Raw genomic sequence first — 65,898 nt, 5'->3', positions numbered from 1 at the left:
TAATTAGCCTTATGCATTGGGCAAGGACAGAGATAGATGTGCATCCAGAGAGGAATGGGCCCTATGCCTTAGTGTGGGGGGAAGGGTAGCTGGGTACCACTGCTACCACATGTGGAAACCCTCCTGATTGAGCTAATAAAGTAGTGATTTCCAGAGGAAAGAGGGGAAGCCATTGATTTTTGTCTAGGTTCTGTTCCTTAGGATAGGCAGGGAGTCAGAGTGAGGCCTGGAGGGCAGTAACTGAAAGTCTCACCATTCCGGGGCTGTGTCATACAGCTTAGTGGTGGGGAGGATGCCTGAAAAGTTCGGGGAGAGCTGAGGCCCGTCCCTTCAGTGACCTTGGCTGATTGGACTGCCACATGGCTTCACTGTCGGCCATGGAAACTGGGTCACTGGGCAGTAGTCAGCTCTCTGGCCCTCTTTCCCTCTTTCAGCTTATCTCTCGTCCTCTTCTTTTCTTGGAAATGAGATTTCTGGTCCTTTTCTGTGAACATTGATTGCCTCACATCACTTTTTCTCCCCTTTAGTCAAGCCTTTTCCTGTCTCTCTGCAGCAGATCTCTTTTTAGGATCCAACCAAACCACCATTTCCACCAGCAAAACCTCCCTGCCATCCTTTAACTGGAGGACTGAGTCATAGATAATTGTTTCTTTGAAGCCAGGCCAAGCTGTGGCAACAGCAGTCATTAGCACTTATCTCTCATCCTGTATCAGAGGGGATCTCCATGTAGCCTAGCCTCCACCCAGCCTACTGAAGGATGAGGCTGGAGAGGCGTGGGAGCCTGGAGAGGACCCATTCAGTCTGGTGGCTTCCATGGTCCCTCAGATGGTAGACCTTTGACCAGACATGCTGGGGGATAGTGGGTGGATGTTCTATAGGAGCTGAGGACATGGTTCAGGATAAAAATGTCATGACTTGAAGGGAATGAGTGAGGAGCCAGTTAACCAGGACTGGGGAGATAATTGGAAGTTTCAGGATTCCTGCCTTGTGGGCCTCTGGGGTCATGTGGGGAATGACCTCTGGGAGGGGGCGGGGGCTGGGGAGGCATGGGCTCCACCTAGTCAGCAACTTCCTCTTTCTCCCCAGGAGCCCCAGTGACACCAGCAGCAGGTAGAGGAGGCTTGTCACTGCCCCCTCCAGCCACCCCTTCAGCCCCACTCCTGGACCCTTCACCCCAGTGGCCTGCAGACCTCAGCTTCTCCCTCTGAACTTGAAGTCTCCAAAGAACAAACCGTTGGAGAGGGGCATGTGGGCAGGGAGGGGCTTGATCTCATGTTTCACTCAGGACTCTCTTGGCCATCCCCATCTCTCCTCTCCCAGGGAAGAGGGTCAGGTCTGCTTCTTTCCCCAGAAGAGGGTGGGATGTGTTTTCATGTCACTTTTCTTGAAGGACCTCCTTCCCCAGCCTCGGTCACCATGCTCTTGCCCAGGGCTAGGCTCTGGCCAAGATGTCAGGCCCACCCTCACCAGCCAAATTCCAACAGCAGGGAAAGGCAGATTCAGAGAATGCCATGGGTGGGAAAGCTGCCTGTGGAAGGGGAGCCTTTTGCTACAGTTTGTAACTTATTTTCTAAAGTCTATTTTGTAACAATTTATTTAAGTTTAAAAAAAAAAAGGAAAATTGCTCCCCACCCCCATAAAAAAAAAAAAAAGAAACTTTTGAAAAAGCTGGCTGGTGTGATTTTTATGCAAGGGGAACAGGCTAGGGGGGATGGGAAAGCTGCGGGGCTGGGGGGGGGGGGGGGAGCACTTCACAGGTGGCAGGCACCCTGTCCTGCAGGATCTAGAGTAGGGACGTCTGGGCCTGCCCCAGAGCCCAGATGCCCAGGGAAGGGGGAGGGTGCAGCAGTAACACTCGTCTCATTTTTCTCCAGTCACCTGTCAACAGCTGGCTGGCTGGCCTGTTAAAGAGAGGAAGGAGGGGTGGGGGGACTGGCCTGGTCCTTGAAGTTTTGTTCGCTCCCTTGAAGGAATAGGATCTGTCTGGGCCCCATGGACCATGAGAATACTGAGGCTGAAAGAGGGGGTGACATCATGTCCTTGGAATCCACATGGGTCTGTCCACCACTCACCCACCCAGGGCAGCTAGAAGTGGTTTAGCACTGTGTATTCCCTGGATGGACTGGGAGGTTCCTGAGGGAAGCCCCAGAACACATACTTGAGTTAGCCATGCAGCTTCCGGCCTCAACCACAGGCTCTGGCGGCTCAGCGAAGTAGACATGCCAGTCCAAACTGCTGACCCAGTCCTCGTAGGCAGGCAGTGCAGCAAAGACCGCAGGCCTTGCAGGGCCTTGGCAGGAGTCTCCAAAACTGTGTAGCCCAGCCAGGAACCAGGTGCCCCTCACCTCGTGTACTAGCGGTGCCCCAGACAGGCCCTGGCAGTTCAGATGACACTCAGTAACTCTCTCCCCTTGGCAGCAGGAGGGCCGAGGGGGCAAGAGATGAATGCTTTGGCAGTTTGGGGGCTAGTTGGCAGCAAAGATTGACTTCAGGTGAGGGCCAGAGGCCAAGCCTGGCAAATCTGTTCATGAACTGCAGGGTGAGAGGTCAGGAGCCTGTTGGGTGAGGTTTGAGGTCCTGGGACTCACCTCACAGTGTGGCCGCTCCCCCACAACACTGGTACACACCATCCCTGGCAGGATGGGGATGTCATCGCTCCCAGAGGCTGCATGCAGCCGACCACAGGCCCTTGGCCCCAAGACGGTCACAGGCACTGTCTGAGGGTAACCGATGCCTATAGGACAGGGAAAACAAAAAACCAAATCCAGCTGCTCCAGCAGCCTTTAAGCTCAATGAACAATTGCTGGTGGCCTTGATCCTACATACCTGCTCCTTGGCGAGCCAGCCCCAGGACCCAGCCACGTTCCCCATCAGGCAGGTGATGGTCGGCGTAGGGCAAGCAAAGGGGCCGTAGGGTGGGACCCAGTGTCACGGGCTGAGCCAGCAGCAGTAGGGCTACATCATAGCCCCCTTCTGGGTGAGTATAGGCCCCATGCAGGATGAGTTGCTTCAGACTCCACTCCTCTGATCCAGTCCCCAGCCCTACACTCCATTCCTCTAGGGTCTGGCGCCTGTGCAGAGGCAGCATTGACAGCACTGGGTAACAGGGCTGGGGCTAGGGGCACAAAGGGGAAAGACACAGGGCTCACCCAATGAAGCAGTGGGCAGCTGTCAGCACCGCCTCCTCTGACACCAAGGCTCCGCCGCAGGCCAACTGCCCCTGGTGCTTCAGCCTGGCATCCCAAGGCCACATGGAGGGAGCTCCTGCCTGGGGACCTTCTGTCTTTAAGGATCCACAGGCTGAAACAGATGAATTCATCATCTGACAAAGGGCTTTAAGCAGGCCTAGCACACAGTGTTTACTTCCTATGGACTAATCAAATTCAGTATCCTTTTATTAAGGTTGCCTTTTGCTGGGAGCTGGTGGCTCACGCCTGTCATCCTAGCTACTCAGGAGGCTGAGATCTGAGGATCACAGTTCAAAGCCAACCCAGGCAGGCAAGTCCATGAGACTCATCTCCAATGAACCACCAGAAAACCAGAAGTAGCACTGTGGCTCAAAGTGGTAGAGCCTAGTCTCAAGCAAAAGAGCTCAGGGCTCTGAGTTCAAGTCCCATGAACACCAAAAAAAGTCACCTTTTGTTATCTTCATTAACAAAGCTAACCAGAAGTTCCAGAGGGGTTAAATGTTTTCTAGCTCTGTAACCAAAAGAAAATAGCTAATCTGGAATTCAAAAGCCAGGATCCAAGCTTTTAGCCCTGGTGGTCTGACTGTACAGCTTCCTTGGCCCTGTTCCACTTCCCTACCCCACCTGTCTGTACCCCTCTAGGCCTGGACTGGCTGTAGAAGTCCTTACTAATAATTGCTTTTCTGAAAGTCAAGACACAACTTCCTTCTGAGGAATTACTTTGCATGTAGTTTGCATGTCAATAATGTAAAGCAGGATCTGAGAGGGAGCCCTGTCTCATCTCTAGATTCCTGCCCGGAAACATGCAGCTTTCCCCCAAAATCCTCAGCTAGATTTCAGAGACAGAGAGCTCATTCCTTTCCTAAACCCCAAACCCATAAAACTCTAAAGCACCTATATCTCCCAGCCCTTGTGGGGTTGTCACTATCCTAGGGCCCAAACAGAGCCTTAAAAGGCCCCTAGTGTTTTGGTTTTGTTGTTGTTTTGGGTTTTGTTTTGTTTTGTTTTGGGTCAGTCGTGGGGCCTGAACTCTGGGCCTGGGCGCTGTCCCTCAGCGATTCAGCTCAAAGCGAGCACTCTACCACTTGAGCCACAGCACTACTTCCAGCTTTTTCTGCTTATGTGGTGCTGAGGAATCAAACCCAGGCCCTCATGCATGCAAGGCAAGCACTCTACCACTGAGCCACCTTCCCAGCCCCCTAGTTAGCTTATTATTATTATTATTTTAATGGGCTTACCGTCTGAGCCATTTCACTGCGGCTCCTACCCACTGCCTAGAAGTCATGTAGATCTGAGTGTGTCCCCATCATCCCGCTCTCAAGTACCCTAGTGCTCCTACCTACACAGCTGTCCTCATCGCTGGTCATCCGGGTCTCCGGGGCCTGGGTCAGGAAAGCTGCCCCCTGGGCTCGGGCCTGCAGCCAGGAGCTGTGAGCAGCTATGTCCGTCAGCAGCACAGGAGTGTCCTCCTGGGCACATCTTGATGCAAAGCTTATGATCCCAACCTGAACCCAGCGTCCATTGGGCTCCTGGCACAGGACAGGGCCCCCGGAATCTCCCTGGAGCCAGGCAAGGGAGTCTAAGACAGATGCCCTCTGACTGTAGCTCCCTGATTCTTCTCAGTGGCTGAGCCCCCATCCCAAGGCAAAGCCCTCCCCTCTCCCTTTCCTCCCAATCAGACCTGACAGGGTCCCAGCACCCCAGGTTGGGCACCCCCACATAGCATCCCTGGCCGAGCAGGGCTAGCCAGCAGCCGCTGGTGTAGCCGGTTGTAGAGACAGTTACATGTGGGGCGGCTGATGAGCCGCAGACGCAGATTCCGTAGTTTCCTGGGAGCTGACAAAAGAGATGGGGGCTGAGGCTAGAGTCTAGACTTATAGCAAAGGAAGGCAGGGCTAGGACAGTTGGAGCTCAAACTATGGCCTTAGGCAAGCGCAGTGCCTCTCTGGATTGCACTTACCATTGCTGGTGTCTTGATCCCACCCAGTAGCCCAGCAAGATGCTCCAAAGGGGAAGTGGTGGGCAGGCTGGGGCAAGCAGAGGGGTATGCGGGCTACAGGATGGGCGAGCAGGAGCAGAGCCAGGTCCGAGCCTTGGCTGTAGTGGTTATAAGCCTGGGGTAACTGTAAGGCAGCCACCCCTATCTCCTCAGCCCCTGGGCTCAGCCCCTCACGCTGCAGAGAGCCCAGGACCACAGACCAGGAGTTCAGTTCTGTCGCTGCCTCCCTGGAATAGAAGGGCTGAGTGTCTGGGAAGCACAGGTAGGTAGAAGATGTGCAGATGTCAGTTCGTGGCTTTAAGCCCAGCTTTCCCCTGTTTCTTCGAACTTCAGCTTACTCATTCAGGACCATGAGAGGTTATTGTTACAATTAAACTTGAGACAAATTCTCAGTATATATATATATATATATATATATATATATATATATATATATATATATATATATAGTGTGTGTGTGTGTGTGTGTGTGTGTGTGAGTGTGTGTGTATGTTGGCCCTGTGGCTTGAACTTGGAGCCTGGCTGTTGATCTTGAGCTTTTTTACTCAAAGCTTGATCTACTTCTGGCTTTTTGCTGGTTAGTTGGAGGTAAGAGTCTCATGGACTTTCCTGCTTGAGCTGGCTTTGAATTACAATCCTCAGATCTCTCCCTCCTGACCAGCTAGGGTTACGGGTGTGAGCAACAGTGCCCAGAAAATGTTGTTTGTTTGTTTGTTTTGTCGGTTGTGGAGTTTAAACTCAAGGCCTGGGCACTGTCCTTGAGCCTCTGTGCTCAAGACTAGCGCTCTACCACTTGAGCCACAGAGCCACTTCTGGTTTTTGAGTGGTTAATTGAAGAGAAGAGTCTCATGGGGAGTTTTCTGCCTGGGCTGGTTTCAAACCTCCATCCTCAGATCTCAGTCTCCTGAGTAGCTAGGATTACAAGTGTGAGCCATTGGTGCCTGGCAAATGGTACCTTTTTAATCTAGGGACTGGAAGCAGTCTTCTGGGACTTAGGGACGAATCTACCCATACAGGCTGAGACCCTGACCGATTGCAGCCATGACTCACTTTTCAAAGCAGTGGGCAGCAGTGAGGACCCAGGTGTCTGCCACCAAGGAGCCGCTACAGATGTGGATTCCCTGCTTTCTCACACTGGCCTGCCAGGGCCATTCGCCAGGCACGGTGTTGCCTTCCTGAGGCTCAGGGGGCCCAGGACCACGCTGCCCACAGACTACGGAGAGAGGTGTCATGTTGACAGCAGACCCCCCGCATCTCCCCACACCCTGACTCAAGTAAGGCAGGCCCAGCATCCCCAGATCTTACCACGCTGGGCTGCTTGAAGACCTGAGAAGAGAGAGAAAGACTTAGGTGAGGTTCAGGAGCCCTGAGCTGCTGGGCACAGGCTTGGTAGAGGGGATGGGTTGATCCTTGCCTGTAACTGGCTACCTCACCAGTCCCTCCCAGAATGAAAATATTTATATGAGTTCGAGCAAGAGCTTTTATTGGAACTCATTCAGAGTGCACGCTCAGTAATTAGTTCTCCTCCCTGAACTGTGCTCAGCACTCTTCGGTCTAGGATACAGCTTGGGCCCTGGCCAGCCTTCCTCCAGGCTTCTGAACCCCTAACTGCTGCCCCCACTGCTGACTCAGGGAGGCCGCTTGTGTATGTGGAGAGCATTATTTTAATTGTCCTTTCAACCGTGGAGGACTAAAGGATTAGAGGACTGCGTCATGTCCAAGGAGGGGAGGTCCCAAGAGGTAAGACTCACCCCACCCCTGTGGAAACAGTTCAGACTCCCCAGCTTCCCAAAGGCTGCCAGTGAGCTGACCAAAGGGTCTGGGCCTTCCCTCTTCCCTGAGTACAGATCCACCGACCATTAGAGTGAGGGAGCGAAGAGTTGGGAAGGAGGAAAGAGAGACCCAGGCCAATGAGGCCCAGAACTTTCCTGAGGTCACTGGGGGTAACACACACACACACACACACACACACACACACACACACACACACACACACACACAACCAACACCCAACATGACATCCACAGACAGACAGACCTACATACCAAGTTACAGGAGGGCCAAGAGCAGCCGTGACCTCTAGCGCTCCACTCTGCCTCCCTCCCACACACGGGTCCCTTACCTTTTATGAGGACCACAGCTCCCAGGATCAGCAGCCCTGGTCCCCAGTTCTGCTTCATGTTGCTCCTGGCCACTCTGCCACTTGTGTTCTTGTTCTCAAGAGGCCACCCACCCGGGTCTCCTTGGCTCCACCCCAGCTCCACCCCCAGCCTAGGAGTCACAGGTGTCACTGCTTCCCCTAGGCTAGAAGGGAGCCAAGCAGCTCTTAGCATCTGGGCTGTGGTTACATGACCCTGGATTGGCCACCACCCCTCTCTCAGCCTCCACAAGGGTCAGCGTGCCATAGTTTGAATCTTACTATGTAAGTGACCTTGGACAGTTAACCTGTCTGTGCCTGGTCTTAGAAACTCAGAATGACTGGATGTAAAAATGCTTAGATGAGGGCTGGGAAGGTGGCTCAGTGGTAGAACACTTGCCTTGCATGCATGAGGCCCTGGGTTTGATTCCTCAGCACCACATAAGCAGAAAAAAAAAGCCAGGGGCTGGGAAGGTGGCTCAGTGGTAGAGTGCTTCCCTTGCATACCTGAGGCCCTGGGTTCGATTCCTCAGCACCATATGAGCAGAAGAAAAAAAAAGCCGGAAGTGACGCTGTGGCTCAAGTGGTAGAGCGCTAGCCTTGAGCTGAAGAGCTGAGGGACAGCGCCCAGGCCCAGAGTTCAGGCCCATGACTGGACCCAAAAAAAAAAAAAAAAAGCCGGAAGTGGCACTGTGGCTCAAGTGGTAGAGCACTAGCCTTGAGCTGAAGAGCTGAGGGACAATGCCCAGGCCCAGAGTTCAGGCCCACCACTGGACCCCCCCCCCAAAAAAAATGCTTAGATGAAGTCCAGCATGGTAGTACATACCTGTAATCCCAATGCCCAAAAGGCTTGTTTGGGAAGATGGTGAGTTCTGGACCAGCTTAGTTTACATAGCAAGACTGTGTCTCAAAACAAAAATAAAAGCACCCCCAAATATCTTTAGTTAGAGAAGAGTCTGGCTTCTCATAGTCTTGCTCCCAGCATGGAAACACCATCCTCATGGATTCCTCTTCAATTTCCCTGCCTGCGCCAGACAGGTTTCATATACCTTTCCTCCATGACTGTCTCATGGGCAATGTGCAGGGCTGGGTATGTTTTTGTTTTTTTTTTGTCGGTCCTGGGGCCTGAGCCCTGGACCTAGGCGCTGTCCCTCAGCTCTTCAGCTTGAGGCTAGCACTCTACCACTTGAGCTACAGCACCACTTCCAGGTTTTTCTGCTTATGTGGTGCTGAGGAATGGAACCCAGAGCCTCATGCATGCAAGGCAAGCACTCTACCACTGAGTACCTTTCCAGCCCAGGGCTGGGTATTAATGGCCGAATCTCTCTGCTGCTTGATGACCATAAGCCTTTAGCAAATCCCAACATTTCTCTAGGCCTGCTTCCTTCCCAGAAAACACACAGTGGTGCCTGTCCTCAAAAACGGTGGAAGAAGCTGGTGACTTACACCTGTAATCCTAACTACTCAGGAGGCTGAGATATGAGGATCACAGTTCAAAACCAGCCCAGGCAGAAACGTCTGAGAGAGTCATCACCAGTAAACTACCGAAAGGTTAAAAGTAGAGCTGAAGTTTAAGTGGTGTAGTGTTAACCTTGAGCAAAAGAGCTCAGGGACAGCCCTTAACACACAGACAGCTATGAATCGAGGGTAGGGTATACACTAGACAGATGGCCTGGGGAGATTCAGATCTTGAGATCTGTGACTGGCTGGGGGTGTATCATGGTAGCTTGACTCACAGGTGTGAAATCCTGCACCAGGAAAAAAAAAACACCTAAGATCTCCCTATCCTTCCCAGCACTGGATGGGAGATCTTAGGCAAATTAATTAGCCTGTCTACCTAAGTTTCCTCACCAAGATAGGGGTAATAATAGCACCTACCTCATTCGATTGTACCAGGATTACATGAATTAATAACATGTTAACACAAGTTCTTAATGCTTAGCATATGGGTAAATCCTTAGTGAAGAAAAATGAAAACAACCTGATCCTTACCTTCAGGGCTGCAGAGACTGGCTTGGGATGGTAGATAAGGCCACCAAATGGGTTAAGTTTGGTCTATAGGAAGAAAAGCTCAAAGTCTACATAGCCAGAAGGGTAATGTGTGCTGGACCCTCCCAGAAGAGGACACCTAGCTCCTGTGGGCAGCAGGGACAAGCAGTCAGCCTGCTTCCTGCAGGTAGGGGTTAATGGAGCCCCACGCCTTGCTGACTCCACATGCTGTAGATGACACTATCCAAAGCCACCCTTCTCAGGAAGGCCCTCCACTCTCCCTGACTCATCTTTGCCAACAAGGCAACACTGGGGGAAGCCCAAAACCAGCATCCCTGGTAGAAAGATGGTACAGACTTGGCCAGCTTAAGAAATTTTATTGTGTAGAACGTTCCTTCCCTGGGAAATAATGAAAACTAGCCCTTGAGGAGAGAGCTAAAGGCACACTGGGTCCTTTTGTTCTGTGTATGGTTCATGGAGGGAGTAGCGAGCGTGATGCGGTGCTTTCTTGGGAACCAGATAGAGCTCCCTTGGACAAGACTCATGTGCCAACGTAAAGCAGATAATGCCAGCCTGGCATGGGTAAGACCTCAGTGCCTCTTGGCCTTGCTCTGGGGTTCCTGGATCTGCTGGAAGCTAAGCAATGTCAGGCCCACATTGATGGCATAGGTGGTGACACAAACAATGCAGAAATCATAGAGAACGAAGAACAAGATCCAGGCCAAGTAGACAGTCCCAACAAGGGACATTAGGGAGCTCAGCAGCAGGAGGATAGCGGCCCAGCGGCCCTGCACGCAACCTGGGAAGTAAAAAAAGGATCAAGGAATGTCCATGTCCAGAATTCAGACCTGACTTCTGGTGCTACTGATAGGGAAATAGGCTCTAATATAGCCCTCTAGACACTCATTCTCTCTCTGTTCAATAACTTGCGGGACCCAAATAGTGATTTTTTTTTTTTTCCTGCTAAGATTTACATGAATGGAAGATGTATTAGGGTTGCCTTCAATTAATCTGAGAAGCTAGGCACTGGTGGCTTACACCTGTAATCCTGGCTACTCAGTAAACTGAGTGAGATCAGAGGATCAAGTTTTTGTTGTTGTTGTTGTTGTTGTTTTTTGGGGTCCGGTTGTGGGGCCTGAACTCTGGGCCTGGGCGCTGTCCCTCAGCTCTTCAGCTCAAGGCTAGCACTCTACCACTTGAGCCACAGCGCCACTTCCGGCTTTTTTCTTACGTGGTGCTGAGGAATCGAACCCAGGGCCTCAGGCATGCAAGGCAAGTGCTCTACCACTGAGCCATCTTCCCAGCCCCCAGAGGATCAAGTTTTAAAGCCTGCCTGGGCAGGAAAATCCAGGAGAGACTTTATCACCTACTAGCTACCAAAAAGCTAGAAATGGAGCTGTAATTCAAATGGTAGCCTGCCAGCCTTGAGCAAAAAGCTAAGAGACAGCACCCAGGCCCTGAGTTCAAGTCCTAGTACTAACACCAAAATATTGTTGTTGTTGTTGGTCATGGGTTTGAACTCTAGGCCTGGGTGCTGTCCCTGAGCTCTTCAGCTCAAGGCTAGAGCTCTACCACTTGAGCACAGAGTCACTTCTGGTTTTCTGGTGGTTCATTGGAGATAAGAGTCTCATGGACTTTCCTGTCTGGGCTGGCTTTGAATCTCAATCCTCAGATCTCAGCCTCCTGGGTAGCTAGGATTACAGGTGTGAGCTACTGGTGTCCAGTAAAATATTGTTTTTAATCATAATTTGAATCTTTAAAAAACAAACTGGGATCCTAGGAAGTCTTTTTTAGTTTTGTTTTATTTTTCCCCAGTCCTGGGACTTAAACTCAGGGTTTGGGGGCACTGTCCCCCTTTTACTCAATGCTAGCACTCTTACCACTTGAGCCACAGAACCACTTCTGGCTTTTTCTGTTTATGTGGTACTGAGGAATAGAACCCAGGGGGCTGGGAAGGTGGCTCAGTGGTAGAGCGCTTGCCTTGCATGCCTGAGGCCCTGGGTTCCATTCCTCAGCACCACATAAGCAAAAAGAAAAAAGCCGGAAGTGGCGCTGTGGCTCAAGTGGTAGAGCACTAGCCTTGAGCTGAAGAGCTGAGGGACAGCGCCCAGGCCCAGAGTTCAGGCCCCACGACTGGACCAAAAAAAAAAAAGAAGGAATAGAACCCAGGGCTTCATGCATGCCAGGGAAGCACTCTATCACTAAGCCACATTCCCAGCCCCACTATAAAGTCTTTATGGGATCTTGCACCTCTGTCAGAGACACCTTTAGTTCCCTTCCTGCTGGTCTTCTTGCCCAAAGATGCCCAGTGATTAGCAAGCGACTGTCAACTGTCAGGGTCACCAAGCCCCAGACACGCGTAGTTTGGGTGGGGCTGCACTGGCCTAGGGGAAGAAGCAGGTTTGAGTGGGCGGAGCCTGCAGGGAAGGGGTGGAGCCACTCACCTAACAACAGCTGCAGCGTGTAGAAAATGCAACCATATACGCTGTTGGATTGATTGAGGATGCTATCTGCTCCCAACACCTGTTCCACCAGTCCGAAGCCACGGCCCCACCTGGTGGTGGTGATAGAGACATTCAGGTAAGCAGGTGTCAATCTAGTAGAAGGGACGGGGCCGGAAGGTGGGGGGGGGGGCAGACTCCTGTTCCCATTTCCCTCGCACTAAGTATCCAAGGGCCGATGACCTCCTGACCTTCCAGACCTTTGGCCAGGTCAGGAATCTATGGGTCATTGCCCAATTCTCCTTTATCCCCAAGCCAGGCTTAGCCATGGCCCTAACATAGGCTCCGCTTCTCCAAGGATACCTTCGGTAATTCTTTAAATGGGCACTTAGTTAACAAAATTAGGAAATCTTAGGCTACCTTCTTTTTTGCCTTGGACACACAGATGTCCAGCTCCGTGGCCACCCACCCCTTCCTCCCTGTTCTGTCGCCCCACTAAACTACTAATCCTGGTTTCTCCGAGTCAGAACAAGCCCCAGGTCCCAGGGCTCAAAAAACCTCAGTGTGCTCACCCTCGCCCGCGAGCGCCTCAAAAAGCCATCAGTGCCCTCTCCCGGTCACCGTTATTCCCGGGCACTCGCATGCACGAGCGATCCCCCCATTAACCCAGCACCGACCACTCCCTCAGCCCCCCAAGCCTTGCACCCTCACTTCAAAAACTAGTATCTCGGGGTGCCTCAGCCCAGGTGTGCACCCGTTACGCCAGGTAACACCCCTCAGCCTCAAAGTGTCGGTTCCCCAGATACCCTGATCCCACATTCCAAAATCAGTCAGCACGTCGGGGAGGCCGGGTTTTTCCATTTCCGCGCGCACCTGGAGGAGAAGACGCGGGAGCAGCTGATGGCGGTGCCCACGTCGCAGAGCGCGCGGTAGTCCCGATCGCGGGCGCGCGCCGCCTTCACGTGCAGAGAGTACACGGAAAGCAGGAAACCGGCCAGGCACAGCGCCAGACGCACCCGCCCGGGGCTCCTCCAGGTGGGGCCCATGTCCGCGGTTCCCGCCCGACGCGCGGCGGGGAGGAGAGAGAGATCGCCACGGTGTAGGGGCGGAGCGGAGAAGAGCCACGCCAAAGCCACGCCCGCTCCCGCCTCTCAGGCCCGTTGATTGGTCTTCCTGTCTTGACCCTCCCGATCCGATTGGTTATTCTTAGCGCTCTGCGGACGAGGCGGGGCGGTACAGGAAACCAGCGGGGAACGTTGGGCTGGTAAACTGGATTCGTGGTAGTAGTAGACCGGGCGGGGGTGGGGTGGGGTGTCAGGGTGGGAATGCTAGGAGTTATGGGAATTGTAGTCAAAGAGCTCCAAGGCATCAAAAAAAAAAAAGTCTCTAGAGTTTGCTTTTTTGTGTTTTGGCAGTACTGGGGTTTTCAGTCTCTTGCTAGGCAAAGCATCTTCATTATTTACAGAAAATTAGTTTGTGTAATCAAAACCCACGGAAATAAGACCTTACATATTTAGTACAATATGTTACCCTTGTACAAAAGAAAAAAATATATGCTGAATGTTTCCTTTTTTTCTTTTTTGTTGCGCATGGGGCTTGAACTCAGGACCTGGGCACTGTCCCTGAGCTTTTCAGCTCAAGGCTAGTGCTCTACCACTTGAGCCACAGCACTACTTCCAGCTTTTTTTGAGTAGTTTGTTGGAGATAGGAGTCTCACAGACATCCCTGCCTGCGCTGGCTTTGAACCATGATCCTCATATCTCAGGCTCCCCAGTAGCTCTAAGCATTGGCATATACCAGGACTCAGAAACCAGTGGTGTAGGGAATCTTGCCAAGTCTGTGGTCCAAGAGTCAAGCATCTCTTGAAATCATTTCACTGTCAGGTTGTAGTTTTCTATCCTCCTCAGCCCTTTCTTCCTGCCTTGCCCTCTCTGGCTGGTCCATCCTTTTGCAATAAACTCTGCTATTGGGGCTTCTTCTGACATCTTGTAACCCTGAAGAACCTGGCTTGGATGAACCACAGCCTTTCCAGTCTCCCCCATCTACTGGTGAGTCTCTTCTAAATCGTCAACTGAGCTTCCTTCTCATCTGCATGGAAACTCGATTCTGTTTCCTGACTCAGAAACAACCAAATCTCCCTTGGTCAGGAGTTTCTTCATCAGAGATCTCTTCCTCTCCCCTGTATCATCGTCTCATCACAGTCAAAGTTTTGAAACTATTTTGCATTCCTGGACTCTACTTCTTCTTTGCTACCCACACATTATAAGCTAGCTTCTGCTTCAAATAATAACCCTGACAACTAGTGGCTGGCCACCAAGTTCAATGATTATTTTTCAAGACTTATTTAACATCTAACTCTTTCATCAAAATGGATGTTTTGTGTGTGTGTGTGCTGGTCCTGTACTTGAACTCAGGGCCTTGACCCTGAGCTTGTTTTATTCAAGCCTGGTGCTCTACCACTTGAGCCATAGCTCCACTTTTGCCTTTTTGCTGGTTAATTGGAGATAAGGACATTTTTGTTGTTGGTGGTGGTCGTAGGGCTTGAACCCCGAGCCTGGGTGCTGTCCTTGAGTGCTTCAGCTCAAGGAGAGGGCTCTACCACTTGAGCCACAGTGCCACTTCTGGTTTTCTGGCAGTTTATTGGAGGTAAGAGTCTCACAGACTTTCTTGCCCAGGCTGGCTTTGAACTGCGATCCTCAGATCTCAGCCTCCTGAGTAGTTAGGATTACAGGTATGAGCCACCGGTGCCCAGTGAGATAAATGTTTTTTTTTTTTTGTTGTTTTTTTTGCCAGTCCTAGGGCTTGAACTCAGGGCCTGGGTACTGTCCCTGAGCTTCAGTTACTCAAGGCTAGCACTCTACCACTTGAGCCACAGAGCCACTTCCAGCTTTTTCTGTTTATGTGTATGTTAGGCAAGCTAGGCATTCATGCTAGGCAAGCACTCTACCACTAGGCCACATTCCCAGCCCCTAAGAACTTTTTGTTGTTGTTGTGGGGCTTGAACTCTGGGCCTGGGCACCGTCCCTCAGCTCAAGGCAAATGCTCTACCACTTGAGCCACAGCGCCACTTCCAAGATGATTTTCTTTTGGGTCTGCTCAGGGGGCCTGAACTCTGGGCCTGGGCACTGTCCCTCAGCTCTTCAGCTCAAGGCTAGCCCTCTACCACTTGAGCCACAGCGCCACTTCCAGCTTTTTTTCTTTTTGCTTATGTAGTGCTGAGGAATAGAACCCAGGACCTCGTGCATACAAGGCAAGCACTCTACGACTGAGCCACCTTCCCAGCCCCCAAGATAAAGATTTTTATGGACAACTTCCATGCTTGGACTGGCTTCAAACCACAATCCTCACATCTCAACCTCCTCAGAAGCTAGAATTACAGACATGAGTCATCTATGCCTTACTTGAAATGGTATTTATTTGTTTCCCTGCTAGTCCTCTTTGCTCTCTGGCTGTTCCTTCCAAGTTCTACTTTTCTTATTCTAGAGAGAAAGGTATACAGAATAATGATACCCCAAGATATCCATGGCCAAATCCCTGGAACCTGTGGCTGTATTAGTTTATATGGGAAAAAGGAAGGAATTAAGGTTACAGATAGAATTGAAGTTGCCAATATGCTGGTTGTAAAACAGGGATATTCCCTTAACTATTGGGTGGGTCCAATGTAATCCTAAGTGTCTTTAAAGCTAAGAGGAGATAAAAAAAAAAAAAAAAGAACCAAGGTACCCAGGCGCTGGATCTCATGCCTAACTACTCAGGAGGCTGAGATCTAAGGATCATAGCTCAAAGCCAGCCTTGGCAGGAAAGTCTCTGGAACTCTTATCTCCAATTAACTACCAGAAAACCAGAAAATCGGAAGTAGTGCTGTAGCTCAAGTGGTAGAGCACTAGCCTTGAGTGTAAGAGCTCAGGGTCAGCTCCCAGGACCAAGTTAAAGCCCCATGACCCACCAACAAAAAAACAAAACAAAGAGCCAAAAGTAAATGTAAAGCCAGGTGCCAGTGGCTCATGCCTATAATACTATTTATTCAGGAGGAGGCTGAGATATGAGGATGTAGTTGGAAGCCAGTCAGGGCAGGAAAACCTGTGAGACTCGTATCTCCAATTAATCACCAAAAAGCTGGAAGTAGAACTGTAGCTTAAATGGTAGAACACTACTAGCCTTGAGTGCAAAAGCTAAGGGACATCGCCCAGGCTCCTGAGTTCAAGTCCCAATACCAGCACAGTGATTGTAGAAGAAACACAGAACTGAGATGCAGCTCAGTGGTGAGGCTTCTACAAGGCCTCGGGTTTGCCCAGCACCACAAAACAAAGCAAACAACAACAACAAAAAATACAGTCATGCATTTATGAATATCTGTGGCTTCTAAGGGCAGGAAAGGACAAATAGATTGTCCTACTCCTTACAGTCTCTAAGAAAGAATTATTTACATCTTGATCTTAGCCTAGTGAGACTTGTATCAGAACTGGAATGTACAGATACATTTGTAAACAAACATAAGGGCACCTGGTGTGGCCTGAGCCAGAATAAACATAGAGTTGGGGCCTGAGGAAAAGAAGGAATGAGTCTTGATCTTTCTGGATCTCAGTTCTTGCATCTGTAAAATAGAGATACGAGTATCGATGACAGAGGCTAAGTTTAAAGATGTCTACATACCTGTATGACCCCTTATGAAATGAAGTTCGCGGGGTGCACATCTCACCTCCGCCGCCGGGGGCAGCAGCGAGATCAGACCATGCTCGGCTCCAGAGCGCAGGGTCAAACGGGGTGAAGCTGAGCTAACCAGACGATCCCTCCCGCGCCGGGCAGCCACAGTCCGCACCTCCCACGGCTGCTGTCCACGCCGTGACCACGTGAGCGCTGCGTTCAGACGCCCAACACGCAGTCTGGACCTTTGGCTTTTGGTGCAGGCTGTCCTCCCCTTCGAGATCACCCCTCCCTTGCCTTTTCTTCCATGTGCTAGAGCTGTGCCTGCCTCCAGAGGCGGGAGGCCTCTTTGGCTTCACTCGGGGGACATTGGCCAGGGAGCTGGAAAAAGAAGTTGGGGGTAGGGAGGGAGAAGGAAGTCCAGTGCTCCAGGCAGGTTAATCATGGTGGGCCAGTTCCCAGCTCCAAGCTTAAGGACAACCCCCAGGGATATCTCTTGCTTCATTTAACACTTAGAACTTTAAGAAATTTTGGATAGCTAGGAAATATGTACACACAGTGAAGGAAATCCAATCAGTACAAACACACAGAAAAGCCTCCCATCACTGGCTGCCTACGGGTGTCTTCTCCATGCACTGTTTCCAGTCTCACCAAGCCCCACCCTAGCAAGAACTACCAGAAGAGGGTCTGAGAAGCAGAACTTAACAATGAACACTCTTCAGTGGTTCTGAAGTCCCCTAGGGTAAACACAGACTTCTTTACCATTCCTGAGCTGCTCATTACCCTATTCACCCCTCTTCTTCCCAGATCTCCTCACCAGGCCCAAGCCCTAACCCTCATGCTGCTCCTGTATCCAAGTCCTTACCTGGTGTTCCCACAGCCGCCCTCATCCCAGGTGATCACACAAAAAGCACCTTCCTCTTTAGGGCTGGGGGTGGGCTGGGGGTGAAGGGGGGGGGGAAATGCCTGTTTATTCTGTGCTTGTAGTAGGGCTTGAACTCTGGGTCTTAAACTCTTCTCTCAAAGTTGGTACTCTGCCACTTGAGCCACACCTCCACATCTAGCTTCTTGCTCATTGGAGATAAGAGTGTTCAGGATTTGTCTGCCCCAGATGGCTTCAAAGCTCAGATTCGCAGATTTATCTCCTGAGTAATTAGGATTATAGGTGTGAGTCACCAGTGCCTGGCTAAGATTGTTTGACCCAGTCTTCCTCCTTGACACTGAAAGCACCAATCAGGGATGTACATCCACTGCGGGCAAAAACATCATCTAGCACGTGCATAGTGAGTACAGATTTTACATAAGCACCCTGTACGGTTCTACATATGGTCCATAGGGACATTCATCTAATCTACAAACCCCAAGGTTAACACATCCTCGTTTTACAAATGCCAAATTAATTATCGAGTAGTTAATTGCCTCCGGTGTGTGGTGGGGCCTAGGTGGGGTTCGAAGCAGGCAGAGTCATTTGAATTATGTGCAGAATGTTTAAAGATCTTGTTCCCTAGCATTGTTTCTCCCCCCCTCCGTTCCCATTTTATAGAGTGGAAAGCAGAGTTCCAGACAGGTCCCAGGTAACTTAGGGAGCCGGTGGCGGGAGCTGTACTATTTATCTGGAAGGCTGGGAACAGGGACACAACCAGGACCCGCTAGAGCCCTGGCGGCGAGTCCTCCGCGCCAAACTACAACTCCCAGGAGGCACCGGGCGTCCACAGTCGGCGTGACGTCACCGCAGGAGAAGGCGCAGGCGGCTTGCTAGCCCGGCCAGCCGACTGGGCGGCTCCGCTCGGACCCGGGCCCTGGCGCGGTAAGTGGAGAAACCCTCATCCAAGGGACTGGCTGGAGGAGGCCCCACGGCGCACGTCGTCTCAGCCTCACCCATTGCGCAGGAGTGCGCATGGGCGGGGGGTTGGCATCTACCATATGGGGGGAGTCCGGGCCGGACCAAGTGACTCCGCGGATGGGGGGGCTGGAGGGAGAGGTCGGTCAGACGGGGATCCCCGGGCCGTAGCCTCGGTGGACCCCGTGCTTCGGGGCACAGCGCAGCGTCGCGCGTAACGCCAACCGGGCTCCCCGGGCTCGGGTCTGGGGGGCACTGACAAGGGGGGTGGTCAGCCTCGCCCCCTGGGTGCCCAGGACCTGAGGGAGCCAAAGTGAGGCGTTCAGGCTGTCTGGATCTGAGGATTCCCCCCATCCCTTCCCCACCAAGACCACCGGGTAGAGACTAGGACGGCATAAAATAACATCGCCCAGGCTCGGCCTGGGTGTTTGAGGAGGTTAGAGACGCCACAGGCTGCCCTGGGAGGGAGGGTGTTTGATGCCCACGTGGAGAGGTGCCCTTAAACAATCCCGCTTTCGGCCGCCCCGACAGATGGGAGCTGCTTTCCAGGGACTGAGCTTGTCAGCACCCTCGATGGAACCTCGCTCCTGAAAGCAGGGAAGAACCCTTGCCCAGACACTCTTTTTGCCCCATCTTGGGGTCGCCTCCGTCTGTTGGGCCCTCAGTCTAGTTCGCTCAAGGAGCGGAACGGATCATGCTGGCGTCCGTGCTGGGGAGCTGCCCGCGGGGCGGGCTTCCACTCCGGCCCCTCTTGGGGTCCACACTCTCACTCCGAGCCCGGTCCACATCAGCCACCGATACACACCACGTAGAGATGGCACGGGAACGCTCCAAGACCGTCACCTCCTTTTACAACCAATCAGCCATCGATGTGGCAGCAGAAAAGGTGAGTGGCTGGGAGTGGAGGGGGGGGGTGGTCAGGACCTGGAGTGAGTGTCCAGGGAAAGGGACAGAGCCAGTTTAGGGGCAGTGCTCAAAGTCCCAACTTGCTCTGCAGCCCTCAGTCCGCCTCACTCCCACCATGATGCTCTATTCTGGCCGATCTCAGGATGGCAGCCACCTTCTGGTAAGCTTCTTGTCCCCTATTCTCCCTTGGCTCCCGGAGTTTCAATCAGCCACTTAGGCCTTGCCCCTGCTTGTCCCTCTTTTTCTTGCAGAAAAGTGGCCGCTACCTGCAGCAAGAGCTGCCAGTGAGGATTGCTCACCGGATCAAGGGTTTCCGTAGCCTCCCTTTTATCATTGGCTGCAACCCCACTATACTGCACGTGGTAAGGTGGAGAAAACCTTAGGCCGGAGTGCATTCTGCCCAACGGCAAATGGGAAGACCAGGCTCAGACTGGCAGAGACTTGCCTGTTGCAAGGGAAATGTTGGGCTAGGCCTCAACGCTTTAGAAGCCAAGGCTACACTTTTCATGGAGGCTGGAATGATCACGTTGGGTGTTTGATGAATGTGCAATGGGTTGTATGGTGATCTCTACAGATAGGCATAGATGGCAGTCCAGTGAGTTCCTCTACTTTTTTTTTTTTGGGGGGGGGGGGGCGTGTGTTTTTTGAGATTTATTAGTTTTCCATCAGGTAATTCTATAGCTTCAATCCTCTACTTCTTCCTTGCAGCATGAGCTGTACATCCGGGCCTTCCAGAAGCTGACGGACTTCCCTCCGGTGAGGCTAGGCAAAGCAGAGTGAGGGGTTGAGGGGTCAGGGCTGAACTACGTGTCCTCATAACTCTGTGACCTGCAGATCAAAGACCAGGCGGACGAAGCCCAGTATTGTCAGTTGGTGCGACAGCTGCTAGATGACCACAAGGATGTGGTGACCCTCTTAGCTGAGGGCCTGCGTGAGAGCCGGAAGCACATAGAGGTCAGGGACAGAGGAGCAAGGAAGGACCCAGCAAGAGCAGGGGAGGGTTGGAATGGGGCACAGAATTCCTGAGGCCCCATTCTTACCAGGACGAAAAGCTGGTCAGATACTTCTTGGACAAGACACTGACTTCAAGGCTTGGGATTCGTATGCTGGCCACTCACCACTTGGCACTGCATGAGGACAAGGTAGGGTTTTGACTAAGACTTGAGATCTCCTTGTGAAAGCTAAGGGGGAAGGAGGAAGGGAGAGGAAACTGAGTCAAGAGTCCCTCTTGGGCTGGGATCTGGGCTAAGGGCCTTCTAGAAGTTGCACTTAGCAGCGGGGGTGGGAGTGGAGGTGTCTGTAGTCCTGATCTTCTTTCTCTTGCCAGCCTGACTTTGTTGGCATCATCTGTACTCGTCTCTCACCAAAGAAGATTATTGAAAAGTGGGTGGACTTTGCCAGGTGAGGCTAGAAGGTTCTGAAGAAGGTGGTGGCCTTAGGGCAGGGAAGGCTTCAGTCTGCTGTCCTTGTTTGGGACAAGGTCTAGACTAGGCTCTCTCAACTCAGCACTAAGACATCTTAAGCCAGGTAATTCTTTGCAGTGGGCTGTCCTGTGCAGGTTGGGCTGCTTAGCAGTTCTCTTGGCTTCTATTCACCTGTTGCCATTAGCACCTCAGTTGTGATGAGCAGAAATTTCTGTGCATATTGGCAAATGTCCCTGAGGGGAATGGAATCACCTTCAGCTGAGAAGGCTTCTGAACCCTCCTTCTACCCACAGACGCTTGTGTGAGCACAAATATGGCAATGCTCCCCGTGTGCGCATCAATGGACACGTCGCTGCCCGCTTCCCCTTCATCCCTATGCCGCTGGACTATATCTTGCCTGAGCTACTCAAGAATGCCATGAGGTAGGTAGGCTGGATACAATGGGTGGGGGCAGACAGAACTGTGGTACTACTACCTACTGGTCTTTCCTCACTTCATAGAGCCACGATGGAGAGTCACCTGGACACCCCATACAATGTCCCAGATGTGGTCATCACCATCGCCAACAATGATATTGATCTGGTCATCAGGTCTGCCCTGAGTGGAGTGGGGCTGGGGTCAATGCGGCTCAGGCAGTTTCTGATCTGCTATAGGACTTCGAGCTAGAACCTGCCCTACTCTGGGACTTGGACTTTGTCCAATCTTGTCTTGAGATTCCCATGAGCTACATATTGATGGATCTGGGGCCCTGCCTCAGTTGTAGAACTGAGGGGTCTGGAGTTAGGCAGTTGTCTTGGATGCTGGGCTGAGAATAAATGTCAAATCCAGTGAAGTGGCCCAGATGGAGGTGAGAATGGGGAAAGGTAGGACCAGGGCTCTGGATAAACCACATTCTACCTCTGGGTGGACGGAATAGGAAATGAGATTGAGCATTGCATGCTTGGGGCAGTGGGACCCCATCAGACCTTAGCCAAGCCCATGTTATTGGCATCCTGCCAGGATTTCAGACCGAGGTGGCGGAATTGCTCACAAAGACCTGGATCGGGTCATGGACTACCACTTCACCACAGCTGAGGCTAGCACCCAGGATCCCCGGATCAGCCCCCTCTTCGGCCACCTGGACATGCACAGTGGCGGCCAGTCAGGACCCATGCACGGGTGAGGCCCCACATAGCCAGGATGGTGGGTATGGCCAGGAGGCTCAGGCCTCTAAAGGGCTCTGTCCTTTCCCTCTGCCCCTAGCTTTGGCTTCGGGTTGCCCACATCGAGGGCCTACGCAGAGTACCTTGGCGGGTCCCTGCAGCTTCAGTCCCTGCAGGGCATCGGCACAGATGTCTACCTGCGGCTTCGCCACATCGATGGCCGGGAGGAGAGCTTCCGAATCTAACCCCATGGCCTGTGGCCTGCCTGCCTGGGCTGGATCCTTACTCCCTGCCAGGACCTTCGTGGTCAAGCAGGGGTCACTCTGCCCCACATAGTGTTGCATCAGTCTAACAGACTGACTTACATGGAGAAGGCATCACTCCTCAGTGGGGCCTGCCGCTTCCTTTCCCTGGAGGTAGGGGAGGAAGAAGCGGAGACCCTGGAGGCCTCTAATGCCAGCTCTGTCATTCTCGCTCCTGGGGAAGCCCTACTCTGACCTGCTGTTTGTTATTAAAGTTCTCATTTTGAATGCCCTTTTGGGCCCTGGTGTGGGGAAGGCAGGTGAACTTTTGTTTCTGCCTCTGTAGGTTTGCTGGGTCTTGTCTTAAGTCTCTAACTGCCCTTAGAGCCCAGCATTGGCCCAGTGTTGATTCCCTGTTTGGTTTGGCAGTAGGATTGACTTTGGCATTTTCGCTCATCATTTTCACAAACGTTTCTGGGTCCCAGACATTCCTGGAGAAGCAAGGAAAGCTAGCTTCTGGTCATAGTTCTGGTTCTTCCTGGAAGTGACAGATTTTAGAGGTGAAGGTCACCAGACTGGCAACCTCCTGGGCCACCTGATTCCTGAGGCTGCGTAAGATTAAAAATAACACCTGCTAGCTGTTTCTGCTGCTGCCAACAGAAGAAACACAAGGTTGTATACTGGCCTACCCCAGCAGACTCAAGTGTCCCACTACAGGGAAAAGGACGGGGTGGGGGTGGGGGGCATGCTGGAGGAGTTGAGCAAAAGGAAGTACATAGATGGTAGATGGACTTAGGGTTAGAGGTTGAACTTCTTGTGAGAAGTATAACTCGCTGGGCACTGGTGCTCATGCCTATAATCCTAGCTACTCAGAAGGCTGAGATCTGAGGATTGAGGCTTGAGGCTAGCCTGGGCAGACTAGCAGACTCTTACTCTCCAATAAACTACTCAGAAAAAGCTAGAAGTGGCACTGTGGCTTAAGTGGTAGAGTTTAAGCCTTGAGCACCAACGCTCAGGGACAGCAGCCCAGGCCCTGAGTTCAAGCCCCAGGATTGGCAAAAAAGAAAAAGAAAAAAGTACAACTCCATATAAAATCCTAACTTGGACCACTCTACTGACTTTGTCAGGGAAGGAGGCCAGACGTCCATCTGTCACCTTTGCTGGCTGCTGGACAGAGAGTAAAGCCAGAGAGGTTGGTGGCAGCCAGCAGGTACAGGGCTTGGAGCATGGGCCTCATTTTGGAGGTAGTAGGGATCCATGGGATGAGTTTTAAGCTGGGAAGGAATGTTTCAGGTTGGGTTCCCAAAAAGCTAGCCATGAGAGGATTTGTGTCTTGAGTGTTGTGTCCTAGTGCTCTCAGGCCTATTTAACGATGTAGCTCAGTAATACAGTACATGCCTAGTGTTGAAAAAGGCCCTGGGTTCAAACCCAGTAAAAGAAGCAAGAAAGGACGGGGCTGGGAAGGTGGCTCAGTGGTAGAGTGCTTGCCTTGCAGGCATGAGGCTCTGGGTTCGATTCCTCAGCACCACATAAGCAGAAAGATAAAAAGCCGGAAGTGGCGCTGTGGCTCAAGTGGTAGAGTGCTAGCCTGAAGAGCTGAGGGACAGCGCCCAGACCCAGAGTTCAGGCCCCACAACTGGACCAAAAAAAAAAAAAAGAAGAAGAAGCAAGAAAGGAGAGGGAAGCAGCCAACCTAGAATGTGATCTTTGTTGAAAGCCCAGAGCCAGTGGGTGGGCCACACCTGTAATTCTAGCAGCATAGCTGTTCAAGGCCAACTTAGACAAAAAGCAAGACTCCAGCTCAACCAGTGGCTAGGCATTGTGCTTGCACCTGTCATCCCAGGTAGATAAAAGTATAAATAGGATGATTGTTATCCAAGATGGCCTAGGCAAAAACATAAGATCCTCTCCCCAATAACTAAATAAAAAATGGCTGAGGGCATGAATCTAGAGATAAGACTACCTATTTAGCAACTGTGAATCCTTTGGTTTAAACCCAGTACTCCTGGTGACTCACATCTGTAATCCTGGCTACTCAGGGAGTTAATGTATCCAGAGCCAGTAATTTGTTTCAGATAGGGACATAAGACTCTAAAAAAATCACAGTGGCTCAGTGGTAGAGTGCTTGTCTAGCACGCATGAGGCCCTGGGTTGGATTCCTCAGCACCACATAAACAGAAAAAGTCAGAAGTGGTGCTATGGCTCAAGTGGTAGAGCGCTAGCCTTGAGCTGAAGAACTGAGGGACAGCGCCCAGGCCCAGACTTCAAGCCCCATGACTGACAAAAAAAAACAAACCAGTCATTGATTCTTCCATGTGTCAGTGGAATGCACTGGGAAGTGGGAATGGAGGGAAGGGAACGGCTGGTAAAGTATCTAAATCCCTAGGCTGAATTCAGTTTTTTCTTTTAGGTAGAACCTGGAGCACTCAGGAAGTGGAGACAGGATTGAGAGTTCAAAGCAAACCTGAGTTACATAGGAAGACCCCCTATCTCAACAAACAAATACAAGAAGCCCTCACACTCTTTAAAGAAAAGTCTCAGGTGGTATCCTTCAAAAGGATATCAAAACCAGGAACCAGTGATGCAAACCTATAGTCCTACTCAGAAGGCCAAGAACTTGAAAGTGGGTTCGAAGCCAACTGAGGCAGGAAAGTCACTGGGACCCTAATCTCCAATTAACCAGCAAAAAGCTGGAAGTAGCTGGACACTTGTGGCTCATGCCTATAATCCTAGCTACTCAGATAGCTGAGACTCATGAGGGTTGTGGTTTGAAGCCAGCCTGGGCAGGAAAAGCCCATGAGACTCTATCTCCAATAAACTGCCAAAAAAGCTGGAAGTGGAGCTATGGCTCAACTAATAGAGCCTTCAGTGAAAGAAAAAAATCACAGGGACAGCACCCAGGCTCAGAGTTCAAGCCCTAGGATTGGCAAAAAAAAAAGTTCAGGGCAGAGCTGTGGCTCAAGTAGTAGAGTATCAGCCTTGAGGGACAGAACCCAGGCCCTGAGTTTAAGCACCAGCAACAGTAGACACACATGTAGATACACACACACACACACACACACACACACACGATATTAAAAATAATCTAGGGCTGGGTGCTAGTGGTCATGCCTATAATTCCAGCTTAGACTGAGATCTGAGGATCATGGTTCAAAGCTAGCCCAGGCAGGAAAGTCCATGAGACTCTTATCTCCAATTAACCACCAGAAAACCAGAAGTGGCACTGGGACTCAAAATGGTACAGCCTTGAGAAAAAGGCTCAGGGACAGCATCCAGGCCCTGAGTACAAGCCCCACGACCAACTAAAAAAATAAAATAATAATCTAGGCACACAGAAGCAACAAAGATACAAATTTAAAAGGATCAGCATTCAGTCCCTATGGTGCTAGAAGACTAAAGGGACTTGCTGGGCGCCAGTGGCTCAAGCCTGTAATCCTAACTACTCAGGAGGCTGAGATCTGAGGATCTTGGTTCAAAGCCAGTTGAGGCAGGAAAAGTCCGTGAAACTTTTATCTACAATAGGGAAACTCTTATCTCTAATAAACTACCAGAAAACCAGAAGTGGCACTGTGGCTCAAGTGGTAGAGTACTAGCCTTGAGCTGAAGAGCTGAGGGACAGCGCTCAGGCCAAGTTCAAGTCCCACAACCAAAGCTTGGGGTGAAGAGGGAAGACTAGTTGGATTTGTATGTAAGAACCACTGGTGGCCTTTGTAATCAAGAGAGCAAAAGGGGAGACTGATGCAGTGATCCTCATTACAGGGTTTACTAGGCCTAGGCTTATCATTAAGAATATCTAACCTGACTTTCACATTTTAGGTGAAGTGTAAAGTTCTCAGAGAAGTCAAGAATCTTGAGTGAAGCAACACCTTTGAAGGTGGGAGTGTGAGAAGGCATTACAATTTTATTTATCTGATTTTTTATTTCTGTTTCTTATGCTGTATTCGCTGCTCCCCCCACCCCCCCCCCAAAAAAGAAAAAAAAATCCTCATTTTCCAAAGTCCACATTTCCATCCCTTCCCACTGCCATCTCCTACAGATTCCTTATTCTCAGGCATTCTTTGAACTGTAATCTCTAGGCCCTGAGGATTCCATTCATCTCTTAGGTTTTTTTTTTTTTGGCCAGTCATGGGGCCTGAACCCTGGGCCTGGGCCTGGGCACTGTCTCTCAGCTCTTCAGCTCAAGGCTAGTGCTCTACCACTTGAGCCATAGCGCTGCTTCTGGCTTTTTCTGCTTATGTGGTGCTGAAGAATTGAACCCAGGGCCTCATGCATTCAAGGCAAGCACTCTACCACTGAGCCACCTTCCCAGCCCTCTTAGAATAGTTTTAAGCTCAATAACCAAAGCTCTTTTGGAGAATAGCTAAAGTAAATGTTTCCTGAGTATTTGCTCTGCCTAACATTTGTTGTATAGATTACCCTGCACAGTCTGGGTCTGCTCTACATAAGAGGGAATCCAATTAGCCAGAAGCCATGAGTGAAGACAAAGGTTTATTCCCATCAACTGCCTGATAGGAAGATGAGGAGGACCAGGTGCAAGTGGCTTATGCCTGTAATCCTGGCTACTGAGGAGGCTGAGATCTGATGATCTCGGTTTGAAGCCAGCTCAGGCAAGAAAGTATGGGAGACTTATCTCTAATAATCTACTCTGAAACAGCTGGAAGTGGTGCTGTGGCTCAAGTGTAGAGTGCTACCCTTGAGCAAAAAAAGTTTAGGAGTCTGGTAGTTGTAGATAGAGTGCTTGTCTAGCATGCATGAAGCCCTGAGTTTGATTCCTCAGTACCACATGAACAGAAAAAGCCAGAAGTGGTGCTGTGGCTCAAGTAGTAGGGTACTAGCCTTGAGCAAAAGCAGTTCAGGGACAGTGCCCAGGCTCTGAGTTCAAGCTCAGGACTGCCCCCCCCCCCCCAAAAAAAGAGGATTTTCATCCCTAATTCTAAAGTTCCATCTTGCCAGAAAGCTGATTTAATGGCAGTTTATGTAAGAGATGAAAGATTACAGACTGGCAGATACCGTCTTTACAGGTACAGGTTTGTGGCCAAATGACTGTGTATCTAATCCTAATCTCAAGGACAAAGATTGTGTCCTCAGGACATTCCTGTTAGTAGTAGGTATTTGGTGCGGTTTCTGAGTGGCTGACACGGCCTGCCTCGGGTTCTGAAGCTCATAGTCAGAAAGAAAACAAAGCCACTATGACTGTGAACCAGGGTCATGTGGAATTAAATAGGGACCTGGGCGTGAGATCTGACCTCAGTGCTGGTCTTCACAGACAGATTACAGTTTAACTTTGATGAAGTTGGTTCTGAATGGAAGAGCATTTTATATACATATGTGGGTATATACATATATATATATATACACATATATATGGTATGTATGTAAATATGTATGGCTTAGTCTTTAACGATTCTCATGAATCCACCTCTGAATACCTTGTAAGAACTTCAATCCTCAATCACTGCCAAGACACTCCTTGGAGAGTCCTTAAGCAGCTGTGAGCGATCTGAGCTAGGCCGGCGCAGTGGACAGCGGGGGACGACTCCTAAACTATCCCGATGCCCGCATCTAGGAGACCGCTCTCGCTCTACAGTAGGAAAATCTGCCTCCTTACGGGACTCCACGCATACACGTGGTCTCACCTCGGTCCTAATCATCCAGCTAGCAGCAACGCCATTAGTGGGCCCCGTGAACCAATAAACTTCTGCCACGTCACAGATCCGCCCACCCCAGGGCTCAGAGATTCCTTCCCGGAGCTAAAGACTGCGCGGCGCCTGGCTCTGACGTCACTTCCGCTACCGCGATGGCGGCCCCGGGAGCGGCCGCGGCGGTTGCTGCAGCGACCTCGGGGGTTTTAGGGGAGGGCGAACCTGGACCCGGGGAGAATGCAGCGGCCGAGGGCACTGCTCCGTCTCCAGGCCGAGTCTCTCCTCCGACTCCGGCACGCGGCGAACCAGAAGTCACGGTGGAGATCGGAGAGACGTACCTGTGCCGGCGACCGGACAGCACCTGGCGTGAGGGCGGGGCCCGGGGCCTAGGGGCGGGAGTTCGGTGGGCGGGGCCTGGGATCGCGGCCTCCGGGATGGTTGAATGGTCTGGGCGGGTGGGGGGGGCGGATCTTAGGGAGAGAGCGCCGCGCTGCGGGTGGGCGGGGCTGAGAAACCAAATTCTTAAGTTTCCACGGTGCACCCATTCTCCCTCTTTCCCCAGTGGGAGGCATCGTTCCGTGTCTTGCTCACTCTGCTCTCACTGGTATTTGCCTTCTGTCGCCCAGTACAGCACTAGCAAAGCGGACCTTCCAAAACACGCAAAAATTTCTCCTTCTCTTACGTCCCATTGCCTTCCCTGACCTTCAGAAGAAATCCCATTCATTTCCATGGCAAAAGCTGTTGCTGGAAAGGACATCCTGGGCCTTCTGCAAATCATACATGCTCTTCCTTTGGAATCCCTTGTGTTTCCTTTTCCTGGCCTCCTGGTGAACTCCTCTTTAGGTGTTTTTGTTTGTTTTTGGTCGGTCACAGGGCCTGAACTCTGGGCCTTGGTACTTACTGGCCCTTCTCAGCTCTTCAGCTCAAGGCTAGCACGCTACCACTTGGGCACAGCGCCGCTTTTCTGCTTATGTGGTGCTGAGGAATGGAACCCAGGGCCTCATGCATGCAAGGCAAGCACTCTACCACTGAGCCACCTTCCCAGCCCCCTATTTAGCTTTTAATCTCATCTTCCTCGTGATTCTGGTTTTTGTGTTGTTGTCCTTTTGGTTTTGTTTTGTTTTGTTTTTTGCTTTTGTTTTTGCTGCCAATACTAAGGCTTTTAACTCAAGGTCTGGGCGCCATTCCTGAGCTTTTTTGCTCAAAGCTGGTGCTATACCACTTGCGCCCTTATCTTTACTTACTGCTTTTTGGTGGTTAATTGGAGATAAGAGTCTTACAGACTTTTCTGCCCAAGCTGGCTTTGAACCTCGATTCTCAGATGTCAGCCTCCTGACTACCTAGGATTACAAGCATGAGCCATTGGCATCTGCTTGTTCTTAATTTATATATTTTTTTTGGTCCGTTGCGGGCCGTGAACTCGGCCTGGGTGCCATCTCTCAGCTCTTCAGCTCAAGGCTAGCATTCTACCACTTGAGCTGTCTTTTTCTGCTTATGTGGTGCTGAGGAATCGAACCCAGGGCCTCAGGCATGCAAGGCAAGCACTCTACCACTGAGCCACCTTCCCAGCCCCTGTTTTCAATACTTTTGACCTCCCTCCAGGCAAAGTCAGTTGTTCCAGTCTGTAGGCTCCTACATTTTTTCATACTTCAGCCATGGCATATATAAAATGTTGTAATCCTCTGTTTGTGGGAGCTTCTGGAGGGCAAGATCTCTTGTGATTCATTGCTGTGTCCTCTGTATCCAGCAACAATACACTGGTAGTTAAATAAGCAGTGGTTGCCTTACTCATTTATTGAATAGTCTGCTTGCTATTGGGCACTCTGTAGGCATTATCTCATCCTCTGAGATGGACACTATCATTTCTATTTTGCATATGAGGAAACAGGCTCAGCAAAAATAATTTGCTCAATTACATATAGTGAAAATATGGAGGATTAGAATTATATAGAAACTAAGTCTGTCCATCCAAATGAATGACTAAGTAAAATTTGGAGTCAGAATTAAACTCAGTTCTAAGTATCAGTGCCTATTTTCAAATCTGTGACCCATGCCTCATTTTTTTCTCATCTGCAAAATAGGGATAACACCTCCAGCCTGGCTCACCACACAAGGCTGTGTCAGTGATTAAGCAGACAGGGTTGTGAACAGATGAATCTGGAAAATGCCTCCCTTGTTCTAGCCCTTCCTTTCCGATGATCCTAATGTTTTTCCTTCACAGATTCTGCAGAAGTGATCCAGTCCCGAGTGAATGACCAGGAGGGACGAGAGGAGTTCTATGTACACTATGTAGGCTGTGAGTTCTTTGGGGCTCCTGGGCCTGAGTGGGAGAGGAAGTGGCAAGGCAGCACCCTCATGGCCCATCCTAACAGTTAACAGGCGACTGGACGAGTGGGTAGACAAGAACCGGCTGGCGTTGACCAAAACAGTGAAGGATGCTGTGCAGAAGAACTCAGAGAAGTACCTGAGTGAGCTGGCTGAGCAGCCTGAGCGCAAGATCACTCGTAACCAAAAGCGCAAGCACGATGAGATCAACCATGTGCAGAAGGTCCGGGTCCTACCCCTTCCTCAGGGCCCAGAGGCCCAGCTGCCCCTGCTAGGTCTCTTAGGCCTCCTGGGCCTCCTAAGCCGTAGTAGCTCCCACTCCTTGTGCTCGTACTTCATGTAACAGGATACCTACTGTAGTTTACTCTTCATAGGTGAGAGAACTTGGCCACAGACTTATAGCAAGAAATTCCATAGCTAGAACTAGAACTCAGGCCTCCTGCTCTAATAGCCTCTTTTTGTCTTCTAATGGCTGTGCTATATTAAGCCAAACCACTTGCAGTCCAAAGGGAGGGAAGAGAATGAATGATATTGGGGACCTGGCTTTGCCTAACCTCATGTTGAATACTATACATATATAATGTCATCAAGCCCTCCCTAAGAATCTAGCACCACAGGGATAATTATTTCTTTATATAAATGAGGAAATAGTTTCAGAGAAGTTAAGTAATGTGCCCAAGGTCACACAGCTAATAAAAAGGTGGGCTGGAATTAGAATAATTATGCCAAACATTACTGGTCTGTGAGCCAAAGTATTAGGCTAAATATTTCAGTACCTGCTATCACTGATGTTTCATGGCAACTGTGTGAGGTAAGCATTATTATTATTCCCCGTTTGCAGAGGAGGCACAGATAAGTTAAGAAACCCAGCCAGGAATTAAACCTGACACCTAGATTGTCCTAATTCAGAGTGGGCCCCGAATCATGATTTTGATATATCCTAACCTTCAAGCATTTGTCTCCAAAACAGTTTTTTTTTTTTCTTTTTATTTTGTTTTTTTAGTCCTGATCATGGGGCTTCAACTCCGGACCTGGACACTGTCCCTGAGCTGTTCAGCTAAATGCGAGTGCTCTACCACTTGAGCCACAGCTCCACTTTTGGTTTTCTGGTGCTTTTTTGGAGATAAGAGTCTCACGGATCTTCTTGCCTGGGTGACTTTGAACTTCAATCCTCAGATCTCAGCCTCCTAAGTAGCTAGGATTACAGGTGTGAGCCACTGGCTCCCAGCTCAAAACAGTTGTTTGTTTGGTTGTTTTTGTTTTTAGGATAGGGTCTCACTGTGTTGCCCAAGCTGACTTTAAACTCAAAATTCTTTTGCTTTAGCCTCCAGTGCTGGCATTGTAGGTGTGGTAGACTATAGCTGGCTACCTGGATTCCTTTCACCAAGTTAGACTGCCCTTAGGAGTTACTTCTGCCATTCTGAGCTTCTGTTCCTTGCTTTCTTTTTTGTGGTTGTGTGCTGGTCCTGGAGCTCAAGCTCAGGGCCTGTTTTCTGTCCCTGACCTTTTTGCCCAAGGCTAGTGCTCAGCCATTTGAACCACAGCTCTACTTCTGGCTTTTTTTTTTTTGGTAGTTTAGTGGTGGTAAAAGTCCCATGCTTTTCCTGCCCAGACGGGGAGGAAAGATCCTCAGATCTCAAATCCTCAGATCTCAGCCTCCTGAGTAGCTAGGATTTATAGGTGTGAGCCACTGGTACCTGGTCTGCTCTTGATTTCTAAAATGAGTACAAAGCGGAACAAGATTTGGCAGACTGCAAAGGCATTAAATGGTCAATAGTTTTATTAACGCAAGTTGGATCTTTTTTTTTTTTTTTTATCAGTCTTGGAGTTTGAACTCAGGATCTGGGCACTATCCCTGAGCTTCTTTTGCTAGCACTCTACCACTTGAACCACAGTGCCACTTCTGGTTTTTTCTGTGTATGTGGTACTGAAGAATTGAACCCAGGGCTTCATGCATGCTAGGCAAGCTCTCTACCACTAAGTCACATTCCTATTCCTCACATTTAAATTTTTCAAAAGGAAGACGTTTAAGATGAAAAAGAAGGGGCTGGGAAGGTGGCTCAGTGGTAGAGCGCTTGCCTTGCATGCATGAGGCCCTGGGTTCGATTCCTCAGCACCACATAAGCAACAAGAAAAAAGCCGGAAGTGGCGCTGTGGCTCAAGGGGTAGAGCACTAGCCTTGAGCTGAAGAGCTGAGGGACAGTGCCCAGGCCCAGAGTTCAGGCCCCACGATCGGACCCAAAAAAAAAAAAAAAGATGAAAAAGAATAAGCGTATTATACTTTCTTAAGGGTAAGTATTGCTTTGAGTGGATTATATTGTCCACACATATACATACATGGATGTGTACAGACATCAGCTGGTTTAAAGTGCCAACTATGTTGCTTCTGTGGCTATGGTAAGAAACAAAAACATTTGAAAAACCGTAATCTAGAAAGAGCCCTTCCAGCCTAAAGCAGTGCTGTCCTATTTAATGCTTTAATGGAAGTATTCTAGAGCTCTGGTCTCCATGACAGGACTACTCTCGCCATATGTGGCTGTGGAGCACTTGAAATATGTCTAGTGTGACCAAGAATAATATTGAAAGTCTCCGTGAACTTGAATTTAAGGACCTGACTGTGACTAGTAGTGGCTCCTCTTCTGGACAGACGCAAGGTCCTGTTCCCCCAAGTTTGTACAAAGATGCGCCTCCAGTCGGCAGTGTAGATGGTAATGGACCAAGCAGAGGTGATAGAACCCTTAATAAAGCAACCAGCAAGTGTCTTCATGCCGGAGCCTGCCGGCAACGAAAGGGAATCCTGATTTAGGGGGCGAGGATGAGGAAAAAGAAAGACATAAGACAAAGGATGGGGTCGGGAGGTCTGCAGCGCAAGACTGCAGCCCTGTTTATTTATTTATTTATTTACTTATTTTTGGGTCCAGTTGTGGGGCCTGAACTCTGGGCCTGGGCACTGTCCCTCAGCTCTTCAGCTCAAGGCTAGCGCTCTACCACTTGAGCCACAGTGCCACTTCCGGCTTTTTTCTTTTTGCTTACATGGTGCTGAGGAATTGAACCCAGGGCCTCAGGCATGCAAGGCAGGCGCTCTACCACTGAGCCACCTTCCCAGCCCCAGCCCGGTTTATTTTTAACGTTCCCTAATATATACTATTAGAAGTCAATAGGTAACATAAGGTTGCAATAGTCCAGAAAAACAAGGAAATTTTCAGTAAAAACAAGACAAGGTAAACAGGTAGAAAGTAAAACTCTGCAGACGTAGCAAAGCAACACCTGGTGTTTTTTAAGTAAGCCAGTTCCTTGTACGTGCCTTCAAGTGAGCACCGGGGTCAAGATGACCTTTAAACTTTACTGTCGGCTCCCAACATCTTCAGAGCTTAATTAATGTTGAATTCTAAATAAATTGCAGCCTTTAAGAAAAATAGTGTTTTGTAATTCTTTAATGCATCAATAGAAGGGCACTATGCTTTGTGAGAGTTGAGAAGTGCCATTTAAATAGATGTGAGGACGAGAACATCTTTTCTCCGCATCCCTCCCCTTTGGTGCAGTGATTATGCTTAAAATTAGGGACTTGTGCCCAACTCTGCTGAGTACCAGTTCTGTGACCTTGGGCAAGTGACTTTGCCTCTTTGTGCCTCAGTTTCCTCCTCTTTTGTTATACTGGCAGTCATAAACACTCTTGTTTCAAAGATTCATTGTGAGGACTAAATGAAGTAATGTCTGTGGAGTGCTTGGCATTTGGAATAAATGGCAGCTGGCTAGTCCCCAGGGGCAAGTGACCTCACCTCTCTGTTACTACTCCTTAAAATTGAAATAAGAATGCTGTAGCAGAGGCCAGTCTAGAGGGCAGACTGCTTTGTGGAGGGGGTGTTCTGGAGAAAGCATGGCTCCATTCTTGACTTCAAGGTGAGTACTCTGGTATATGCTGTATGTTTTTGTGGCTCTCCATCAGTAATGTCTGGCTGTGCTTTGAGTGTGACCCATGACCCTTAGTTTGCTCTCAGAGAACGTGAAAAGTGAAAGAACCTTAGGTAAAGGATCTTGTGTTGACCACTCCTGATATGGGAAGGAAGGAGGATTTTTCTAGATGGAGGAATCTGGCCAGACTTCTTGGAGAAGTGGGAAGGACTTTGGATCTTGAAGGACAGGAAAGAGCGCAATAAAAGCAATTACACATGCTGCCTCACAAAGCCCTTCTGTGTCATGGATGCACCTGACCCAGACTTGATGCCAGGTCAGGAAAGCACTTTGCAGCAGTGTGAGAAGGTAGAGGGAATGGCATGTGCAAAGACAAAGCCCAGCAAGAGAGGTGCTGGTAGCTTAGGTTGAGGGGCTGACACAAGGCCAGGAATCTCAGGAGATCTTGTCAGCCATCCAGACCTGAAGTCCCAGCAACAGCTCTTTGGAGTGGGTCATGGAGACTTCCAGAGAGGAACTGGTCTCAGCGATGTGAAGGAGGTGAAAGCCAACATCCATCCATAGGGCTTGGCCCCCAACCGGATGCCAGGCCAAGCGGAAGTCTGAAGAACTCAGTTATCAGTCTTAGGCATTGGGTTGGGCTGAGAGGCATTATCTCCAGTGTGAGGAAACAGGAGGACCAGGGGAACATGGAAGACTTTTCTGGGCACTGAGCATCTGATGCCCTGTGGGAAGGACCTCTGGGAGCAATCCCACAGCAGGTTGCTGGGACTTAGGGTGGAGATCCATGCACATTGGGGTGTCCACAAGGGTTCGTACTCTGGACATGGAATTGAGATCCTTTCATCCATCTGAGTCTTACCACAACTTGGTCAGAGCCACACTGCCACTTGTACAGCTGAAGTTGTTAACTCAAGGACTGGAACAAGGCCTGATGCTGTGTACATTCATGCTTCAGGGCTGTCTGGATGTGTGGGTAGGCAGGCAGACTGGAGAGGAGCTTTCATCAGCCAACTTAAAACCAAGTAAAATAGCCAGGCTCCAGTGGCTCATATTTGTAATCCTAGCTACTCAGGAGACTGAGAATTGTGGTTTAAAGCTAGCCAGGGTGATAAGTGTATGGACTCTTGCTCCTATTAACTACCAAAAAAATCTCCAGAAGTAGAACTGTGGCTCAAGTGGTAGAATGCTAGCCTAGCAAAATTGCTCAGGGAGAGTGCCAAGGTTCAAGCCCCAGGACTAGCATTTTCGTCCCCCCCCACCCCCAAAAAAAAAAGGAGAGCAAACAAGTAAGACAGATTGGATAATCATACAGACAGACACCAAACCCAAACCAAGTAAAACAAATTGGCTATTTGGATGGTTAGTACTATCATTTAGGAAATGAGGTCTGAAAACGGTAGGGAAGCAGTGTAGTTCTGGATCAAGAGAGGGACAGCCAGGCCACTATGCTTACTCATGTCTACCTGCTTCTCTTTCCTTCCTAGACTTACGCAGAGATGGACCCCACAACAGCGGCTTTGGAGAAGGAGCACGAGGCGGTAAGTAAGGACAGGGCTCCCAACTGGGCCCTCCTTCCCCCTCCCTTGCCTTCTCCAAGCCCTGCACTGCCCCCTGCCTTCCCCTCTCTGCAGATCACCAAGGTGAAGTATGTGGACAAGATCCATATTGGAAACTATGAGATCGATGCCTGGTATTTCTCGCCATTCCCTGAGGACTATGGGAAACAGCCTAAGCTGTGGCTCTGCGAGTACTGCCTGAAGTACATGAAGTACGAGAAAAGCTACCGCTTCCACCTGGTAAGGCCCGGCCCAGCTGGGCAGAGACAGGCACAGAGGCTGAGGGGGGCCCAGCTGTTAGCACCAGGGAAGACATTCGTACCCAGAGTTGCCCAAAGCTCAAGAAGATCTACTTTTCAGCGTGACCTTGGCTTACTCCCTGCCTGTTTCCAGACCTGTTTCCTTTGTATGGAATAGGACAGATAGCAATCTGTCAGGTTCCTTGCCCTTTGTGCAGTTCTAGCAAAAGAAAGTCTCTGAGCAGTGGGAAGACCTGGTGGGAAGAACTCTATGTGGCTGCCAGGAATGGGGTGCTTATTGCTTATTATTAGCACATGAGGTGTTTCTTAAAATGTGGACCTGGAGGCAAATATATGCGGTTTAAGAAAACAAGGGTACCAAATGCTGGTGGCTCACACCTGTAATCATAGCTACTCAGGAGGCTGAGATCTGAGGATCATGGTTCAAAGCCGGCCCTGGCAGGAAAGTCCATGAGACCCTTGTTTTCTTTTTTTTTTTTTTTGGTCAGTCTTGGGGCTTGAACTCTGGGCCTGGGCCCTGTCCCACAGCTCTTCAGCTCAAGGTGAGTGCTCTACCACTTGAGCCACAGCGCCACTTCTGGTTTTATGGTGGTTTATTGGAGATAGTGGGTCTCACAGACCTTGCTGCCTAGGCTGGCTTTGAACCGAGATCTTCAGATCTCAGCCTCCCAAGTAGTTAGGATTACAGGTGTGAGCCACTCGTGCCCAGCTCCATAAGACTTTTATCTCCAATTAATTGTCAAAAAAAAAAGCCAGGGGGCGGGGGAGGTGGTTCAGTGGTAGAGTGCTTGCCTTGCATGCATGAGGCCCTGGGTTCCATTCCTTAGCACCACATAAGCAAAAAAAGAAAAAAGCCGGAAATGGTGCTGTGGCTTAAGTGGTAGAGCACTAGCCTTGAGCTGAAGAGCAGAGGGACAGCGCCCAGGCCCACAGTTCAGGCCCCATGACCAACCAAAAAAAAAAAAGAAAAAAGCCAGAAGTAGAGCTATGGCTCAAGTGGTAGATTGTTTACCTTGAGCAAAAGAGCTCAAGAATAGTGCCCCAAGCCCTGAGTTCAAACTCCAGGCCCAAGCTTTTTAGAGCTAGGTCAACACAGAATTGAGTTCAGGTAGCTGTGATGCACAAGCAAATTATCAGCCTGTCTGTGCCGAGCTTGGAAAGAGATCCTGTTTTCCAGATGTAGAGAGCAAGGAAGACTACTCAAAATAGGTAGTGTTTGAACCCAGCGTCTGCAGATGGGGAAGGAGAGGCAGGGACTTGCTCCAAGTCTCTTGCACTAACAGAGAACTTAAGGGTCCTGAGTCTATGCTTTCTCCCCCTCCCCCAGGGCCAGTGTCAATGGCGGCAGCCCCCAGGGAAGGAGATCTACCGAAAGAGCAACATCTCCGTGTATGAGGTAGATGGCAAAGACCATAAGGTGAGCTGGTGGCTTGGTGCTGAAGGTCTGTGGGCAACTGCCTGGCTGACTGTCGCGGCCACCCCCGGGCACTGTCCAGCCCCAGGTGCGCTTCCATGAGGAAACAGGCTTGTGATTCGCACAGAGTGAACACTTGGGCCCGTGCTGCCAGCCTCAGGCCCTGTCTCCTTTGTCCCTGAGGACTTCTCTTCTGATGGGGTAGTTCAGATTTGAGTTGTTTCAGAACTCAGAATGGAAGCTGTCTTGCCTGAGGCTGCTCTGGGACAGCTTTCTCTTCCTGAAGGAAGGAGTTTGGTGTGCCTAGGAGGGAGCTGCTTTGTGTCTGTGGCTCCAGCTAGCTGAGTTCCTTGTTGTGGCTGAGTGACTTCCGTGGGGTGGGGAAGAGGCCTGGTCAGTCTGAGCAGACCCCACCCTGTGTCTAGTTTCCCTTAGAAGGGCCTCGTAGTACAAGTTGATAAGGGCAGGCCTGGGGGCAGCCCCTGGTTCGCTTTGCTCTTCACTTGGGGGTTGACCTTAGAAAACCTAGTTCACTTTGATCTGTTCCTATTTCCTCATCCCTAACACAGGAGTCAGAATGATTTACCTAGTCTGTTTATTGGTAGAAGAAATGAGACTGCAGGTATCTAGAATGTCACACTTGGGTGGCACCTTGCAGGTGCTTAGAAAGCATGGACTTTGGTGGTGGTGACCTAGGTCACCAGGCTTCCTTATGCTAGGAAGTCCCCACTTCCACCCTAGTCCTTGCCTGGCACTCTGCCTTCCTGAGCATGTACTGGTGCTGAAAGAAAGGCCTCCTGCCAGGTGCTGGTGGCTCACACCTGTAACCCTAGCTACTCAGGAGGCTGATATCTGAGATTCGAGGTTCAAAGCCAGCCCGGGCAGGAAAGTCCATGAGACTCTTATCTCCAATAAACCACCAGAAAACCAGAAGTGGTGCTGTGGCTCAAGTGGTAGAGCACTAGCCTTGAGCTGAAGAGCTGAGGGACAGTGCCCAGGCCCAGAGTTTAAGCCCCATTGACTGTTCAAAAGAAAGAAAGAAAGAGACTCCCACTGGCAAGGTGGGTGCCCTACAGCCTCCAGGCAACACCGCCTTGAGCTGCCTGCTCCGCCCAGGGTCAGTGAGACAGCAGATGTGGAGACCGTCAGCAGCCATAGCTTCATGCTTAGCCTCATGCCAGGCACTGCAGCCGAGCCATGAACAAACAAGGCAGAGGTCACATGCCAGTGGAAATTCTTTCCCTGGCACTCAGAGAACCTCTGGGTAGTTGCTTACTTCTGAGCCTGTTTCCTGTTTTGAATCAGTAAAGGTTGAACTAGTAGCCAGGTGCCAGTGGCTCACACCTGTAATCTTAGCAACTCAGAGGAGACTGAGATCTGAGATGGCAGTTTGAAGCTAGCCAAGGCAGGGAATTCTATGAAACTCTTGTGTCCAGTTAAGCACCAAAAAGTCAGGAAGGGAGCTAAGCTTCAATTGGTACAGTTTCAGCCTTGAGCAAAAAAGCTAAGGAATAGTGCCCGTACCCTGAGTTCAAGCCTCAGTACTGGCATGCATAAACACAAACACACACACACATTATACATGGAAAATGCCTAGCCTGTACTTTGCCCTCAAAGGGCCAGCCATTTAGCCAGGGACCAGTGCCTCACGCCTATAATCCTAGCCACTCAGACTGAGATCTGAGTATCACCATTCCAAGCCAGCCTGGGCAGGGAAGTCCTGGAGACTCTTCTCTCAGTTAACCACCAGAAAACTGGATGTGGAGCTGTGGCTCAAAGTGGTAGAACACTAGCCTTGAGCAAAAAAAACTCAGGGACAGCTCCCAGGACTGGAGTTCAAGCCCCAGGACTGACAAAGAATTTAAAAAAGGGGCAGGGGGGGCGGGGGGAGCAGCCACAGTTAGCCTGGCTTGTCCATAACCTTCAGAGTGCTAATAGCTCTGATTTTCAGCTTTCTCACCCATCAGCTGCTCCTACTCAGTTGGATGAGGGCAGCGTTCTGCCTGCTGACCCCTTCCTACCTTCCCCACCCTCAGATTTATTGTCAGAACTTGTGTCTGCTGGCCAAGCTTTTCCTCGACCACAAGACATTGTACTTCGATGTGGAGCCCTTCGTCTTTTACATCTTGACTGAGGTGGACAGGCAAGGGGCTCACATCGTGGGTTACTTCTCCAAGGTACTGGATGTGGAAGCCCAGGTTGAGGGGGAGGGAGGAGGGGGGAATAAACTTGAGCCCCCACCACCAACCAAAGGTCCTGAGCATCCACCCCCTGCAGGAGAAGGAGTCCCCAGATGGAAACAATGTGGCTTGCATCCTGACCCTGCCCCCTTACCAGCGCCGTGGCTACGGGAAGTTTCTCATTGCGTTCAGTGAGTGTTTCTTGGCCTACCTAAGGGAGGGCATCTGTGATGCTGGGTTTGGGGGTGGCAGTCCCTCAGGACTCTCCGCCCCATTCCTGCCAGGCTATGAGCTCTCCAAGCTGGAGAGCACAGTCGGCTCCCCAGAGAAGCCGCTCTCTGACCTGGGCAAGCTCAGCTACCGCAGCTACTGGTCCTGGGTCCTGCTGGAGATCCTGCGAGACTTTCGTGGCACATTGTCCATTAAAGACCTCAGGTGAGGGCCCTGGTTCTAATCATGCCCGAGGACCTTGCGAGAGCCACGCAGGAGCCCTCTGGCACAGGGCCAAGATGGGCCGTGGATCCTGCCTCTTTGGCATGTTGGCCCTCACCACTATCTGCTCCAATCCTCCCTACAGCCAAATGACCAGTATCACCCAGAATGACATCATCAGTACCCTGCAGTCCCTCAATATGGTCAAGTACTGGAAGGGCCAGCATGTGATCTGTGTCACGCCCAAACTGGTGGAGGAGCACCTGAAAAGCGCCCAGTATAAGAAACCACCCATTACAGGTGGGTAGGGGGGCTACAGCTGTGGGGGGGGGGCACACACATGTGTGCGTCCTGGGAGAGGGCGGTAAGTGCAATGGCTAGCAGCCAAACTTCTTGGTTTTTTGGTCGCGTGATCGCAAACCAGTCTGACCAGCTCACAGCACTGAAGCCTAGGGCAGGCCACTCATTCCTGGATTTCCCTGCCCCCACCCTTGTGTTCTCACCTGGAGGAGGTGAAACCTGGCCTGAGCACAGCAGGTGTGCGTAGGCCTGGGCCGCCCTGCCTGCTGCTGCTCAATGGGTCTTCTCCCCACAGTGGACTCTGTCTGCCTCAAATGGGCTCCGCCCAAGCACAAGCAAGTCAAACTCTCCAAGAAGTGAGCATGCATGCCCCCGCTGCTGCATCCGGGACCCCTGCCTCCCTGCTCTGTAAATAATGTACAGACCTGTTTCTTCATTTTTTAATAAAGTGAATTCTGCTGGTGGCTCGGGACTTCCCAAGTGGGACGGAGACGCCGAGAGATGTCGCCGCTCACTTCACACACAACGGGCCATGCTCAGAACACTTTACTCCTCCTGTTCCCACCCTGACCCAAGCCCCAGCCAGCTCCGGTGGGGGCTCAGTCCTCCGGAGTCCGGGAGTCAGGGCTTAAGAGGAACTCAGAGGCAATGGGGCAAGATTGGGGCCTTTCCCATGGCAGGCGCAGGCAAACTCAGAGCACAGGAAGAGCAGGCTGAATGATGGGCTCATCAGGCAGGGAGGGTGGGCCAGCCTTCAGCAGCAGCGGGCAGCTGCCCAATCTTCTAGAAACGGGCTAGAAGCTAGGGCTCCTTTTCACAACTGAGGCTTCTTGTGAGTTCCTGGGAACCCAGGTTCTAGCCAGTACCACAGGCCTTGACACTCTTGATCCGAGGTTATACTCCCAGAGAAGAAATCCAGAAAAATAGGCTCAAAGATCAGGATAGTGCCTGGCCTCCAGCAGAGCCCTGGTGGCCAGGCCCGGGCCCAGGTCCTTCCTTGTGAACAGGAACGTGTCCTTGGTCCTGGAAGGGGAGGTCAGCTTCCAGGGTAAAGAAGCGCTCACGTCAAGGGTAGAAGAAGCTGAGCATCAGGCCCAGCGGCAGGAGGAGGACAGGCCCTCCTAGTAAGCTCTGGGCTGGAGCAGAGCTGAAGGCTGAGCGGTGGTTGCAGAGGTGGCCATCAGGCTGGGACTCCTGGGTTTGGGGCACCACCCGAGGCTGCAGTTCTGCCACATGGTGGTGGATCCAGGAGGCATGGCTGGAAGTCATAGTGTATACTCCAGGCCTGTTGGGGGCTCCACAGGAATCACCCCAGCTCACAATGCCAGCCAGGTACCAGAGGCCCTCCACAGAGCAAGAGAGCGGGCCCCCAGAGTCGCCCTGGAGAGAAAAGGCATGACAGCTGTCAAGCCCAGGCACTGCACATGCGCCAGCCCCATCCAGCCCTCCCTCCTGCCAGGTCCCCACCTGGCAGGCATCTTTGCGGCCCTCCACATAGCCGGCACACAGCATGTCCTGCAGCAGGACGTGGGGCTCCTCAGGCTTGGCCCCAATGTTGTAAAGGCAGCTGCAAGTCTCCCGGCTGATCAGTGGCACCTCCAGCTGCTGCAGAGGCCTGGGGGACTGGAGGCTCACTGTGGGGAACAGAAGGGGCTCACCCAGGGCCTCCTACCCTGATCAGGCAATCCCCTCAGCACCCAGTATGCATCTCACCTGATTGGGACACATGGCCCCATCCAGTGACCGTACAGCGGAGGCCGTTGGGGAAGGAGGCGTTGGCAGCCGGCAGGCAGATGGGCCGGATATGACGAGAGAAAGTCACGGGGCTGCTGAGGCGCACCAGCGCGATGTCGCCCTCTGAGCCCTCCTCACGGTAGCTGGGGTGGGAGATGATCTGAGCCACCATGCGGACCTCGGCATCCTGGCTGTAAACATCCAGCTGGTGGGCTCCCAGCTTGATCTCATAGTCCTCTCTGGAGTGCTCTCTGCAGGCAGAGGGACAAAAGCTGGGACCACCGCCCCCCCCTTCTCTCCCTCACCCTGCTGTCTCTTGGAATCCTGCCCCAGATGGTTGTCTAGGGAAGCTGACCTCCAGACTCCCCTTCACCTGACCCAAGCACTTCAGCATCTGACCTGAATTGACCCATGAACTTGAGCCATAGTGCCCCTTCTGGCTTTGTCTGCTTATGTGGTACTGAGGAATTGAACCCAGGGCCTCATGCATGCAAGGCAAGCACTCTACCACTGAGCCACCTTCCCAGCCCTGACCCATGAACTTTGACATCCAGCCTACTTTGGACATGTCCCTCCCTCCCTCCCCCTTGCCCCAGCTGATACCTGGGGAAGCAGTGAGCTGCTGACAGTATCCACTGGTCAGACACGAGGGACCCGCCACACACATGGTCTCCATTGTAGTTGATGCTGACCTGCCAGGGCCATTGCCCAGGGGACGCACTGCTGCCCCCCGTGATCCGAGCCTGGGAGATGACACCACACACTGCTGGCAGGGAGGAAGGGAATGTGGAATCAAACTTTTCTGGTCCCCCCCCACACACACACACACCAACCAAGTCTTCAGCCCTGTCACACTTGACAGATTCCAGATAGTTTAGAACCTGGGTTCACAGATACCCTGCAATCACCATGCATAGCTCACCACACATGAGCAGTTCTGTCTCTTGCTATCTATCCACTGTCCTCTTTCTACTTGAGGCCTCACAGCCAATCATCTGCACAGATCTGGCCTCCTGAACCTTCGGATCCCTGCCAGATCTCCCACAGCGTTCCTGTCCTGTCAAGTAAATCGGCCAGTCCTGGAGCTCACCCTGGAAAGCCTTTCCCTCCCTCCAGCCTTTGCTCTGCTCAGCTGGTGGGGTAGGGGGGGTGTCCAAAGATCATCCTGCCTTGCTTGATCCTGCCAAGTCAAGCTGGAGTTGCCCCAAGTGGGAGGAGGAAAGTTCCCACACTGCCCAGAATTAGAATTGTTGTGTCTTAATTGTTGCAAACCACCTTGGCCTGAGCCTTCCTTAGGAATAACCCCCCATGCCCTCAACACCCACCTTGGGCTTTGGTGGATGAGGCTGAGGATGAAAACACACACAACTTGGTTCCCAAGATGTGAACAGTTATTTCCCAAGCCAGCCCCAAGTTTGCTCCCACTGAGGCCATAGTTTGGAGTGGAGTCCACTACTCCACACAAGATGACCTTCCTTGGAGCAGAGAGAGCGCCAGCCAGCCAGCCTCCTCCTCCCCCACCTCCACTTCCTCATAATCAAGACAATAGCTACTATTTAGAGCGTACAGGCTCCAGTGAGGCTTTCACTTGCTCGGCCTTCTCTTTGGGAATCCTCACTACAGCCCTAGGAGATAAGACATTTTAAGTGGAAGAAACACTGGGCTTGGAGAGTTGAGAAGATGTGGCCACTTCATAGTACAATCTGCACTGAAAACTGGTCTGACCCAGAGCTGAAAATCTTCCCTGGGTACCCCGCCCACCCCCCCCCCCCCACCGGGGTCCACTGTGGGAGTCAGACACAGGCTTAAATTCATTTGCACCATTCCTGTGCCTCAGTTTCTTTCCATAAAGTCAAGGCTAACCAGGCTAGCTACTTAGGAGGCTGGGATCTGAGGATCATGGTTTGAAAATAGCCAGGGCAGGAAAGTCTGTGAGACTCTTCTCTTCAATGAACCAGCAAAAAGCTGGAAATGGGGCTGTGGCTCAAGTGGTAGAATGTTAGCATTGAGAAAAAAAAAAGCTCAGAGACAGTGCTCAGACACACACACACACACACACACACACACACATCAAGGCTATCATTCCCTCCACTCACAAGGCTACCGGGAGACTTAAGGCAGGGCAAGACAGCCCATCAGGGTGTCAGGTGCTCCTCCAACCCACCAGGGAATTTGAATCCTGGTCTACCCCCACTCTTCTCCCTTCCCATTTTCCCCAGCAAGCCTTACCTTCAGCCTGGGCAGCTCCTGGAAAGAGAAAAAGGGAGGGGTGAGTAGGGAGAGCCAGAGAGTTTCCAGGCTCTTCAGCACCTACCCCCTCCCCAGGGACCTGGGGACAAAGGGACGCCACCTGGGAATTCCTGAGCCCAGCAGGAATGGACCCAGAAAGGATTATGTCAGCTCCCCACCCTACTCATCTATACTCACCTGTCCCAGACTGGAATAACTCAACAAAAAGCAGAAAGGCCAAAACTTGCAGCTGCTGCCCAAGCCCCAGGCCTGCCCGTCGGGCCATGGCCCAGGACTGAGGCCCTCGAGGGAGACACGGAGCAAGAGAGGGCTGGAACCTAGTGCTGCTTTTCAAAAGGTAGGATCCAGTGGTTGGCTTCAAAAAGAAGGAATCCCAGATCCCAGACTGGAAAGGCAGAGCAGGTGTCCAAGGCTAGCTTCTCGGGTAATGGGAGGGGGGCGGGGGGAGGCTACCTTGAGGTAGCCACCAGGGTGGAAACTGTCTCAGGTACAGCCTAGCCACGCAGATACCTTCTGTGAGTGGCGGCTTCCCGGGTAAAGGCAGCTACCTGCCAGCTCCTCCCTCAGCCCCGCCCTCCTGGATTTAGCTACCTGGGACTTAGCACTGCTTACTTTTCTTGCCTTCAAAGTCCTAGTCCTTTCAGACACCCCCCCCCTCCTCCCCCCCCCTCCCTCCAGCTGCTCTGTAGGGGGAGGGGAAGACAGGAGGCTGGCCATCCAAGCAGGCCTGGCTAGAAACTGCAAGAGTTATCTGACTGTCCCCAGGTGTCTTTCCCATACTGAGCACCCCAAGGCCTGGCTAAGCCTTTGTCAGTGAAGCCACAGCCCCTTCTCCCTTCCTTATCCTTAGGTCTGGCAGCCAGCAGAGCCTACCTAGGACACTGGAGGCTGCCTCTCCCCATGACCATCCCAGGCCTTTTCTATAAAGCCTACAAGCCTTCCCAAGAATGGTGAGCATAGTGCTAATCATCCCGCAAGTATTTACTATGGGTGCTGAGTGTACTCCAGGCCCAGGGGATGAAGTAGATGCCCTCCATAGCCTCCTGGATTTACAGTGAGGACAAACTTAAATCAATAGTCACATCTGTGGTCCTAGCTACTCAAGATCTGAGGATCCTGGCTTGAAGCCAATCTGAGCAGGAAAATCCCTGACTCTTTATCTTTAATTAACCAGCAAAAAAGCTGGAAGTGGCATGGTGGTTCAAGTGGTAGAGCACTCACCTTGAAGAAAAACAATGCTTAGGGATAGCACCCAGGCCCTGAGTTCGAGTCTCAAGACCAGTACTCATACACAAAAAGTAGGCCCCTGTACCATCCACATTGGCTGCCGTTCATCTGTGTTTGAACTTCAGTTCCTTTTAGCATCCTTCCTCCACCTTCCATTCCTCACCACGCTGGCAGTAATTGGGGAATGGTCACAGGGGTGTGTGTGTGTGTGTGACACGCATACACACATGTGCATGACAGCTGATACTTCGGGTTGAATTAATGCAGGAAGCCCCACCGGGAGGTGGTAGGATTTATAAGTGGATGACATGCGTTTGTTGATGATCTTTAAGTGTACACATTTTGGGGTATCCATCAAAGCATGTGTTTGGGGAACTGGCTTTCTCACCCTAAGTCTCTCTGCTCTATGGGAGGGGTGAGCCAGGGCTGAGGTACACTGTAGGTGCAATTGGGGACACTTAATTCCACTGGGGAGGTGACACACGACCAGCTGTCCACCTAACCTCCCCCGCCCAGGGGCAAGAATGAGGGAATTGCTGCCACGTTATCAGACACATATTTCCTGGGAGCCCAAGGCCTGACTCAAGAGGAGGGAGGAGCCCCATCTCTGGTCTTCACTCGGCTGCTCTCAGCCCCCTCGCTAGCCGCCAATGATGCCACAAGGCCACGTGTTGGGGTTCACGCCTTTATTGTCTGCTGCTCCACATCACCCTCCCAAGATTCCTGGGCCCAAAATAGCCAGCGCAGGTATCTGGAGGCTGCTGTAGTCTAAGTGCACAAGGTCCTCTCCAGGCCTGGGAGAGAGCCGGTTGGGCCACATTCCAGCACTGCTGAATGGTAGGGAAGAAATGATTCTGGGCACCAGGCCCTCCCTCTCAGCCCTGGATTAGGGGAGGCAGTAAGAGTAGGAACAAAGCAGCAGCTGGAGCAGAGCCTGAGGCTCCAGCCATGTCTGGGGGACAGAGGTTGCTACCACCGGGTGACCAGTAGGGGGCGCCACTGTGCGGTAGGATATGGGCCTCGCCCACAGTTTGGGAGATCCACGCCTCTTCAGGGCCAATGGCTGCAAACAGTTCGTTGCTCCCTCGGACAGCCATGCCCATGAGGACCCAGGATCCTCCCTCAGTCTGGCACAGGAGTGGAGGTGCTGAGGCCACCTGCAGAGTTGGAGCCAACAGACCAAATGGGTGGTGCTCTTCCTCAGGGGGCCCTGTACCTGTCAATCACAAGGCACTGCTTGCTTGTCTTTTTTTTTTTTTTTAATGCCAGTACTGGGGCTAGAACTCAGGGCCTCCTGCTCTTGCTTGGCTTGTGTATGTGTATGTTAGTCCTGGGTCTTTTGCTGGTGAGTTGGAGGTAAACCTCTCAGATTTGTCTGCTCAATCTGGCTTCAAATACTGATCCTCAAATCTCAGCCTCCTGAGTATCTAGGATAACAGGCATGAGCCACCAAGTACTGGGCTTGTCTATTTTTGGCATCCTGATCCTAGGTCTCTCTTAAGATCCTGCCAGCAAATATTATTTCTTCCCCTTTGGCACCCAATACCTAAGAATCCCAATCCTGGTCTTTTAAGGGTTTAGATGCCCAGTGTTCTCTCTCCCCTTCCTCCTCCATAATGCCCAGGCCTCTGTACCTCACACCTGTCTTCTTCTCCTTGTGCATAGAGGACACAGAGAGTCCCAGGGGGCAGAATGCCCTGATACAGGCAATGGCACAGTTGTGGTGTCAAAATGGAGACCGTAGCAGCCACCGGGACTAAAGAGGAAAGAGAGTTGTCCCAGGGTCCTGGCCTCCAGTCACTCTTCATTCCCATGGCTCAGGGCTCTCACCTCGGTCCTGGAGGTCCTTCCAGCCCAGCACCCAGCAGCTGGATCCTGGGGGGACACCTCTGGGGTGAAGGCAAATGGGGAGGGCTGATGGGGAGGGTTCTACCCGAGAGCTCAGCTCCAGGAGAGCCAGAGGAGGCCTAAGTCCTAAGTGCCTGGGCAAGCGGATGCTGATGACAGATCGGGAAACTGGGTGGCTGTGTGGGAGGGGGCTGGCCCCTGCACGGCCCAGATACACTTCAATGTACGGCACAGTTGTGGAGCCCAGCCTGTTGGAACAGAGACCAGTGTCATCTCCTAGTCTTCCCATTGCCGCTGGAAAAACCCTCAGTCCAAAGAGAATAGAAACTTTAAGAGCACTCCATAAATCCTCCATGACCTCTCCTTCCAAATCTCTCTTCTATCTTAAAACATCTTACACAGTACCAGGCACCAGTGGCTCACACCTGTACTCCTAGCTACTATGGAGGCTGAGATCTGAGGATTGAAGTTCAATGCCAGGAAAGTGGTAGAGCACTAGCCTTGGGCAAAAAAAAGCAAAGGTAGTGCCCTGGCCCTGAGTTCAAGCCCCAGTACTGGTACATATATGTACATGTACACACTTGCACATACACACACATACACATAAAACCTCACACAAAAAGGCCAATCCAAACCAAAACATTAACAAAAGCGGTAGGCTGGTGTTCTCCTGCTTGAACCACACCTCCACTTCATTTTTTGCTAGTTAGTTGCAGATAAGAGTCTCACAGACTTTTCTGCTTGGGCTACCTTTGAACTGTGATCCTCAGAGTGGCAGTTAGGATTACAGGTGTAAGCCACCAGTGTGCCAGGAAAGGGAGAACATCTTATTGTAAGAGTTCTTTGATCCACTTGCTATGTGTTCCCTACTGCCTCTTCCTTGCTCAGGACACCAGGGAGACGCACCTGAGGACACAATGAGTGGCTGCCAGCACCCAGCCTGGGGCCACGAGGATGCCAGTGCAGACTCGATCGCCAGCCACATGCACTTCTGCCAACCAGGGCCACAATACTCTGCTGGGAGGAGCCTCTGGCCGCAGGCCACAGGCTAGGGAGAGGAAATGGCTGTCTTAGTACAGGACCCCCTTCCGTGGAGCAGAACACCTCCGGAATTCCTAAGCCTCGGGAGCACATGGCTCACCACCATGCACTGTGCGAGGGGGACAAGTCTGGGTTACAGTCTCCTCCCCTTCAGGACCCCAGTCCCAGGCTAGCTGGTCCTCCAGGTAGGCTCCCCGCGTGACATGGCTGATCCATGGGCCGTGGGTTTGCAGTGGGGAGAAGGCACGCGGGCGGAGACAACCACTGAAGGAATCTCTGAGACCAGCCAGAAACCAGGTTCCCTCCTCCCGACACAGGAGGCTCCAACTGGAGTCATTCTGCAAAAGGGTGTCATTTAGCAATCGCTCATCTAGACAAATGTCTGCGCTCCGGGCGGTTCCTAGATTCCTGATGGCCCGAAGCAAAGTCCCACTTCCACCAAACCAGGCTCCGGTAACAATCCCGGTAAGAATTCTGCCCTCCCTAGAGGAGGCGTATTCCCTAAATTTAAGGGGCGGAGGGAAACCTAAACACCTATTCCAGGAGCTGGCCTCAGACCCCGCCCCCAGCTCGTTCTGGCCACGCCCCGACGCCCCGCCCCGCTCTCCGGGTGCCGCAGACCCCGCCCACCCAGCATCGGCCCGCCTCCTCTTCCTCCTGGTAGGCAGGGCATAGCGCGTGGGGCGGGTCTCCCGGTAGCGGCACTGACGCCCCCTGGCGGCTGTACAGGCAATGACACCACCAGCCGCTCAGTAGCTCGGCCTCCAGCTGCGTATCGGGTCCCAGCGCAGGACCTGAGGGGGGGGGGGGAAGGCCGGGAACCAGCGGCGTCACGAGGGGTGGGGAGCGGCCGATCTGACTCCCGCCACTCCCATCTCCGCCGCCACCCCGCGCGTACCCCCGCGGCCCCAGCGAGCCAGGCGGCAGCGACTCCCCGGCAGGAAGTAGTGTTCCGGGTGGGGCAGGCACACGGCCCGCGGGAGCGCGCTCAGGTTGACGGGTGCGCGCAGCTGCAGCAGCGCCAGGTCGGCGGCGTCGTCCCACGAGGCGTTCTCGTGCGGCACCAGGCGCGCCACCCGCTCCGCGCGCGCCCGCGCGGGCAGCAGCACGCGCCAGGCCTCCAGGTCGCGGGCTGGGCTGCGGGATGGGGAGGCGGAGGACCTGGGCCACACACATCTCCACACGGGCACAGCTGCAAACTTCGCCTCCCAGGCGTGTGCATGCATCTGCAGGCTGGGATCCTTCCACCAGCCTTGGATCGCCCCCGCCCCAGCCCCGCGTGTGCAACTTTTGTTCCAGCTCCACCTGTCGGCCCCAGACCACTCCTGGTGCTGGATCCCGAACCTCCGAATGGGGTTCTGCGTTCCAGACTTAAGAACCCTCCAACCCCAGAGCAGAGAGCCAAGTAGATTGGGGATAGGGAGGGGGGGGGGCAAGATCTGCCCGATAGGTGGCTTCTCACTCACTCCAGAAAGCAGCTGGCAGGTGCCAAGACCCAGCTTTCAGACACCAGCGCCCCATGGCAAGGTCTGGATCCCGGCACCATCACCTGGGCCTCCCAGGGCCAGGCTCCTGGTTGTGGAGCTTTTCCACACGCTGAGAGGGGTTAGAGTTCTGGATCAGGGTGGGAGCCTGGTTTCACAACCTGCTCCACCCTACTCCATCCCAACTCCAGCCTCTTCGTGTCCAAGGGTTCTGCGCTCACTTGGGTGGGCGATGGTGCAGTTCTCTTCCCTGGGCTCCCCCGGGCCAGGCTGGGGCTCCTGGGGCTGTTTGGGAAAGGTAGGCCCGGGCTGGGAGCCGCTCACGTGGTCTCGGATCCATGCTTCATAGGGTGCCACAGCAGTGAAGATCCCAGGGCGGTTCCTTCGGCCACAGCCAAAGCCAAAGCTAGTGATCCCCGCCTGGAACCAGCGGCCGCCCTCTTCACAGACCAGGGGTCCCCCAGAGTCACCCTAAAGATAGAGAGCTTTTGTTAGCATATCAATCCAAGGACCCATAAGTTTATATTAACCTTACAACAAAGCTCTCTCTCTCTCTCTCTCTCTCTCTCTCTCTCTCTCTCTCTCTCTGCCAGTCATGGGGCTTGAACTCTGGGCCTGGGATCTGTCTCTGAGCTCTCTTGGTACTCAAGGCTAGCACTCTACCCCTTGAGCCACAGCACCACTTCCAGCTTTTTCTGTTTATGTGGTACTGAGGAATTGAATCCAGGGCTTCATGCATGCTAGGCAAGCCCTCTACCACTGAGCCACATCCTCAGCCCCAGTCCTACATCTAAGGAATTAAAGGCAGCATAGGAGAATCCTACAGGCTTATTCAGAAACGCGTGTGCGCGCGCGTGTGCATGTGGTCATGCCAGCACTGGGGCCTGAATTTGGCATTGTGCCCTGCTTTGTGCCCTCCCTTGGCTTTTTCACTCAATGGTGGCATTCTACCACTTGAGCCATACCTCCACTACTGGCTTTTTGCTGATTAATTAGAGACAAAAATCTCAAGAGGTTTTTCTGCCCTGGCTAGCTTTGAACATCCCATCCTCAGATCTCAGTCCCCTGAGTAACTAGAATTACAGGTGTGAATCACCATGCCTGGTTTTCAAATGATTCTTTTCTTTGGGGGGGGGGGGGGGTCCAGTCATGGGGCCTGAACTCTGGGCCTGGGCACTGTCTCTCAGCTCTTCAGCTCAAGGCTAGTGCTTTACCACTTGAGCCACAGCGCCACTTCTGGCTTTTTTTCTTTTTGCTTATGTGGTGCTGGGGAATCAAACCCAGGACCTCAGGCATGCAAGGCAAGCGCTCTACCACTGAGCCACCTTCCCAGCCCCTCAAATGATTCTTTATGTGAGAAATTGTTCTGGTATATCTAAGATTTCTAAATAGCTCCAACTTTTTCTGTGTATCATACACATACGTATGTATTACTGGTGTTTGTACTGAGGACCTTACACTTGCATGGGTTGCTTGCTCATCTGCCTTGCTCAGCTGGCACTCTACCACTTGAACCACACCTCTATGTCCAGCTTTTGGCTGATTAGTTGAAGATGAGTCTCGTGGACTTTTTTTTTTTTTTTTGGGGGGGGGGTCTGGTTGTGGGGCCTGAACTCTGGGCCTGGGCGCTGTCCCTCAGCTCTTCAGCTCAAGGCTAGCACTCGACCACTTGAGCCACAGTGCCACTTCCAGTTTTCTGGTAGTTCATTGGAAATAAGACTCTCATGGACTTTCCTGCCTGGGCTGGCTTTGAACCACGATCCTCAGGTCTCAGCCTCCTGAATAGCTGGGATTACAGGCATGAGCCACTGGCACTTGGCAATCTTGCCTTTTTTGCAGAGGAGGTTCAGGGTAGTTTCTGTCTATTCCTTAGCTGGTTCCTATAGGTTAGGGATTTAGGGAGCTGGTCTTCCAAGTAGGTAGGTGCAGGGCCTTGCCTTACCTGGCAGGTATCCCTCCGGCCCTCTGGGTAGCCAGCACAAAGCATCCCCGGCAGTAGTTGTAATGTGAGGTTGAAGGGGCCTCTCCTGCTGAAGAGGCACTGACAGGCAGCTTCTCCCAGCAGCCTTAGCTCCACTTCCTGCAGCACCCATGGGAGGGGCAGAGGGTCTGGGGACAGAACCAGAGAGCAGATACTCAAGCAGTAACATTCCATTTCCCTTTGGAAATTCTCAGCTTCATCCCTTCCAGCTGCCACATGCATGTCTCCTTCTAGATGCCCCATGGCACTTAGGCCCACCCCACCCATCACATTTCCTCTTTGTCCTATTTGCTTTTTTCTAAGGTCTTCATTTCCGGCACAGCCTCAGCTGTGGTACAGGTGGTACACTGGGCAAAAGATCCCCAACCAAACACCAAAAGATATGTAGGAACTAAGATCATTAAACGCAGAGTCCTGTCCTAGTGTATTGTACCATATAAGTTGGATACTAGTGGCTCACACCTATAATACTAGTCAAGAAGCTAAGATCTGAAGATCAGGGTTTGAAGCCAGCCCAATCAGAAAAGTATGTGAGATTGTTATCTCCAGTTAGCCGGAAAAGCTGGATGTGAAGGTGTGGTTCAAGTAGTAGAGCACCAGCATGGAGGAAAAAGCTAAGGGACAGTGCTCAGGCTCTGAATTCAAGTCTCAGTACTGGTACACACACACAAAAAAGTAGTCTCTCTCTCTCTCTCTCTGCCTCACCTTCGAATATAGTGCTGCTTATTTATTGGATTTTTTTTTTTTAATCAGTCATTGGGCTTGAATTCAGGGCCTGGGCACTGTCCCTGAGCTTCAGCTCAAAAGCTAGCTCTCCAACACTTTGAACCACAGCTCCACTTCTGGCGTTCTGGTAGTTAATTGGAGATAACAGTCTCAAAGACTTTCCTGTCTGGGCTTTGATCCTCAGATTTCAGCCTCCTGATAAGCTAAGATTACGACTGTAATCCCAGCTACAAATTCAGTGCCCAGCCTGAATTTGTTTTCTACCCGTCTAGTAAAGTGTAAACTCTAGGAAAGCAGATTTGTTTTGGACACTCACTGACTGGTGTAGCAAAGCCCTAACACTTCCTAGAAAGAAAGAAACACAGAAACAATGAGTGTAGGTAAGCCAGGAGGAGCAGGAGGGGAGACAGAATGGCAGGAAGAGAGAGGGAGGGAGGAAGGGAGGAGGGCAGGAACATTTGCTTATCTTCTGATGCTTTTAACATGGATTACTGAAGGTAAGAACATCTAAACCGTATTAATTATGGCTCCGCTGGGCGCTGTTGTCATCAGCTCCACACGGTCTTTCTCATCTAACAACCCAACAACCTCACGATGTGTACAGTACTGTTTTCCTGTACTAACGGAGGAGAAATGGGAGTGGGAGAAAACACTTTGCCTGAAACAAGATGGGTACCCGAGCCAGACCTAAATCCCTAAAGAGAACAACTGGGAGAAATGGCGAGGCGGACCGGAGGGCGTGGGGCTGCGGCCCTAGTGTCGATTTCAGCACTCCGGAGGCGGGGAGGAGGAGGAAGTGGAGGAGGACCGAAGGTGGTTGCTGCGGAAATTTCCAGCGGTCCAGCCGCAGCAAGCCGTGGCTCCGCCCACCACGAACAGGCCACCGCCCATAACCAGGTAGACACGCCCACAACGATCCGCCGGGTCCAGACCACCACAGCCAGACCTCGCTCCGCCCCCGAGGCCCCACCCACACGATAGGCCCCGCCCACAAAGCGCTGTCCGGCCTATAGGACACGCTGCAAGGACGCCCTGGCGGCTGTGGCTCTCGTGGGGACCCGCCCCACTCACCCGCCTCCTGGACGTCCCCCCAGCCGGTAGCCCAGCACGCGGTGCCGTGGGCGAAGCGGTGCGAGGCGCGGGGCAGGCAGACGGGCCGCACGACGGGGCCCAGCCTGGCGGGCGAGGCCAGGCGCAGCAGGGCCAGGTCGCCGCCCAGTTCCACTTTGCTGTAGTTGGGCGGCACGAGGATGGCGGCCACGGCGCGGACGTGCGCGCCTTCCAGGGGCCCGTCCTGGGAGTGCACGCCCAGCACGGCCATCCACTCGGCCGCGGGCTCCAGGCTCCCGTTCCTGCGCCGGGACGGGCGGGGAGGGGTCAGAGCCCCGGTGGGTAGGTGGGAACCCCCGGAGGGGCGGAGCCGGATGCAGAATTGGGGTTGCAAGGGTGGATCCGGATCCGAGGATGGCGGTTCGAAGCCGGCCGGGGCAAAAAAAAAAAAAAGTCCGTGTGGATTAGCTCCAATTCACCAGCAAAAAGCCGGCAGTGGAGCTGTGGCTCAGGTGGTAGAGTGCCAGCCTTGAATGAAAACGCTCAGGGACAGTGCCCTGGCCTGACTTCAGTGCAGGCAATTAAACCAAGGCTGGGGGGTGGAGGTGGAGGATGGGGGGAAGCAAAGGTGGAGGCAGAGACAGACTCTGGAAGGTGAGGGGCCGGTCCCAGATGGAGGGGGGGGGGTGATGGGGACATTGGAAAGACAATCCAGACTCAGGATTTTTGGTGGAGGGGTAAGAGGAGGCTGCTGGTGGCCTCAACTTACCCAGAACAGTGAGACATCCCAGTGTGTGTGTGTGTGTGTGTGTGTGTGTGTGTGTGTGTGCAATTTAACCTTAGGAAGGGGAGCAAAGGGTCAAGCTGCAGGGTGGGGTTGGCCTTTGAGTGAGACCTGCGAGTCCGGCAATGCTACTCACGTCACGAAACAGTGAGCTGCAGAAAGGATCCAAGACGGGGCGATGAGGGAGCCCCCGCAGACGTGGCCCCCGCCGTGATGCAGGCTCACCTGCCAGGGCCAGGCCCCGGGCTGCGAGTCGGAGCCCCCCACGATGCGGGCTGAGGGCGTTGGGCGGCCGCAGTCTGCAACAGCGAACCCTGGAGGTCAAAACCTGGGAAGCCTGGGAAGGTAGCTCAGTGCTCAGCACCACATCAGCAGAAAAAGCCCCAAGTGGTGCTGTGGTTCAAGTGGTAGAGTGTGAGCCTTGAACAAAAGTAGCTCAGGGACAGTGCCCAGGCCCTGAGTTCAAGCCCAGGACTAATAAACAAACAAGCAAACAAAAACCCCAAACCTACATAAATGCTCAAGTAACCAATAGGTCAAAATCTATTCTTCACACGGCTTCAGTTTGTCCCAGACAAAGAACACAGAATCTAGGCACAGTTGAGCTTCAACCTTAAGATCCCAGAATGACAGCAGTTGGACACCAGGGACTCATGCCTGTAATCCTAGCTATTCAGGAGGCTGAGATGTGAGGTTCCACTGTTCGAAGCCAGCCCAGGCAGGAATGTCTATGAGACCCTTATCTCCAATTAACCATGAAGAAGCCAGTAGTGGAGGTGTGGCTCAAGTGGTAGAGTTCCAGTCTTGAGCAGAAAAAGCCAAGTGAAAGCGTCTTGCCCCTGAGTTCAGCCTCAGTACCAGCACAAAGGAGGAAAAAAACAAATTCCAGGGCTGGAAACTTGGCTTAGTGGTAGAGTGCATCCCTGGCATGCATGAAGCCCTGGGTTCGATTCCTCTGCACCACATAAACAGAAAAAGCCACAAGTGATGCTGTGGCTCAAGTAGTAGAGTGTTAGCTTTGAGCAAAAGAAGCTCAGGAAAAGCACCCAGGCCCTGAGTTCAAGCCCCAGGACTGGCAAAAAAAAAAATTCCCAAACCTTTTCCTTACCCAGATCTTCAGGTTCTTCTTGGGTAGGTGTGAAAGCTAGGAGCCAGGGAGTGGAGAGAGGAAGACAACGGGTAATTGCCAGCCCTTAACTGCCAGACTCTCATCTTCCTGTTCTTCCTTCCACCTCTGCCCTTACCCAGCCTACCCACCCTGATGCCCATCTAGTTTTCCTTCCTCTGTGCTGACCTCCGCCCAGTCCAGCTGTCTTACCTGAGTCCTCCAAGGCTCCTGGTGTGGGGTGGATGGCTGGGAAGACAGAGGGAGACAGGAAGTAGCTGGACCCCTGTACTTGGGTGTCCTCCTGGATTCTCCCCAAGCTTTTCAGCCCCTCATTTCTGGTAGTACCCAGGTTTCCTTTCCCCACCTTGAGTATACCATCCCTCTCCCTTCCACCCCCTCTAATTTATTCTGCATCTGTCCAAGAAGAACAAACCCAGGAGTCTTGCCTCTCAACTCCCTGGATGCCAGTGCCCAGGTCCCTTGCATGTCAACATTGCCCCCCGAGGTTACCCAAGATGGCCAGTGGGAGCCACAGGTGCGGGGACATGGCAGCTGGAGGCGGCGCTGGGTGAGAGTCTGCTTCCTGTCACAGCTCTGTCACTGCCTGGAGCAGCTGGGACTCCCTATGGTCCCAGGGGCAGCTCCACCCTCCCTGGCTAGGGCTCATCTCTGGGAATCTGATAGGATCTGGGGCTGGAAGGGAAAAGTAGGGAGCCTGAAGGCCCCACCCAGAGCTCCAAGAGCATCTCACACCTCTAGAGACCCACATGAGAATACAGAGGGGGAGGAGTGTCCTTGCTCTGCTGAGGACACTGTGATCAAAGATCCAAGAAGAGGTGGGTGGCCCATGGCTGAGTCCTTAGTAATACAAAGCCCAGCTGAATGGCAGCCCACTAGGGACTAGGAAGGTGGCCCCTTCATTGGCATGACTCACCCGAGAGCTCACCTCTGCTTGGACTGCGGCTGCCCCGACGGATGGACTGGCCCTTTCTTCTCACACATCTCTGGTTACTGGACCTGCTGGCCAGGGCTGGGACAGGAGCTCTGGGGAATTCAATCCCATCCCAACAAAGGGATCACAGATTGCAGCTGGTTGGGCAGAGCCTTGGGGTTCCAGAGGGGGGCTGGGCGGTCAGGCAAGGCTGTCTTTCTCTGGGTTAAAGTACAGATGCTCAGGACTCTGACTTGCTCTTGTGTGACCTTGGGACAGTCACTCCATCTTCTGGTATGGTATGCTGAGTCTCTTAAGAGTCCATTTAAGCCAGGTGATGGTGGCTCATGCCTATAATCCTAGCTGCTCTGGAGGCTGAGAGCTGAGGACTGAAGTTCAAAGCCAGCCCAAGTGGGAAAGTATGTGAGACTTTTTTTTTTTTTTGTCAGTGAGGCCCATGAGACTCTTATCTTCAATTAACAACCAAAAGACAAGTGGAGCTGTGGCTCAAGCAGTAGAGCACTACTTTGAGTGATGAAGCTAAGGAACAACTGGGCACTGGTGGCTCACGCCTGTAATCTAGCCACTTAGGAGGCTGAGATCTAAGGATCGTGGTTAAAAGCCAGCTGGGGCAGGAAACTCTATGAGACTCATCTCCAATTAACTACTGAAAAATGGAAGCGGCTATGTGGTTCAAGTGGTAGAGTGCTTGTCTTGAGCACCAGTCCCCAGATTCAAGCCTCATAACCGACAAAAATCAAAAGAAAAAAGCTAAAGGATAGCATTCAGGCTCTGGGTTCAAGGTCCTGGACAGTACACACATACACAACCATACACACAGACAAATAGACAAACACACACACACATTTAAAGAGCTGGAAGTTTGGCTCAAATGATTAGCAAATGCAAGCCCTGAGTTCATACTCCAGTTCTGGCCCTCTAAAAAAACCAAAAACAAACAAACAAACAAAAAACTAAAGTCACCAGGCCTCAGTGGCTCATGCCTGTAATCCTAGCTACTTAGGAGTCTGAGATCTGAGAATTGTGGTTGGAAGTCAGCTTTGTGGACAACAAATCTAGGATATTCCTTTTTGCTTGTTTTTTTGTTTTGTTTTTTGCTTTTTGTTTTTTTTTGGGTCTGGTCATGGGGCCTGAACTCCGGGCCTGGGCACTATCCCTCAGCTCTTCAGCTCAAGGCTAGTGCTCTACCACCTGAGCTACAGCGCCACTTCCGGCTTTTTTTTCTTTTTGTTTATGTGGTGCTGAGGAATCGAACCCAGGGCCTCAGGCATGCAAGGCAAGTGCTCTACCACTGAGCCACCTTCCCAGCCTGTAATCCAGGATAATCTTATTTCCAATTAACTTGCAAAAAGCTAGAAGTGGGGCTCTGGCTCAAGTGGTAGATCAACAAGCTTGAGCAAGAAAAAGCCAACCGAGAGCACAAGGCTGAGTTCAAGTTTCACTCCTAGTATAAAATAAATAAAGAAGGATTAATGAAGAAGCAATTGACTAGCCCTGTCCTGGGAACTCACGCCTATCATCTTAGCTACTTAGAAGGCTGAGATCTTAGGATCGTGGTTCAAAGGGCAGGAAAGTCAGTGAGACTCTTCTTTCCAATTAAACACCAAAAAGCCAGAAGTGGAGCTATGGCTCAAATGATAGAGCACATGCCTTGAACACAAAAGCTCAGAGACAATGCCCAGGCCCTGAGTTCAAGCCCCAGGACCAACACATACAAAAAGCCAGAGGTGTTGTCATGGTTTAAGTGGTAGAGTCCCAGCTGTGAGTGAAAAAGGATAGCCTTGAATTCAAGATCTAATATTGGCACGAAGAAAAAAGTAGTTCAAATCCAGATATTGGAGAAGCAATAAGACAAAGTTACAGCTTCATTTTCAGAAGGGACAAAATACTGTGTTTCAATTACCTATTACTGTGTAATAAACCACAGCCTGACAGAATCCATTTTATTATCTACAAGAGGACTGACACCTCTTGGCTCTGCTCAGTCTGTCTGTTGGTCAGTAAGTCTGCCAAGTGTTTTGTAGTTCAACATCACCCGAGAAAAATGCAAGTTTAAGCCATGAGCTTTAGGTGATTCCGAACTAGAGCTCTGGGAGAGCATTCCTATGACCTTGGGTTCATTCCCAGTACTGCCAAACAAAAACAAATAAACCACACCAAAACAACAACACACCCACTAGAATGGTGACAAATTTTCACATGTGTACTGTAATAATTAGGGTGAACTCTTTTTTTCTTTTTCTTTTGTGCCAGTAAAGGGGCAGGGGGCGGGCAAGGGGCTGTGGAGCTCAAGGCCTAGGCACTGTTCCTTAGCTTTTTTTTTTTTTGCCAGTTGTGGGGCCCGAACTCTGGGCCTGGGCGCTGTCCCTCAGCTCTTCAGCTCAAGGCTAGCGCTCTACCACTTGAGCCACAGCGCCACTTCCAGCTTTTTTCTGCTTATGTGGTGCTGAGGAATCGAACCCAGGGCCTCATGTATGCAAGGCAAGCGCTCTACCACTGAGCCACCTTCCCAGCCCCTCCTTAGCTTTTATTTGCTCAAGGCTGACACTGTACTAATTGAGGCCCAGCCCCATGTCTGGCTTTTTGGGTGGCTAATTGAGAGATAAGAGTCTCATGGACTTTCCTGCCCCTTTGAACCATGATCCTCAGATCTCAGCCTCCTGAGTAGCTAGGATTATAGGCATGAGTCACTGGCAGCCAAGCTATTTGAGAAGCATTAGGAAGGTTGAGATCTAGGCCTAATATGAGATTGTATTTGGGAAATAACTAACAATAAGGGCTGAGAGTGTGGCATGAGAGAGAGAGAGAGAGGCCCTCTATGAAGGTACTGACTTGGAAGAGGAAAGGAGCAAGAAGCACACTGCTAGAGAATAGGCAAGTTCTAGATCTTGACTCTAGAAGTTACACAGCTATATGTGAATGCATTTAACATTTAAAACACCACATCCTCAGCTGGATGCCAGTGGCTCACGCCTGTAAGCCTGGCTACTCAGGAGGCTGGGATATGACGATGGTGATTCAAAGCCAGGCCCAGGCAGGAAACTCCTTGAGACTCATCTCTAATTAATCAGAGAAAAAGTTGGAAGTGGCACCATGGCTTAAGTGGTAAGGTGTTAGCCTTGAGCAAAAAAGAAGCTCAGGGACAGGGGCTGGGAAGGTGGCTCAGGGTAGAGTGCTTGCCTTGCACGCATGAGGGCCTGGGTTTGACTCCTCAGCACCACATAAGCAGAAAAAGCGGGAAGTGGCACTGTGGCTCAAGTGGAAGAGCCCTAGCCTTGAGCCAAAGAGCTCAGGGACAGTGCCCAGGCCCAGAGTTCAAGCCCCAGGACCAGCCAAAAATAACACAAAATCCTCCTCCTCCTCCATGCCTCAAGTTTGGCTTTTTGGTGGTTAATGGGAAATGGAGTCTGGGGCTGGCTTTGAACGGTGATCTTCCAGGTTGCAGCCTCCTGAGTCCCCAGAATTCCAAGTGTGAACACTGGCACCTGGCTAAGACTAACCTGGCTTGGTAAACTGTGAAGTAGAGCTGTTGTACCTAAATGCAAAGAGACCAAGCATATTTCGCAATTAAATGGATTCCAGGGTCAGCGAAGGCAAAAGGGAAGAATTCAGCTTCCCAAATGTCTCCTTTGGCCATAAATATTGGTGACATGGGCAGCATTACATCTGATACTCAGATATATCCTTCGGGGCATGCGTGTTCTGTGGCTGCTGAAAGTTCAGCCAAAATAACGAAACACTTGAGCATTTGGGAAAACAAGGAAAACAGGCTTAAGCAAAGTTGTGGCTATTACATTTCCTGATAAAAGAGATAGTTTCTTTGAAAAACATTTGGTAACAGGTTACTTTTTTTCTGAATTGCCCTTCTCACTAAACAGGTTGATTATCACTGACCCAGAAAAAAATTGGCATTCTTCAGATAGTACAGAATTTTTTTTTTTGTTGTTGTTGTTGCTGTTTCTGGGCTTGGGGTATAACTGTGGTAAAAGGGGGTGCTTAAGCCTGGGAGACCCTGGGCTTGATTCCCCAGTACCACCCACAAATACATTGTCTTACGGTCAGGCTGAGAAAGTAGCTCAGTGGTACAATGCTACCTAGCAATTAGGAGACCATGGGTTCCACACTCCAGCATTGCAAACAAATGAACAAACAAAAACCACTAAAGGCACTGAGAAGAGGGAGTGGAAGACTATTTTTACCAATTAAGAACAAAGCCATATAAGCTCAGCATTAGCTAAGCCAGATGGCCCTATATATGCTGAGAAATTGGTGTGCCCTTAGCTGAGCATGGTGGTGCATGCCTGTAATCCCAGCATTCAGGAAGCTGAGGTAGAGGAATTGAGAGTTTGAGGTCAGCCTCGGTTATGTTGTGAGACCTTGTCTAAAAAAACAAATAAACAAAATACCCAGAACAATAGAATGAATTGGGGGGGGGGGGGCGGTCAGCAGGAGGAGGGAGGGTGAATGGACAGGGTGAATATAGTTGAAATACCTTTATTGTATTGGTCAGTTGTGGGGCTTGAACTCAGGGACTGAGCTCTACCACTTTGAGCCACAGTACCACTTCCAGTTTTCTGGTAGTTAATTGGAGATAAGAGTCTCTCCTACTTTCCTCCACAGGCTTGCTTTGAACTGTGATCTTCCTATCTCAGCCTCCTGAGTAGCAAGGATTATAGGCAAATGTGGAGTTTTCTTGATCTTCCCATTTTATTCTGTCTGGGCCCTTAGTCTATGTCATAGTGCCCCCTATTACCAGGCTGGGTTTCTTTCTTTCCTTCCTTCCTTCCTTCTTTCCTTCCTTCCTTTCTTTCTTCCTTCCTTTCTTCCTTTTTTTTTTTCTCGTGGGCTTGAACCCTGGGCACTGTCCCTCAGCAATTCAACTCAAGGTGACCATTCTATCACTTGAGCCACAGCACCACTTCTGGTTTTCTGGTGGTTAATTGGAGATAAGAGTCTCACAGACTTTTCTGCCTGGGTTGGCTTTGAACCATGATCCTCAGATCTCAGCCTCCTGAGTGGCTAGGATTACAGGCATGGGCCACTGGGGCCTGGCTCCAGGATGGGTTTCTTTCTTAATGAATCCTTTGGAATCATTCAGAGGTGAGCTTTACTAATATCCTAGGTGCTTTCCAGTCTAATCATGCCAACAAGCCAACAATCAACTGTCAGTCTTCTTTCATTTTTCAGACTCTTTTTTGTTTTTTTAAGCATACATTGATTTGACCAAAAGGATTGGGATATTTCCATAAATGTGTCCAATGGCCTCATTAAATTCACTACCTTTATTATACTCTGCATCCTCTGTCCTCTCCTCCCCCCTTTTCAAATGGTATTTAGTGAGTTTCATAATATTATGTGCTATCATGATCACCCTATCTCCCCAGTACCCTCTCCTTTTCAAGGTGCCTCTGATCATACTCAACTTCCCCGGGAGGGACACATCCCCTACAGAATTGGGGTCCCCGAGGGCCTGTGCTGATCTCAGATGCTCAGTCACTTTTATTTGTTTGTTTGCTTATCTGTGCCAGTCCTGAGGCTTGAACTCAGGGCCTGGGCACTGTCCCTGAGCTTTTTTTGCTCAAGGCTTGCAGTCTACCACTTGAGGCACAGCGCCACTTCTGCCTTCTTCTGTGATTAATTGGAGATAAGAGTCTCATGGATATTCCTGCCTTGGCTGACTTTAAACCATGATCATCAGATCTCAGCCTCCTGAGTAGCTAGGATTAGATGTGAGCCACTGGTGGCTGGTCTCAGTCACTTTATTTTTTTGGTCGGTCATGGGGCTTGAACTCTGGGCCTGGGCACTGTCCCTCAGCTCTTCAGCTCAAGGTGATCACTCTACTGCTTGAGCCACAGCGCCACTTCTGGTTTTCTAGTGGTTTATTGGAGATAAGAGTCTCACAGACTTTCCTGCCCAGGCAGGCTTTGAACCATGATCCTCAGATCTCAGCCTCCTGAGTAGCTAGGATTACAGGCGTGAGCCACTGGCACCCGGTAGTCACTTTTTTTTTTTTTTTGCCAGTCCTGGGACTTGAACTCAGGGCCTGGGTACTTTTCCTGAGCTGCTTTTGCTCAAGGCTAGCACTCTACCACTTCAGCCACTTCCGGCTTTTTCTCTTTATGTGGTACTGAGGAATCGAACCCAGGGCTTCATATATGCTGGGCAAGTACTCTACCACTAGGCCACATTCCAAGCCCCTCAGTCACTTTTATACCAAGTGCTTAAATGCTGCTTTTGTTACAAGCACTGACTCTTCATCTGGGCTTGCAAATGTCCAAAAGATAATGAAAAGCAGGAGAAACACTTGGTACCCCATGTGCATTTTGGACCTGTTTCCTGGGCTCTGAGCCCCTATCTCCTGTAGTCAAGTCAGATTCCCGGAAGGACAGGACTGATAGGTAAACATCTGGTGACCTCAGCTGAAAAGATTCTCACGTAACAATGACACAGCTGTGCCTGACCAGTCCCCAAATAATGAGTAACCACACCACACCAGTCAAACAAACAAACAAGCAAACAAACAAATAAATAAGAGCTGGCCACTGGTGCCTTAGGTAGTAGTCCTAGCTACTCAGGGGTTAAGAGGTTAAGAACTGAGGATCATGGTTTGAAACCAGCCTTGGCAGATAAAGGTGATGTAGACTCTGACAGACAGTTAACCAGCAAAAAGCCACAGGTAGAGGTATGGCTTAAGTGGAAAAGCCAAGTGAGATCTCAAGTACCAGAGAGGGGGAGGAAGAGGGAGAGGGAGAGGGAGAGGAGAAGGGGGAGGGAGAGGGGGAGGGGGAGGTTCATTGGGAAGTTCTCAACAGTTTAAATATTTGGAAAAGATTTTTTTGTTTTGCCAGTCATGGAGCCAGAACTCTGGGCCTGGGCACTGTCCCTCAGCTCTTCAGCTCAAGGCTAGCGCTCTATCACTTGAGCCACAGCACCACTTCTGGCTTTTTCTGCTTATGTGGTGCTGAGGAATCGAACCCAGGGCCTCATGCGTGTGAGGCAAGCGCTCTACCACGGAGCCACCTTCCCAGCCCCTGGAAAAGATTTTTATGGTAATATGCTAATTAGGAATTAAACATATAGAATGGCACAAAAGTGAATTAAAGTATTGAAAAGAACAAAAAAATGAACAGTTTTCAGGGCTGGGAATGTGGCTTAATGGTAGAGTGTTTGCCTAGCATGCATGAAGCTCTGGGTTCAATTTTCAGTACCACATAAACAGAAAATGCTGGAAGTGGCACTGTAGCTCAAGTGGTAGAGTGCTGGCCTTGAGCAAAAGCAGCTCAGGGACAGTGCCCAGGTCCTGAGTTCAAGCCCCAGGACTAGCAAAAAGAAATAAAGAACAGTTTTGATTGACAGGAATGAGTCCATAGATACAACTCAATGTATGAAAACAAATCCCATTATTTATTTGCTTGATTCTTTTTTTTTTTTTGTTAGTTGTGGGCCTGAACTCTGGGCCTGGGCACTGTCCCTCAGTTCTTCAGCTCAAGGCTAGCCCTCTACCACTTGAGCCACAGTGCCACTTCTGGCTTTTTCTGCTTATGTGGTCCTGAGGAATCAAACCTAGGGCTTCATACATGCAAGGTAAGCACTCTACCACTGAGCCACCTTCCCAGCCCCTATTTGTTTGATTCTTTAAGAAAGGGTGTTGATATGTTGCTCAGACTGAACCCAAATTCACAGACCTCCAGCTTGGGTTTTCCTGAGAGCTGGGATTACAGGTATGTATCACAGTGCCTGGCTACTAAAACCCATTGCTTATTGGTTAGCAATCAGGCTGATATTGTGTGCCATATACTTGCTTTCAGTGACAAGCTTAAGGATAAATCTGTCTTCAGTTCTTTTTTTTCCTTCTTCTTTTTCTCTGATGTTGGTACTGGGGCTTGAACTATGGGCCTGAATGCTGCCCCTTAGCTATTTCACTCAAGATTGGCACTCTACCTCTTGAGCCACACCTCCACTTCCAGCTTGGTTTTGGTGGCTTAATTGTAGATACAAGTCTCATGAACATTATCTCCTGGGCTGGTTTCATAACACACTCTTCAGATTTCAGCCTTCTAATTAGTATTACAAGCATGAGTCGTGGCTCCCAGATGTCTTAGTATTATTGAGCCCTTACACGAACCCTAAAACTCCAGATTTCTCACTTGGGACCAGGAGCTGTTTTAGTTGTGTAAGCCTAAAACATACACTGTGCATTGCTTCTGAGTTCTGTCCCATGTAGCTACATATACCATAATTAATGCAAAGAGCTGTATTCATTTGGGTTGATTTGATAGAATATTGGAATTTACATTATATTATAGCTGAGTATTGTATGTTGTAGAATTTGATAGTTTTAATTTCCTCTAATTGTAAAAATCACCACTATGCATAATAAAAGTGTATGTATAACCCAGGTGCTGGTGGCTCACACTTGTAACCCTTAGCTATACAGGAGGCTGAGATCTGAGGATTTCAATTTGAAGCCAGCCTAGGTAGGAAATGCAGAGACCCTTATCTCCAATTAAGCACCAGAAAACTGGAAGCGGAACTGTGGCTCAGTGGTAAGCACTAGCCTTGTGCAAAACAGCTCAGGGACAATGCCCAGGTCCTGAGTTCAAATCCTACAATCAACAACAACAACAAACAAGTATGTATAGCCAGGCACTGGTGGCTCATACCTGGAATCCTAGCTATTTGGGAGGTTTTAGGCCTAGCCTAGGCAGGAGAGTCTGTGAGACTCATCTCCAATCAAGCACAAAAAAGCCATTTGTGGAGCAGTGGCTCAAGTGCTAGGGTGTTAGGGTTGAACAAAAGCAAATCTCAGGGACAGGGCCCAAGCCCTGAGTTTAAGCTCCAGGATCAGCATAAATAAATAAATAAATAAATAAATAAATAAATAAATAAATGGAGGGGCTGGGAAGGTGGCTCAGTAGTAGAGTGCTTGCCTTGCATGAATGAGGTCCTAGGTTCTATTCCTCAGCACTACATAAACAGAAAAAGCTGGAAGTGGCGCCATGGCCCAAGTGGTAGAGCGCTAGCCTTGAGCTGAAGAGCTGAGGGACGGAACCCAGGCCCAGAGTTTAGGCCCCATGACCAGCAATAAACAAATAAATAAACAAGAGGAAGTATATACATATGCACACACACACACACACACACACACACACACACACACACACACACACATTTTAGTATTCCTACCTCCAATTTTCCCTCCTTTTGTGCTCTGGCAGGGTGAAAATATTCATGCCACCTAGACATTACTGCCCTCTTGTGGTTGTCCAGAGCCATGCAACTAGTTGTGGCTAACGCAGTCATTGATGATGATGATGATAATGATGATGATGAAGATGATGATGATGATGATGATACTGGGGCTTGAATGCAGGGCCTGAGTACCATGTCTTAGCTTTTTTGTTCAAGTCTAGAGCTTTACCATTTGAATCATAGCTCCATTTCTGTCTTTTTGGTGGTTAATTCGAGATAAGAGTCTCATGGACTTTCTTGTCCAGGATGGCTTTGATTGATGATCCTCAGGTCTCAGCCTTGTTATCTGTTTTACAACAAGTATTATCACACAAAAAATTACATGTAGAGCTCGGCACTGGTGGCTCATGCCTGTCATCTAACTTCTCAGTGGGCTGAGATCTGAGCATGGCAGTTTGAAGTCAGCCTGGGCAAGAAAGTCCATGAGACTCTTAGCAATCATTAACTAATTTAAAAAAAGCCAGAAGTAAGCCCCAGGACTGCA

At 51.0% G+C, this 65,898-nt stretch overlaps 7 protein-coding genes across 18 annotated transcripts in view; 3 read left to right on the top strand and 4 right to left on the bottom strand.

The window, feature by feature from the left end:
* Positions 1 to 1,211, top strand: part of Znf646 (zinc finger protein 646) — a 9,020-nt gene extending 7,809 nt beyond the window's left edge. For all 4 annotated transcript variants that reach the window (XM_042666590.1, XM_042666589.1, XM_042666591.1 and 1 more), the window contains exon 3: positions 1,087 to 1,211. In XM_042666590.1, coding sequence (XP_042522524.1) covers positions 1,087 to 1,208 — 122 coding nt within the window. In that variant the 3' untranslated portion in view covers positions 1,209 to 1,211. The remainder of the gene's footprint in view (positions 1 to 1,086) is intronic.
* Positions 1,212 to 1,810: 599 nt separating this feature from the next.
* On the bottom strand, positions 1,811 to 7,683 carry Prss53 (serine protease 53). The gene is made up of 11 exons (XM_042666600.1): positions 7,310 to 7,683; positions 6,493 to 6,513; positions 6,238 to 6,400; positions 5,149 to 5,414; positions 4,870 to 5,024; positions 4,528 to 4,747; positions 3,150 to 3,300; positions 2,827 to 3,071; positions 2,589 to 2,734; positions 2,159 to 2,375; positions 1,811 to 1,901 (listed from the first exon to the last, which is right to left on the bottom strand). Exons 1-11 carry the CDS (start codon positions 7,518 to 7,520, stop codon positions 1,882 to 1,884), a joined length of 1,815 nt encoding a protein of 604 aa, XP_042522534.1. The 5' UTR covers positions 7,521 to 7,683; the 3' UTR covers positions 1,811 to 1,881.
* A 1,991-nt stretch (positions 7,684 to 9,674) lies between these two features.
* Vkorc1 (vitamin K epoxide reductase complex subunit 1) lies at positions 9,675 to 12,856 on the bottom strand. Of its 2 annotated transcripts, XM_042666609.1 has the most exons (3): positions 12,628 to 12,856; positions 11,758 to 11,867; positions 9,675 to 10,112 (listed from the first exon to the last, which is right to left on the bottom strand). In XM_042666609.1, exons 1-3 carry the CDS (start codon positions 12,798 to 12,800, stop codon positions 9,904 to 9,906), a joined length of 492 nt encoding a protein of 163 aa, XP_042522543.1. In that variant the 5' UTR covers positions 12,801 to 12,856; the 3' UTR covers positions 9,675 to 9,903. The 2 variants fall into 2 exon arrangements, with proteins under 2 accessions (XP_042522543.1, XP_042522544.1); XM_042666610.1 differs by lacking the exon at positions 11,758 to 11,867 and having other exon boundaries at positions 10,007 to 10,112.
* A 5,257-nt stretch (positions 12,857 to 18,113) lies between these two features.
* On the top strand, positions 18,114 to 22,281 carry Bckdk (branched chain keto acid dehydrogenase kinase). 2 transcript variants are annotated; one of them, XM_042666602.1, is made up of 12 exons: positions 18,114 to 18,205; positions 18,770 to 19,124; positions 19,236 to 19,304; positions 19,396 to 19,506; positions 19,853 to 19,900; positions 19,979 to 20,098; positions 20,188 to 20,286; positions 20,472 to 20,545; positions 20,862 to 20,990; positions 21,069 to 21,158; positions 21,568 to 21,726; positions 21,811 to 22,281. In XM_042666602.1, the coding sequence occupies exons 2-12, from the start codon at positions 18,933 to 18,935 to the stop codon at positions 21,953 to 21,955; spliced, it is 1,236 nt and encodes a 411-aa protein (XP_042522536.1). In that variant the 5' UTR covers positions 18,114 to 18,205; positions 18,770 to 18,932; the 3' UTR covers positions 21,956 to 22,281. The 2 variants fall into 2 exon arrangements, with proteins under 2 accessions (XP_042522536.1, XP_042522537.1); XM_042666603.1 differs by lacking the exon at positions 18,114 to 18,205 and having other exon boundaries at positions 18,763 to 19,124.
* Positions 22,282 to 27,685: 5,404 nt separating this feature from the next.
* Kat8 (lysine acetyltransferase 8) lies at positions 27,686 to 40,440 on the top strand. The gene is made up of 11 exons (XM_042666601.1): positions 27,686 to 27,960; positions 29,816 to 29,890; positions 29,967 to 30,142; positions 35,319 to 35,372; positions 35,466 to 35,630; positions 36,978 to 37,067; positions 39,101 to 39,241; positions 39,342 to 39,435; positions 39,529 to 39,679; positions 39,822 to 39,976; positions 40,272 to 40,440. Exons 1-11 carry the CDS (start codon positions 27,750 to 27,752, stop codon positions 40,334 to 40,336), a joined length of 1,377 nt encoding a protein of 458 aa, XP_042522535.1. The 5' UTR covers positions 27,686 to 27,749; the 3' UTR covers positions 40,337 to 40,440.
* A 67-nt stretch (positions 40,441 to 40,507) lies between these two features.
* Prss8 (serine protease 8) lies at positions 40,508 to 62,782 on the bottom strand. 4 transcript variants are annotated; one of them, XM_042666608.1, is made up of 6 exons: positions 62,777 to 62,782; positions 44,374 to 44,379; positions 42,314 to 42,473; positions 41,690 to 41,961; positions 41,444 to 41,610; positions 40,508 to 41,356 (listed from the first exon to the last, which is right to left on the bottom strand). In XM_042666608.1, coding segments are annotated over exons 2-6 (915 nt in total). In that variant the 5' UTR covers positions 44,375 to 44,379; positions 62,777 to 62,782; the 3' UTR covers positions 40,508 to 41,041. The 4 variants fall into 4 exon arrangements, with proteins under 4 accessions (XP_042522542.1, XP_042522540.1, XP_042522539.1 ...); XM_042666606.1 differs by lacking the exon at positions 62,777 to 62,782 and adding an exon at positions 49,325 to 49,331; XM_042666605.1 differs by lacking the exon at positions 62,777 to 62,782 and adding an exon at positions 43,940 to 43,957 and having other exon boundaries at positions 44,138 to 44,504.
* Prss36 (serine protease 36) lies at positions 45,875 to 55,756 on the bottom strand. 4 transcript variants are annotated; one of them, XM_042666593.1, is made up of 15 exons: positions 55,720 to 55,756; positions 55,420 to 55,455; positions 55,210 to 55,245; positions 54,238 to 54,400; positions 53,339 to 53,619; positions 51,503 to 51,669; positions 49,782 to 50,031; positions 49,543 to 49,672; positions 48,975 to 49,237; positions 48,707 to 48,870; positions 48,177 to 48,414; positions 47,942 to 48,083; positions 47,018 to 47,283; positions 46,822 to 46,943; positions 45,875 to 46,344 (listed from the first exon to the last, which is right to left on the bottom strand). In XM_042666593.1, exons 1-15 carry the CDS (start codon positions 55,754 to 55,756, stop codon positions 46,063 to 46,065), a joined length of 2,577 nt encoding a protein of 858 aa, XP_042522527.1. In that variant the 3' UTR covers positions 45,875 to 46,062. The 4 variants fall into 4 exon arrangements, with proteins under 4 accessions (XP_042522527.1, XP_042522530.1, XP_042522529.1 ...); XM_042666596.1 differs by having other exon boundaries at positions 48,722 to 48,870; XM_042666595.1 differs by having other exon boundaries at positions 48,975 to 49,213.
* Positions 62,783 to 65,898: the final 3,116 nt, after the last annotated feature.

The sequence above is a fragment of the Dipodomys spectabilis genome, unplaced genomic scaffold (genome assembly GCF_019054845.1).
Source record: "Dipodomys spectabilis isolate Male_0828 unplaced genomic scaffold, ASM1905484v1 ptg000366l, whole genome shotgun sequence".
In the NCBI taxonomy this organism is placed as follows: domain Eukaryota; kingdom Metazoa; phylum Chordata; class Mammalia; order Rodentia; family Heteromyidae; genus Dipodomys; species Dipodomys spectabilis.
Note: the sequence above shows the minus strand (reverse complement) of the source record. Positions and strands in the feature narration are given on the sequence as shown.

What these genes read in the sequence shown, in the direction of transcription:
- Prss53 (XM_042666600.1), bottom strand. Translation starts at nt 7,520, where the DNA reads ATGCTAAGAGCTGCTTGGCTCCCTTCTAGCCTAGGGGAAGCAGTGACA. An exon ending in GGATCAAGACACCAGCAATG is followed by an intron (nt 5,025 to 5,148) that starts GTAAGTGCAATC and finishes CTCTTTTGTCAG; the next exon opens with CTCCCAGGAAACTACGGAAT. An exon ending in GGGTGCTGGGACCCTGTCAG is followed by an intron (nt 4,748 to 4,869) that starts GTCTGATTGGGA and finishes GCCTGGCTCCAG; the next exon opens with GGAGATTCCGGGGGCCCTGT.
- Vkorc1 (XM_042666609.1), bottom strand. Translation starts at nt 12,800, where the DNA reads ATGGGCCCCACCTGGAGGAGCCCCGGGCGGGTGCGTCTGGCGCTGTGC. An exon ending in TCCCGCGTCTTCTCCTCCAG is followed by an intron (nt 11,868 to 12,627) that starts GTGCGCGCGGAA and finishes CACCACCACCAG; the next exon opens with GTGGGGCCGTGGCTTCGGAC. An exon ending in CACGCTGCAGCTGTTGTTAG is followed by an intron (nt 10,113 to 11,757) that starts GTGAGTGGCTCC and finishes TTTACTTCCCAG; the next exon opens with GTTGCGTGCAGGGCCGCTGG.
- Bckdk (XM_042666602.1), top strand. Translation starts at nt 18,933, where the DNA reads ATGCTGGCGTCCGTGCTGGGGAGCTGCCCGCGGGGCGGGCTTCCACTC. An exon ending in AGCTGACGGACTTCCCTCCG is followed by an intron (nt 19,901 to 19,978) that starts GTGAGGCTAGGC and finishes TGTGACCTGCAG; the next exon opens with ATCAAAGACCAGGCGGACGA. An exon ending in CTACTCAAGAATGCCATGAG is followed by an intron (nt 20,991 to 21,068) that starts GTAGGTAGGCTG and finishes CTCACTTCATAG; the next exon opens with AGCCACGATGGAGAGTCACC.
- Kat8 (XM_042666601.1), top strand. Translation starts at nt 27,750, where the DNA reads ATGGCGGCCCCGGGAGCGGCCGCGGCGGTTGCTGCAGCGACCTCGGGG. An exon ending in AGATCAACCATGTGCAGAAG is followed by an intron (nt 30,143 to 35,318) that starts GTCCGGGTCCTA and finishes TTTCCTTCCTAG; the next exon opens with ACTTACGCAGAGATGGACCC. An exon ending in TAGATGGCAAAGACCATAAG is followed by an intron (nt 37,068 to 39,100) that starts GTGAGCTGGTGG and finishes CCCCACCCTCAG; the next exon opens with ATTTATTGTCAGAACTTGTG.
- Prss8 (XM_042666604.1), bottom strand. Translation starts at nt 44,225, where the DNA reads ATGGCCCGACGGGCAGGCCTGGGGCTTGGGCAGCAGCTGCAAGTTTTG. An exon ending in GCAGCTCACTGCTTCCCCAG is followed by an intron (nt 41,962 to 42,313) that starts GTATCAGCTGGG and finishes CTCTGCCTGCAG; the next exon opens with AGAGCACTCCAGAGAGGACT. An exon ending in GGGCCATGTGTCCCAATCAG is followed by an intron (nt 41,611 to 41,689) that starts GTGAGATGCATA and finishes TGTTCCCCACAG; the next exon opens with TGAGCCTCCAGTCCCCCAGG.
- Prss36 (XM_042666593.1), bottom strand. Translation starts at nt 55,756, where the DNA reads ATGTCCCCGCACCTGTGGCTCCCACTGGCCATCTTGG. An exon ending in AGAAGAACCTGAAGATCTGG is followed by an intron (nt 54,401 to 55,209) that starts GTAAGGAAAAGG and finishes TCGCTGTTGCAG; the next exon opens with ACTGCGGCCGCCCAACGCCC. An exon ending in CCTGCCAGCTGCTTTCTGGA is followed by an intron (nt 49,238 to 49,542) that starts GTGAGTGAGAAG and finishes TGTGTGGCCCAG; the next exon opens with GTCCTCCGCCTCCCCATCCC.